At 29.6% G+C, this 72089-nt stretch overlaps 4 protein-coding genes, 2 long non-coding RNA genes, 1 other non-coding gene and 1 pseudogene across 8 annotated transcripts; 3 read left to right on the forward strand and 5 right to left on the reverse strand.

Annotated features, from left to right (window-relative positions):
* The first annotated feature begins 12343 nt into the window (after positions 1-12343).
* On the forward strand, positions 12344-28375 carry LOC125864925 (BURP domain protein USPL1-like). Of its 2 annotated transcripts, XM_049546088.1 has the most exons (5): positions 12344-12452; positions 16928-17012; positions 17368-17652; positions 17881-18522; positions 27994-28375. In XM_049546088.1, the coding sequence occupies exons 2-5, from the start codon at positions 16959-16961 to the stop codon at positions 28186-28188; spliced, it is 1176 nt and encodes a 391-aa protein (XP_049402045.1). In that variant the 5' UTR covers positions 12344-12452; positions 16928-16958; the 3' UTR covers positions 28189-28375. The 2 variants fall into 2 exon arrangements, with proteins under 2 accessions (XP_049402045.1, XP_049401375.1); XM_049545418.1 differs by lacking the exons at positions 12344-12452; positions 16928-17012; positions 17368-17652; positions 17881-18522 and adding an exon at positions 26743-26880 and having other exon boundaries at positions 26989-28375.
* On the reverse strand, positions 17600-27872 carry LOC125877068 (uncharacterized). Its single transcript, XR_007447595.1, has 3 exons — positions 27649-27872; positions 17955-18177; positions 17600-17726 (listed from the first exon to the last, which is right to left on the reverse strand). It is a non-coding gene; the product is annotated as an uncharacterized LOC125877068 (long non-coding RNA).
* Positions 25307-25404, reverse strand: LOC125853987 (U6 spliceosomal RNA). Its single transcript, XR_007445287.1, has one exon. It is a non-coding gene; the product is annotated as a U6 spliceosomal RNA (small nuclear RNA).
* An 8724-nt stretch (positions 28376-37099) lies between the features above and the next one.
* LOC125876461 (uncharacterized) lies at positions 37100-37729 on the reverse strand. Its single transcript, XR_007447539.1, has 2 exons — positions 37611-37729; positions 37100-37331 (listed from the first exon to the last, which is right to left on the reverse strand). It is a non-coding gene; the product is annotated as an uncharacterized LOC125876461 (long non-coding RNA).
* A 7604-nt stretch (positions 37730-45333) lies between these two features.
* Positions 45334-46772, forward strand: LOC125869926 (BURP domain protein USPL1). The gene is made up of 2 exons (XM_049550579.1): positions 45334-45495; positions 45824-46772. The coding sequence occupies exons 1-2, from the start codon at positions 45442-45444 to the stop codon at positions 46562-46564; spliced, it is 795 nt and encodes a 264-aa protein (XP_049406536.1). The 5' UTR covers positions 45334-45441; the 3' UTR covers positions 46565-46772.
* A 1954-nt stretch (positions 46773-48726) lies between these two features.
* Positions 48727-52572, reverse strand: LOC125860542 (polyol transporter 5). Its single transcript, XM_049540871.1, has 3 exons — positions 52365-52572; positions 51739-52101; positions 48727-50032 (listed from the first exon to the last, which is right to left on the reverse strand). Exons 1-3 carry the CDS (start codon positions 52492-52494, stop codon positions 48909-48911), a joined length of 1617 nt encoding a protein of 538 aa, XP_049396828.1. The 5' UTR covers positions 52495-52572; the 3' UTR covers positions 48727-48908.
* Positions 52573-62862: 10290 nt separating this feature from the next.
* On the forward strand, positions 62863-68731 carry LOC125850080 (uncharacterized). Its single transcript, XM_049529991.1, has 9 exons — positions 62863-63005; positions 63086-63211; positions 63752-63854; positions 64807-64854; positions 65182-65279; positions 65364-65478; positions 66352-66434; positions 67068-67632; positions 68045-68731. Exons 1-9 carry the CDS (start codon positions 62964-62966, stop codon positions 68101-68103), a joined length of 1239 nt encoding a protein of 412 aa, XP_049385948.1. The 5' UTR covers positions 62863-62963; the 3' UTR covers positions 68104-68731.
* Positions 68732-68755: 24 nt separating this feature from the next.
* On the reverse strand, positions 68756-69698 carry LOC125850092 (uncharacterized; annotated as a pseudogene).
* Between the last annotated feature and the right edge of the window lie 2391 nt (positions 69699-72089).

Below are 72089 nucleotides of genomic sequence, written 5' to 3' on the forward strand. Positions count from 1 at the left end.
TACACTGTATTGGTATCATTAAGGCTGATAATTTTGATTAATTGATACTAAATCAATATATATATATATATATATATTTAATTGATACTAAATCAATTTATATATAAATTTGTATTGGTATAATTAAGGTTTATTGTTCATAAATCATTCATTAGTCAATGATACTATAAGAGTATATATATATATATATATATATATATATATACTCTTATTGTATCATTGACTGATGAGTGATTTCTGAACAATAAACCTTAATGATAACACAACAATACATATATTCTTATAATATCATTGACTAATGAGTAATTTATGTACAAGAAACATTAATGATACCACAACAATATACATATACTCTTATAGTATTATTGACTAATGAGTAATTTCTGAACAAGAACCTTACTGATACCAATACGATATATATATATACTGATTTAATATCAGTTAAGCGAAATTATCAGCCTTAAGATATCAATATAATATATGATACTGATTTAGTATCAGTTAAACAAAAATTATCAGGCTTAATGAATAGGAGGTATGGGCTATAATTTTTTATTTTTTTGAGAGAATAGATATTGCTGAATTATTTTGAATTTGGGTATGAACATGTAATTATTTTGAGTTTTATGATCCATTTAGATAGTTTTTCCTAAAATAAATGGTGGCCCAAAAAAAAGTATTAGTGCATTAGGCCCAAAACAGAGAAGAGAATAATGAAGGCCAAACCCAATTCGTTAAGCCCATAACGAGAAAAGAATTATTTTTAGGGAAAATTTTCAAAATGTCAATATTTTAGCATTTTAGGACCCCTTAGCCACACTTCAATATTTATTAAAAATGTCAATATTTTAGTTTATTATATTATTGATTTATGTATTTTTTTCTTTAATTTAACTTAATAAAATACAACTAAGCAAATAACAAATTAGAGAAAATCAATCTTTCAAATTAAGTAAATAGTGTTGAAAATATATTATTACTTACTTTACATATTAAGGAGACTAAAATAGGCACAAATTCTCTCGTCTTCCTCATCATCCATTAACGACTTTCAATTCTCCATTGATGATCTTCCTTCTTCGTAGAAAGCAAGACAAGATTTTTGCCGGAAAAAAGAGAATGATACAAATTAAGAGACTAAAATATCTTCCTCATCATCCATTAACGACTTTCAATTCTCCATTGATGATCCTCCTTCTTCGTAGAAAGCAAGACAAGATTTTTGCCGGAAAAAAGAGATTGATACAAATTAAGAGACTAAAATAGGTGACACATTCTCTCGTCTTCCTCATCCCCCATTAACGACTTTCAATTCTCCATTGATGATCCTCCTTCTTCATAGAAGACAAGACAATTGATCAAAGTTTTTGCTGAAAAAAAAGAGATCCATACAAACAGATAGACATACAAATCGACGCTGGACAGGAAGTTAAAGTGTTTTGCTGAATTTGTTGTTTGGTGCCTTGTTCATCCCTGTATTGCTACGAATGGGATCTAATCTTATTTGGTGTTCCAATATTTGTTTTCATAAACATTCAGCCGGTTTTTTCATGTCGTTATTTTATTTCTAATTTTTATTTTCGACATTTGAGTCTACTTCTTTTTTTCACTTCTGTTTGGTGCGGCTTTTAGTTCTGGAGGAAGCTACCACCAAGCGTTCGATAGGATGATCGTAAGGCTATCATCGCTCCAGACAAAAAAGTTATCCACGTTGTTATGCCGTAATTTTCCTAACCTTTAGAAAAATCACTTTGAAAATGTTCCAAGTATAAAACAATTTGAGAAAATACTTAGAAAAAGAGTCGCCACTTAATTTTTTAAAGAAATTAAGAACACTTATAATTTTCAAAGATTTAAACAGAAAAAAATCATTTGAAAATACCAAAGGGGGTTCGGGGTTCAATTTACACTTCGAGAAGGGTTTAAGCATTCGAAGTGCCCGCTAACATGCGGTTGACCTGCGACTTGACTAAAGTATATTTGACTATTTTTAGGAAAATAATGATTTAACATAAAAATAATAACTTACAATATTTGATTAACTTTGAGAAAATAATTAAATAAATGACACATTTTATTTTGATTTTTAGAGAAAAGGATTCAAAATGGAACAATTGACTCGAAATACAAGTGATTAGAATATTAATAAAACAAGATTAATTAGAATTTATTTTATTCACTTTGAAATAATAATTTAAACCAATTTAATAAATTAAGGTATAAAAAACATTTTTTAATTAATTGACTAACCTTTTTTGAGAAAACGACTAAGCATATATTTTATATATATATATTTTTATTTTTTATTAATTGGAAAAGTTTTGACTAACATTTTTAAAGTTTATTTAAGAAAAAAAAATATTTTAACTAAAATAATAAAATGAGTAAAATGTGATTAAGTGAAGAGGCGTCAAATAATGTATCTAAAAAAAGGGTTTAACTTAATTAGAAAGTATAATTTGATCAACATATTTGATTAATGAAATAAAAAAAAATATTAAAAGTTAACGAACACAAAGAAAATAACTTATCTTTTGGGGAATCTAATTAAGTTAATTAAAAATTATAAAGTTAGAGTTAAACAACAAACAATAAATAATCATAATTAAATAATTAAATAATTAAAGAGTAAGGAGGAAATGAATTTGGGCCTCCTTTGGTCCAATTTCGCTGAAATTTTGGCCTTTAAATCAATCCCGTTTTTGTATACACTGACTGTATATAAGTGTATATGAGCGCATATATCAGCTTTTTTCATGTATCTCCTGCTTCCAAACACCTGTATCTCGCCTCAGACCTATGTTTTCACACTTTTCGACCTGTATATGAGTGTATACCGATGTATATCAATGTATACAAGTTGTATCTCAGCCTGTTTTCAGCTTTTTGAGACTTGTTTTCAATTTCCAGCCCTTGTATTTACCACCTTCCACCTGTTCGTCAACTTCTCTATTCCCAGGGGGCTGACTCGGAGAACAAATGGATTTGGGCCTTTGTGGCTCATTTCGAAATGCAAGGAGGAGAAGAATCCATCATGGATTCAAAGCATATTCATATGCAACAGAAAGAAAGGCACAAAAGTAAGGATCATAATAATTCGATCGAAAAATACAAGGACAGTGGCAACAGACCACTGTTGACATCAACTTCATTACCACATAACTCAATTATTTCAAACAATATCGAGTGAAGTATCTCAATCTTAACATAATAAATAAACTTGAAGCTACACCAATACAATCACTCTAACAAAATGTAAATTCATATCAATGAACCAATATTGTTACAATGCATTGGAGAAAAATCACAAACTAGGCCAAAGAAATAAAATAAACAATCCTCCTAGACATGTTAACCAACGACATTAGGTGACAAGTGTGTTTTCTACAATGAAATAAAGGATGAGGGTCCATTCTTTCCTAATAACTAAAGAAACATAAGCAGCCCCCACTTGGCAGAAGAAACAAGCATATATTAATTGATTATTTGAATAATAACAAATACACTAGAGAGAATTACATTTTAAGCTTATCACCAGGGGAGCTTTTTCTAAGGATAAAAGCAAAGTACAACACGTCAAACTAATTTAAGGATACATGTATACCCAAGGAACTTGGAAAGAAACTTCAAATAAATAAAATCCGGCCACATGAACCCACTAAATGATGCTATTGATTTTAAATATTAAGACTCACCACGGCCAACCTTCAATTCAACCGAGAACTAAACAAGCTATCTTTTGACCAAAACTAAACATTTAAAACTTGAAAACTCAAAGGATCAGATCACAATCAGAAACAATAGACATAAATACATAATGACTAAGTTAGGAGATACAACTACCAATAGATGAGTCACAACACTTAGTTTGCAAGTAATAAGGGTAAAAACAATCTATTTATCAGATTATGGAAATCGAAATCATCTATACAAGATGATTTCGAACTTCACGATTGAACCGCAACACTCACAGTTTACCATACGAGATCAACAATGAAATGAAAAGAAAATAAGAAGAAACCGACTCAACGCCAAACAGAATCATTAAGATTTTGAGCAAAAACGGAACCACACAACAACATGAATAGCGAACAAATTGAACCACCGATTATTATATCATCCTTAAATCAGTCTAGCAACAGGATCAAACCATAAAACTAAACGACTCTTATCTCACAATAAAGAAACCAAATCATAAAAGAAGTGCTACCTTTTCGGGGATAGCGAATTGAGATGACGAGAAGAGCGATTCCACCACTCTCTTCGAATACTAAAGGAAGGCTAAGAAAATCCAAACGACGATCTTCTCGAAACTTAAAATCAAAAGACTAGATAAACATTAAGTGTAGAAGTGATTATTGCTTCAAAACCAAACTCAAAATTGTGTCCTAATCACTGAGAGTAAGAGGGTTATTTATAGGGAAAGATGTGCGATTTAGGGGGGTAAAATCCACTGGAAAATTCAAACAAAGATTTGAATTTCTACTGCTCTTTCGAAACAACAGTGAAGGCTGTTATGCAGGCCTGCGATTTCCGTGAAAATGGGGGAAAAAGAGACGTGAGGGTGATGGATTAGGTTGCTAGGGTTATGGGTTCACAGACGGGTGACGAGATTTTCGCAGAGGGATGGGCACTCTGTTCTTAGCGTCTGAAGAAGAACAAGATGTGTACAGGGGTAACGTATGTACTGCTGCACATATTGATGTTTGTACACTGTGTATGTATTGTATGTTGTATGTTGGGTTTGATGTGTTTGGGCCTGGGTTAGTGAAGGCTGCTAATAGGATTGGTTGGGAGGAAAATGGAAAGTGTTGGGTTGATGGGCTGCTGGGAAATTGAACCTAATGGGCTGCTGAAAATTGGCCCAAATAAGAAAAGGGGTTAGATCTTTTAAGAGATAAACATATTGAGTTTAATTTAGATGAATTAATATTAATTAATTAACGAGCTTTTTAATCTTAACGAAATATAATAATTATTTCTATTATAAAATAATTAGTTTAATTAAAAACTAATTAACTCGAAACTATAACTTAAAGTCATAAAATATTTAACTAAAATGTAGAATCTTTGTGATGATTTTCAAATATTTATAAAATAACGTGATTGTAAAAAATATACATATTTATTATTTAAAATTATTAAAATTATTAAAATGATAATATTACTCTAAAAATAACTTGAAAGTATTTTGAATTTCATAAAATTTATTAATTCAAAATTATGATCCTTGCTAATAAAGTATTTAAAAATATAAAATCTTTTCGGGATGATTTTTGAATACTCATAAAATGCATTAATTATATACATAACTATATAAAACATAAATATATATTAAAGAAGTGACAAAACTATTTAAAATAACTTGCAAACTATATCTATATTTATTTTTTAAAGTTTTATATAAAACTAGTTATTTTAAATCGTTTGAAATTGAAGAAGCTCGATAATTAATTTATATTGTGGAGGGTCAAAATTGGGTGTCAACACACATAACTATATTGTATTCCATAAAAATTGAATACAAAATCATCAACAAATACAAATTCACATTCATATAAAAAAAAGTATTCATGATTGAATTATATATGTATTTTACTTTTATAGTGAAAACTAAAAAGTGTATCCAATGATCAAAATTGTATTACATGGTTGCCAAATATATTTTTCTTTTATTTGTATTATAAAAATAATACTGATTGCATCCCAATATAATCTAATCATTACATGTGAATACGATTTAAGAAAGGATATAAGATTCTGGAAGAAAATAGCATATATAGTGGAAATAATATAATCTTTTGAGAAAGAATACAATATTCTAAAAAAATACAAATTGACTGTGAAAGAAATAGGATACATCAACGCTTAAGAAATACAAATCCATTTGGCATACCTATTGGATTGACTACAAACTAAAAAATAAATACAATGTTCTTTAAAAATACAAATGTTGAGTAAAAGAAAAACAATTGACAAACAAAAATTAATATGAATACAATTTTTGCAACCTTCTTCTCTCACTCTCTTTCTTCTTCTTCGTTTACTATGTTCCTTTTTCTGATTTTTTGTTCATCAAAGCCAAATCTAAATCCGTATTCACTTGTGCATTAGTAAAACTCTGTCTCGTCATCCAAAAATATTATAATTACTCGAAAAAATTTAAAAACTTTCATGTCAAAACTTCCAAACAAATTAATGATTCAACAGTTAACGAATAATTGATTCTCATATAATGACCGAAACATGTTTTATCACAAAATAAACTATACTGCACACAAAATACATACAACATATATAACATAATGAATACAAAACCATCAAATAATAAAACATGAATACAATCTAAAATAGCATCACTATTTCTTAAAAAATGAATACAATTATCTAAAGTAAATATGTATCTTTAATTGACTGAATACAAACAACACTCTTACAATGTCCACAACTAGAAAAGGATGCATAGATATGATGAGTCCAAGTATGTGGGTATATTATCAAACCTAACAGACTGTCCACAAATACAAAAAAGATAAGGAATACAATATCTATACTAACAAACCCACAATATCCATAGACAGTGACAATACTATTTTATATCAATACGCATACTTAATGAATTTTGAATACTATTTTATTTCAATACACATACTATTTTATATTGCTAGAAAATTGTTGATTTAGTTGGATACCTCTTGTAAATCCTCTTAGATTCGGCCATTAGAGAGTGATTTTGAGGTTTTCAAACCCTAAACAAAATTGATCAAACAATTTTTTTGAATGATTTAAACAAAAATAAAATCAGTAAACAAACCTAAAAATCGGATAAAGATGCATATCTTAATCAAAGGGATTGTTGTGAATATTTTTAGAGATATATTTTTCAATTTCTGAAAAAACCCGGAAAGAACGGAAGAGAGAGAAGCGAAAGTTGAAGGATGAAGAAGAATTGGAAGAGGGAAATCAATGAGAGAGAAAATACTTCTTTTTGTTTTTGAAAACACATGAGAGAGAATGAGTTAGAAAACTGTAATTAAGGTGAGGTAAATTATAAATATTTTTAATAATTATGTTAGAATTTTTAACTAATTTACTAATTTTCCCTTATTTTTATTTTTAAATTTCTACTTTTAACATTAAATGTTCTTTTCCTAAATTAGTTTTAAGTCTATTGAGAATACATATTAACTAGTATTACATTTTAGTGTAGCTTATAAAGTTACTTCACATAATTTAGTCAAATTTTAAATGCTTAGCTGAATTGGCCGGAAGGATGAGCTGAAGAGCCCTAAAGAGATGTTATTGGGCTACATGCCCTTCTTGACCTCTAAAAAGTCCAACTTTAGAGCCTAATGATATATCTTGATGAAAAAATCCAATTCAATAAGAATTGTTTAAAAATTTCGTGCACAACTCCAAAAAATCATAAATTACCGGCATGATTATTATAGCAAATTTTCAAAAGGTAACTGCCAATAATTTTTAGAATATCTCTCAATCAAATTATTTACTTATTCATGATGTCTCATCTATTTGCGAATGATAGGCCTTCACAAGTTTCATCTAGGTGGCTGATTCAGTCGCTTTTTTAAGAAGATTTCATGTCATTTGAGAGAAATCAATCAGTGAAATTTGATAAAATTTTGATTTGTATATTAGTGAATAAAACTGTCTATGAGTGTATAAATACATATTTTATTTTGTATAATATTGCATATGAATATTACTATATATAATAAGTGGGAATAGCTACTACTTAGCACATGACAAGTGTTACATGTACTTAGATAGTGTTGTACATTCTTCTTTTATGGTTGTACCTTTAAAATTTATATTATTGGACAATTTAACACCATTTATTACAATAATTAATAACTTAAAACATTTTTTAAAAAAAAATGAAAATTTGGATGACTCTCCAAATTTTATTCGTGTCACATAAATTGAGACAACAAAAATAACATATATTGGGTCCATTTTAATTTATTTGTCTTTTTTGGTGTGTTTTTTATATTTAAAAATTGCATATAAATACTATAAATCATGATAATTGACAACTTAAAATATGTTTTGAAAAAAATACAAAAAATTCCAATGATTGTTGAAGTGAATCTATCGTAAAAATACTATAAATCATGATAATTGACAACATAAAATATTTCAAAAATGTTGTATGTGAGTAGTCTTATTATGTCTTAAATAGTGTCAAAGAAAGTACAAGTTTGTGATAAAAAAAACTTATTCCTTTATCCACGCAAACAATCGCTTCAAAAACTCCGTTATTAGCCCCAAAACATACCATTTATATATTGGGCCCGTGCATAGCACGGGCACCATTATCTAGTAGCAATATATAATCTATTTATAGAGTGAGAGATTTGTATATTATTATATACTAGATGTATATTCTTCTATATCAAATTATGTTTTGAGCCAAAGATTTGTAAGGTAAGTTTTGAGCTATATTATTATATAGCTATTCGGGGTACATTTTTCCTATTTTATATTAGGCGCTCCTTATGAAGCCTCTGAATCTAATCAGAATCATCAATTTTGTGAAAATTTGTATGAGTTTTAGTTTATTTGGATTCCATGGTATTCTAATATTGTTAAATAATTCATGGAAGAAAAATAAAAATTTTCCGTATGTATTTTTTTTAGGAGAAAGTTATTGACTTCTATATAGGGGTGTACATGATCGGGTTGGTTTGAGTTTTTAAGTATTAAACCAAATTATTTGTGTAAAATATTTAAATTTATAAATCAAACCAAACTAAATTTTTTTGGGTATTTCGGGTTTTTCAACTTCAGGTTGGTTCGGGTTTTTTAAATACCAAACCAAACAATTTTGTCAAATTTTTAAATCAAACCAAACTAATAAACCTCGGATTTTTTCAGGTGTTTGGATTTTTCCAGTAAAGTATGCATACTAACATATAATTAACTTGTGCTCCAAATATTTCTTTAGTCTAACCAAAATACAACTATATAAGGTTTTCCTTAAAAAAATAACACAAAATATGAGATGAGTGATGACACTAAAATATTCAATAAAAAATAATTATGAAACCATCATTTAAAAAAAATATTGCAAAGTCATAATGAAAATGATCATAATTTAAAAGTACTAAATCATGCAGAAATAAGTTTAATAAGTATTACATAAATTGAAATTAGATTATATATGTTAAATGGCTAAACCAATGTAAAACTAAAGAACAAATATTCAACATTATTGTCATTCTTAGTGTTGAATTAATTTATTTTGTTAGCATAGTATTGATTGATTTCGAATTGAGCTTTATTAAAGCTACTAACATCTATGGACTATAACCTTTATTGGACCGTTCAAAATTTTAAGTCTCAAAAAACTTGAAAAAATATGTTAAAAGATAAAATTTTTGAAAACTTATAAGTAATATTTAGAAATTACATCAAAGTAAATACTTTTATGTATAAAATAAACTTTAAAAATTACATATATAATGTTTGGTTTGGTCTCGGGTTGACTTTTTTAGTTAAAACCAAACCAACCCAAGTATAGTCATTTTTTTTCAATACTAAACCAAGTCAAACCAAATCATTAGTCGAGTTTTTTTTCGATTTGACTCAATTTGCGGTTTGATTCGATTTTCGGTGCGGTTAAGAATTATGATATAATAGCATTTATAATGTATTCCTCAAGCAATGTTTTGGTTAGGGGAAGTTATTTCTCAATATCTTTTTTATTTTATATCAGTCATATATAGTTAATTGATCAAATCAATTTAATTCATTATGAATTTTTTGTTATTTCCGTCAATGTTTTGTATCACCTCCAAAAGACAAGCAAACATCAATGATCTGTGTAAAAAAAAAAAAAACAGATAAAGTATAAATACAAAAAGAGCACTTTAAAATACCCAATTGCTTGTGAAAATCTTAAAGTTAGAAGTATGATAATTTCAATAATTGATTTTTAGCCATTTTTAAAAATTTTAATTAGTAAGAATGCAAACACAAATATTCTCGGTGTTGTATTTTCTTTAAAATTGTTCATTATGCATTATGAACATTGTTGTATTGTAAATTCACAAGTGACATATCATTTGAAAGAGTTTATTATAAAATGGAGAAAATATCTTTTAAAGAATGTGCAAAATTCATTGTGCCAAGTTATATAAAACAAAGAGAAAAGTATTGAAAATCTCACTAAATTCTGCGTGAAATATTAGTTTTATTTTCGAGCTATTGACAGTCTTAAAAAATATCCCTTTACTTGATTACTGAACTTAAATACATTTTTGATCTTACAACATAAGTGAAATAGAACTTTTTATTCTCTCTTAGTTTAAGGAACCGTTTGACCATGCGATATGGTATCATGATATGTAATCATGAGATGAAATGAAGTTTTGTTTGGACATGCGATATGAAATTTTTGAGTTGTATATTTTCTCATAAACATAAAAATCTCATAAGTTGTAAAACTATTAAAATAGCCCCAATTATTTATTCAATCTTATCAAATAAACAAAAATTTATAAAATCGCAAAATAAATTATTACAAAGCTATTTGTTCTCCACTTAAGTAATTGTTTCATCTAACTTTAATTTAATTAAAAAAATTGAACATAAATTGTAGTGTACTAGTCTTTAATATAATCCTCCAACATAGTATGAACAATTTCCTTACGTTGAACTTGCATTTTCGATCATGTGACCGAGAAGACGAACCAATATTGTTACTTTGAGTCATTTGTTGGTCAATATCATACGCAACTATATTTTCATGTTCATATACCATAAATATTTCATCAGTACTTTGGTATTCTCGCAAATAATTATGTAACACTGCATAAGCTATGACAATTTTCACTTGTGTATCAATATCATAATGGTTTATGCCTTGTTTCAGTATTCTAAATCTATTTTTTCAAGCTCCAAAAGTTCGCTCAATCACATTGCGCAGAGATGAATGCCTATAATTAAATAGTTCTTTGACATTTTGAGGCTCTCTTTCATTTCCTCGGTAATCTTGCAAATGATACGTAATCCTTTGTATGGAGCTAAAAATCCTTTTGTGTTTCGGAAACCAGCATCAACAACATAATATTTATCTACCAACAACATTTTATAAATAATTACTAAAAACATATGTGACGTAAATGAGACAACTTTGTGTAAATAAATAATATTTATTCTAAGGATGTAATTTAAAGTTATCATGTGACGGAAATGAAAATTGTGACGTTGGTTCAACAAGTGCATTCTCAAGTACTTTACTATCATGTGCAGTACCTTCCCAACCAGCAGCAACAAAGGTAAATCACATATCAAAATCACAAGCACATAAGACATTTTGTGATGTTCTTCCTTTACGATTACGATATGTTTGTTGCACCGCTTTAGAAATCTCCCCTTCTATATATGTTCCATCAATCGCACCAACACAATCCCACCAAATAAAAAAAAACATCAATATTAGTTTAGTGAACATAAAATAAATTGGAAGCATTATAGAATGCACTTCATAAAAATAGCGCTTCCAAGACAATGCAAAGTCATAAAATAAATACTATCTCTTTAAACAAAGTTGATAGGAAATATGTAACTAAAAACTAATAACTTACACATAAAATATAAATGTGCACTTATTAAGTCCATAAAATAAATTTATTACTCAACAATCGGTTGGTGTGAGTTAAAGTGACTGTATATTGGTGAAAATAATAAATTTTATGTCAGTGAGAATAATAAATTTTAAAAAGTAATGATGTGATTATAAATTTTATTTACATATGAAATAAATGGTTAGTAGATATAAATGTGAGTTGTATTAACAAAATATAAACTCGTGGATCAATTTTTGTATTAAAATATCTCAAATCATGATATGGAATTGCCATACAATTCCATATCATGGTTTATGGAGAATATGAAATCACATCTCATGATACCATATCATGAGATGGAATCAACGTAAAATCGCACGTCCAAACGCTGATTTCATCTCACGATATCATATCTCATGGCCAAACGCCTACTAAGTGTATCCAACACTTTTCTCGATTTTTTATTAAGAGTCGCATGCCCCTACAAGAGTTTGAGACCACTTGCTATGTCATGTGACAGATTATGAGTATATCTTAGTTTAATTATTGAAGTAGGGAGTGTTTTTAATACCGTCAATGATTAAAAGACGAAACGAATAATTTACACCACATTTTATCGCACGTTGCTATTTTATCATTAATAATGGAGGGAGTACACGTGTAGGATATCCGAAGGATCAAGTCACTTGATCCAGCGGCTATCACTCTCCCTTGCTCCCTATTTAAGATAAGTATACCTTGACTCAGAACCACAGCAGCTTTCTACTAAGCAAAAAAAAAAAAAAAAAAAAAATGTTAGCCACTAAGAAAGCTCAGTAAGAAAAGTCAGTTAGTGCCTATCTAGCTTCCTCGGATACAGTATGTCTTATCCATCTTCTTTATATCGTTTTTTTCCCCATAGAGAATCGTCGATACTTTTCTTTTTTCAATATTTTTATCGTATCATTTTATTTTTTATATTTTTTAAAAATTTCTAAGATAAAAATAATATTTTTTTAGATCTTATGATTTTAAACTAATGATATATATAATGTACCACAATATTCGTTAATCATATGATCTTAAACATGTCATGAAAAAAGTTGAAATTAGTCAAAAAAATAAATTTAAACAGAAAGAGTATGATAATTTTGTGAGAAATTCATAATTAAGCATGTTTAATGACAGATCAACGATAAATTATCATAAAATCTTGTTTATATAATATTCACATTAAAATTCTCTGCAAGTGTTTATAAAATTTATTTACATAATGTTTGTATATATTATGGGTTCTGTCCATTTGCATAGCTGCTGCTGTTTTTTGTTAAGTCTTTGATTAATTCTGTTGATATTATTTTCTTGTTTATTATGGATCACGTACACATGTCTCGACTAATGTAGAGTTTTTATTTTCATATCTTTAATTTTTATTCTTGCAAGTATTTTTTAGCTTTCGGTACTCATTAATTTTTTATTCTTGTTCTATTTCTCGTATTGGCCCATTAAATCTATATATAATATAAAGGAGAATGTTATACACGCTGATGTGGCATGCTTCTAAGGGCTAGAAACCTATTTTTCTTTTTTGTGATTTTTTTGGCCATTTTTCAAATTTTAAAATACTAAAAACTCCTAAATATTAAAGAGAGCCATATTTAATTCTTACTTAAAGCTAATTAAGTCTTTTTATAATAGAACTCAATTAAGGAAAACACTTAATTGCCATTCAATTATAATTACTCAAATATACGTTATCAATCTTTTCATATTCGTATGTTACTAATGCTTTTGCCAACTATAAATACTAAAGCAAATGTCCAACAATGCACGCATCCTGCCTTTTTCATTCATAACTTTATTTTCAATTTTTCTTCTTTTTCGTTTTTACTCTTTTTGCAAGAAGTTTATTTCTTCTTTTTTCCCTTTTTTTTATTTTTATTTTTTATCATTATTGGTATTGTCTCCATAATTAGTAACTTTGTAATTTTGATGCCTGATTTTTAGTTGTTAGAAAATGGGAGAGAGCGACATATATATTATCTTATTCGTGAAAGGAACTCGTCAGGATCAAGCTTAAAGAATATCAATCATTACCGATATATCAAATTTTATCTACATATTTTTTTTATTGCAAGCTTGTATATAGTTATAGTGTGAATTCAAATTTAGCAAATTTAATTTTCTTAAGGTAAATGTCCTGTTTTAAATTTAAGAAATAATTATGTTAATTTTATATCAAATTATTCTTATTCTTATTATTATTATTATTATTATTATTATTATTATTATGAATTCAAATGTAACAAATTTTATTTTCCTAAGATAAATGCCCTGTTTTAAATTTAAGAAATAATTATGTTAATTTTATATCAAATTATTATTATTATTATTATTATTATTATTATTATTATGAATTCAAATGTAACAAATTTTATTTTCCTAAGATAAATGCCCTGTTTTAAATTTAAGAAATAATTATGTTAATTTTATATCAAATTATTATTATTATTATTATTATTATCAAACAAAACCTCTCCTTATACGATTTCTAAATGCTCCCAAAACAAGTAACATATTCAAAAAAAATAAAAATACAATTATTTCTTTCATCTCAAAACAAATGATATATGAATAAAAATAAAATCTTTAAGAATATTCTTCAAGATCCTCACACTTCCTATAATTTTTTAAGTTTTGACAATTGAGGTTTCTTTAATATAAGAACTCTTTGTGTAGTATAAATCAATTGATTTCTTTATCTTTTTTGTTGAATTTATAGAGAACCTACTGATCTTGTCGTAATAATAGGATAAATTGATTTCCCAAACATGATTTTGGGGGATTTGAATAAAATAATCAAAAAGTAAAGGAGAAGTGAATTAATTACACAAAAAGGATACAATTAGTATGACATATATTTTATTGTAACTGGGATAGTCATTCTAACAATAATATAATAAGGAAATAAGGAGAAAAATCAAAAGGGGGGAAAAGTGATTATTTTATAGTATTTTTTTTTTTATAAATATTCAAATATATTCTTAGATTGGAGTTACATATGCATAATTTAATTAAGATAAATTAGATTATAAATCCTTTTGAAACTGAAAACAAGAAGATTTGGATGAATTAAAATTTTAGAATAGTGTAATTAGGGTTACTTGTCCTACCAAATAAATCAAAATTATACTTATTGAACAAGGAAGGAAATGATACTAATGTTTTATGTTTTTAGCTTTTAAAATATGAGAGTTATTTATAAAGTTGGGAAATAAAAGGGAAAAGATAAGTGACATCCCTCTTTCATCAAGAATTTTTTTCTCCTTTTTTATCTTTTTAAAACAGCCATACTCTCATAATTCACACTTCTCCATTTTCATAATTTTCACTCTTAATTAGTAATAGCCATAACTCACATTAAATTATTGTAGTTATTGAAAAGTTACTTACATAATCATTTACTTTCAACAATTAGAATGTGTGCAATTTATATTATGGTGACATTAATAAGAACTAATACTAACAATTAATATGTTAATTATGAAAACAGAAAGGAAAAACTAAACAAGGTGAAGAAAAGAAGAACAACAAAAAAATATAGATATATTTATTTTGTACTTCATATATTTTTTTTAATCATATGTCTGATGGTTCAAAAAAAGAAGAAGCATATTGTTATTTATATACTTTTAATATACTAAGATTAAACTCAATGAACACATCATTTAGCATTTGAGAAGATTTAACATGTGGTAAAAGTTTGAAAAATTGTTATTATTTATATTTTTAATATTTTCTACTTATTTAAAATACCTATAGTTTTTTTGTCCATTCCACTAAATTAAATTTGAATATTATTGCAAGCCACAGTTGATATGAAAGCCAACATATTAGAAATTTATTGAACATAATTTTGGTTGTTGAATGAAAATCAAATCAAATAGGAGCATTTTTCAATATATTTTAAAACATTTAAAGTGTTTTTTTAAACAAATTATAATTGTAAATTGACTTTTCGATTAATAACAAATTTATAAAATGCAATTCACACCGCGCGAAGCGCGGACAAGTTTACTAGTTATATATATAAAGCAATGAGATTTTTTTTCCCTTGAAGAAGAAGAAGCTATGCAAGTTTGCCTCGATTTGTAGCACACGAAGAACACATAATTGTTTCATCTGAATATATATAAAATATATAAAGACTGATTTAGTGGATTTTATATGGATTTACTTATATCTGGTTTGATTAAGCTTTCAAAAATATTTACTTATTTTGAGAAATACATTTTTGTCAAAAATACGGTTAAAAAGTATCAATTTATATTTGATTAATTAATTGATTTGAAAAATAATTTGCCTAACATTAAAGCAATAATTTGTGTTTACCAACCATAAATTACTGCCTGCCATTGGTAAAAAAAATAAAATCAAATGGATTAAGTCAAAGAGTAACTTCTACTCTCTAAAAGAATTATTTATTTAAAAAAAACATATTTTTGACCAAACACTCTTCAAAATAAGTATTTTTTCAAAGTCCAATCTAACACGCTAGAGGAGGAAAAGGTTCATGTTGGTTGCTTTGCCTACGAGATCTAGTGTTTGCGTCACATTATATTAGCTTATTACTCTAATTTAGTGATAATTAATAATTTAGGGTCAAACACTAGCTTAAAGAAGACATCAAAAGATAAATTTTGATTTATGAGGTTTGACACTTCAGTATATTCAATAATAATAAGAGAATAAAAAAGAATTGGAAAAGGTAAATATATGAATAGTAATAAGCAATCAGGTAAAGAAAATACTAGTACTACTTTTGTGTTCTTAATTACTTGTCTAATTTTTTTTTTACTTGTCTTTTTTTACTTGTTTATTTTGATAAATCAAGAAAAGACAAAAAAACTTTACTTATTACACCCTCAATTAATTAATTTTAAAAAAGATAAAACTTTTTGAAAATCTTAAATTTTTAATTCATCTATTTCATAATTAATAGAGATAAAATGATAAACTCACTATGTTAATCATTTTTTTCTTAAAATGTGTCTTAATTTAAAAAATAGAAAAGTAATTAGCATGATTTTTCTTTTAAAATAAAATATACATATAGTTGGGCCCCACCCTGCTTTTGAATTTAATGAAAACTTCAAATACATTGGGTCCTTTTGTGCAGAGACTCTTTAGATGCCACTCATGCCACAACATTAATCTAATCTAAGAATAGACTAAACTATGGAAGTGCATTATTTCAAATCAGATAAATAATCAGTGCTACTATTACTTGCATTCTTATCTTTTTTTTTTTTTTGGGGGGTCATTTTACATTTCTACTATTTATCCAACCCCAGGAAAGTTTCTCAAGGACTCAACAGAACAATAATGGATCTTAAGCTTGGTTTTTATGTTCTCTCCCTAAATATCCTAATTCAGCTGGTAATTATCACTCTCTTCTCCTCACTCTTAACTACACTTTTTATATAAACTGTAATTAAAATGTTAAGAGCATTTATATTATATGTTGCTCACTTTGGAATCGTTTGGTAAGATGTATAAGAATAGTGTTGAATGTGGTGTATTAGCAATCTAGACATTAGCGATGATGGTATTAATAACACTTGAGTTAAAAGTGTTAAACCCACTTGCATTACTAATACTAAGGATTTTTTCATGTATTAGTTATGCATAACTTAATACTACCAAGTAGAGCGTATAACTAAAAGTGTACCAAACAAAGTAAAACTGATGCATGCATTACATTTTCTAATGCATTCTTCCTAATGACTTGTAGGTTGCTTATGGAGCAGAAGCTAGGAAAATGGTTGAAGGGAACCTGCAGGGCAAAATATTGAACTCTCCACTTGCTCAAATTGGTGTAACATCAAATGGAAATTTGCAAAATACAGACGACACTGAAAATTACTTGATATACAACAACCATGGAGACAACAACCATCAACAAGCCAAAACAGAGAACGCCCAAATTGGTTTATCATCATATGGTGATCTGCGGAATGAGGACGACACTCAAAATTACTTGATATACAACAACAAAGGAGACAACAATCATCAACAAGTCAAAACAGAGAACGCCCAAATTGGTTTATCATCATATGGTGATCTGCGGAATGAGGACGACACTCAAAATTACTTGATATACAACAACCATGGAGACAACAACCATCAACAAGCCAAAACAGAGAATGCCCAAATTGGTCTCTCATCATACGGTGATTTGCAAAATGAGGACGATACTCAAAATTACTTGATAGACAATAACCAAGGAGAAAACAAGCATCAACAGGCAAAATCAGAGAATGCCAAAATTGGTATCTCATCATATGGTGACTTGCAGAATAAGGACGACACGCAAAATACGTTGATATACAACAATCATCAAGAAGCAAAAACAGAGAATGCACATATCCATTCATCATCCCACATTGATCCTTCTTTAAGAGTTTTCTTCCTTATGGACGATCTAAAGCTAAGAAAAGAAATATTTATCTCCTTTCCAAGAAGGGATCTTTATCCCTCTCCAAAATTCTTGAGCAAGGAAGAAGCTAATTCCATTCCATTTTCACTAAAGGAACTCCCAAACCTCCTTCAACGTTTCTCATTCTCTCGTAACTCTCCAGAGGCGAAAGCTATGAAAGAAACACTGAAAGTATGTGGGATTCCACCTATAAAAGGAGAAACAAAGTACTGTGCCACATCACCAAAGGCAATGATTGATTTTGTTCAAGAAATAATGGGAGAAAAAACACCAATCAAAGCTCTATCCACAACTCATTTCTCAAATTCAACTCCCCTGCTTCAAAAGTATACTATTTTGGATACTCCAGAAGAAGTAGAAACTCCTAAGATGGTGGCATGTCATACCATGCCTTACGCTTACGCGATTTTCTACTGTCATCACACAGTTAGCAAGAGCAAAGTGTTCAAGGTTTCATTAGGTGGCGAAAATGGTGAAAAAGTGGAAGCAATTGTTGTTTGTCACTTGGATACCTCTGAATGGAGTCCATCTCACGTATCTTTTCGAGTGCTCGGTATATCATCAAGGACATGCCCAATTTGTCACTTTTTTCCATCAGATGATCTACTTTGGGTTCCAAAATTCGCCATTGCACAAGTGATTTGAAGGAGCACTCTCTCCATGTTATCAGCAGCTTTGTGTGCTACTGTTTGATTACTACCTGTTATTGTGAATTAGTAATATTTTCATGCATCTTTTCTGTACTGTTTCAGTGTGCCTCTTGTTTTGCTCACTTTTCAATGGTGAGATATAAATAAAACTAGTAATATGATTTTCTGGTTGATTCATTGTCATCAAATTTAGACTTCACACAAAAAAAAACTGCAACTCAAAGATGCTGATTGGTTGATTTGTTTGTATATGTTTTAAAAAGGAACTCTGGTTATGTTTAGTAAACTGACAAATCAATGAAACCGGGTCATTTTTTTCTTGATTTGAGAGTTTTCATCCAATTGAGGGTACATCATACATGTGACAAGTTTATAGATGGTGAGGATAAAAATAACTCTATTTTAACGATAAAGACATAGTCAATTAATAAATTAAAGTTAAAGATATTTTTAAACCCTTTTCCCTTAACTGATTTACCAACGATGAGTATTTGCGTACTTAGCCCAAAACAAAAGAGAAATTTCACCAAAAATTGTACGGTCTTTAAAGCCCAATGCCAACAAAATATAAACAAAGCCTAGTCCATCAACCCAAATCTTTTGATCAAATACGCCTCATCCCAATTTGGGTGTGTGGTATCGAGATGCTTTGAAAAATATTTTTCTGAATTTTCTTTTTTTTTAAATAGCAAATTTATCACTAGATAGTGTCTAGTGACCTTTTATTAAACATAAAAAAAAAAAATCATTAGGGATAAGTACAAGGAAGGGGGGTTAGACCTTGCTAATCCTAATCAAGTAGGAAAAAACAAGTTCCTTAAGTGAAACCTCAAGTTCATTGTCTCCACACCCCCAACCCAAACACCCTCACCCCTCTTTTGACCACCCATCCCCACTGCCTCGTGAACCCCAACTCCGCCATCACATTCAACTCATACTATTTTTTTAGATTATATATAAATACTCTTGGATAAAAAAAAAATCTCACTTACTAAATATTAAAAAATTGAATAATAAGTGCAGTTGTTTTCCTATATATTGTTCACAGAAATGGACCTAAATAAACTTGGATTTTTGAATCTAACCAGTAATCAATTTTCCTGTAAAATGGAGAGGGAGTGTGAAAATTTTATAAATAACATATATAAGACTAATAATTTCAAGTTATGACACTATAATAAAACTTTCAAGTTGTAACAATAAAAAATTTCAGGTTATAACAGTTTATTAAAAAAAAGTTTTAAAATAATAATAAAAAATGAATTTTAAAAAATAATAAAAGTAAAAAACAGAATTAGTTGTAGTAATTAATTTGAATACATTAATGATAATTCATAATTGCCATAAATTTAGGAGATTCAAAACAAAATAGGAATATTTGTTTTCCTTTTTTTACTTTAATCAGTTAAAAGTATTTTAAAAACTAGATTTTCTTCTTTTGTTAAATTTTTCTCTCTTCTCGATTTTTTTTTTTGTATTTCAAAAATCAATTTTTTTTCTTTTGTTTTACATTGTCAGATTCGTTTCTTCGAATATTTATACAGGTTGGATACCAACTTCATACATTTTTATTCTTTTAGTTTTTATCTTAGATTATGAAGTAAAAAAAAAAACAATCATATATGAATTGGATATCAATTTTATACAAATTGAATACCTGACACTCTTATTTCATGTAATCTAAATTGTTGTTCATTTGGTTTTCAATTAATAGCCAAAACTAAAACTGTTTTATGTTGAACCCAATTGGTATGCAGTTTTTATATAACTGGTATCCCCGAATTATAATAGACAATCTGTAATTCATATGTTAAGTTTAACAATGAATATGAATTATTTGGTACTATGTTTATGAGGTCTCTTTCAAACTAAAGTCCAATAAAAATGTTGATATCCAAATTGTGTACTATTAGTATCCAACTTGAGAAAACAATGCATATTATATATAATTGGAAGAAAACAGTGAATATTATATATCATCCAAAACATAAAACAGTAGGAAAAAACAAATATATATTATCCAAAACTTAAAAAGCTTCTAATACTTAAGAGTCTAAGCTCCAATCAACTATCTCAAATTAGATTTTCGTGGTCTTGGTGTACGGTAATTGTTGGTATCCGGAGCATGTTCGTTTGCTATGCGGGGTCCACCAAATTTGTTAGCAACAGTTTCAGTTACTTCACTCTCACTAATCGCACCATCATCGTTCTTTTTTTTTTCGTACTGCCATAAGATTGTGGCGTACCTTTGACGATGATACTTTGCATCGATATCAATGAAATTCATATTAAAAACTTCATTGCTGATATATTCAACAAATAAACATATGTACATACCACAATCACTGAAACAAAAATGAAAGAAAAATAATTTTAAGAAATAAAGTGAATTAATTTTTATGATGAAATCACTAAAAGATAGAAATACAAACTTTGAACTTGACTCTTGTTGAGGCACATTTGTCAGATGCATGACTTCAAGTATTAAGACAGTTTCATACCAATATTATTCTTGTTTCATACCATATTCATATACATATATTAGTTAGATGACGAACTTCATACAAATATTAAGACGGTTTCATACCAATATTATTCTTGTTTCATACCACATTTATATAAAGATATGAGAGATTTTGAATAAAAACTTCCCTGCTAAAAGGTGTATCAACTTCATACCAAAATTAAATCAGTTTCACACCAATGTTAAAACATACTACATACCACATTCCTAAATTGATATTAAGACATTTTTCATATCAATATAATTCATGTTTCATTCCACATTAATTCATAGACATAATGAGAGATTTTGAATGATAACTTTCCTGCTAAAAGGTATACAAAGTTCATACCAAAATTAAATAAGTTTCATACAAATGTTAAACATACTGCATACCACATTCATAAATCAATATTAAGTCAGATTCATACCAATCTTAAACATGCTTCATACCTTTTCTGATAAAAATAATAACCAAATTAATATCAATTCCATGATAGTAACTATACATATGTATGCTTATGTCACAACAATTTCATGTCAAAAATCAAAACAAAATTCATGCCACAAATAATATGCAAAAATAAACTGTTATAACAAAAATTCTACTAAATTTAATAATTGGAAAATAAATAAAATAAAATATTTACCCTAACCACTTTTTTGCCCCTTTTGATATTGAGATTTCTGAAGCCTTCTTCATTGTTGCTCTTCTTTTGGAGGGTTTTGATGACTGAGCCGTTTCTACATTTGTTGATTTTCTTGATATTTTTCTCGCTTACAAAATTTGAGTCCGAATCAGAAGGGGATTCCACCATTTTCCCCTTCCTCTTTTGTCCTTTATGATTTGAAGGACTTTCAATTTTCTTTGCTTGAGTTTTCTTCTCCTTTTCTGTAATCTGCTTTTGCTTGAGTTTTCTTCTTCTTTCCTGTAATCTGCTTCTTATTTTGAGAAGTACCAACCTTTTTCGCTGGAGTTGCATTTTTGTTATGCGGTGGCGTTTGAGTCAGTATGTTAAACGTCGGAGGCTCTATTCCAACCGTAGAACTCGCTTCTACTAATATGAGACTTTTTCTAGAAGTATGTTCTGATTTCTGACATATTTTAACGAAAATCTTGAAAACTTGATTCTTAGTATTGTGAAATCGCCCTTTCTTTCTGATTGTAGACTGAATATTTTCTTATTTAGGAGGTGATATTGAGATGTAGAAACGATTTGAATGGAATATGATTGATGAGGTGAAAGAGGAATGGGTAGTTGTTACAACGGAAAATTTTACTTTTTGAACGTGGGGGTGGTGGGTTACTGACTAGAAGACGCATGGTGACATTAGGGGTGTGGGTTTGACATGTAAATGTAAAAAAGGAACAAGAATCAAGGTAAATTTCCTATAAATGTGTAAGAGATAATTATGGTAGATTATTTATTTATATCATTTAATAATATATATAAAATTATAAAATACAATTTATTTAATAAAGTAAAATTTTAATTGATTTTCAAAATAAAATGTGATCTGTTATAACCCGTAATTAAACTGTTATAAGTAAGAATATTTTAAAAGTAGCTTTAAAATCCGTAATATTGTCTCTTAAATATATGTGTGGGGTGATTTTTCCTTTAAAAGTTTATAGGTTCACATTCGTAATTTATCATTATCGTCAAATTTACTGGATTCAAAATTTATTATTTACATAAGTGTATTTTAACACATACAAAGTGTGTGTCAAAACGTCACTTGATAGAGTGTATAAGAATAATAATAGTTAGAGTAGATTAGTAATGCTTGCATATATTAATAATGCACAGTGACGAATTCACATTTTTTATATTATGGATGCTCAATTTTTTTTAACTCAAAAATTACTATATAGTATGGTGCTTAATTAATACATTTAAATTAAATATTAAATTTTATACATAAATAGTAAAGTTTGTCATAAAAGACAGTAGTAGTGGGTGCTTAAGAACCCATATGCACAAGGTAGGTTTGCCACTGACAATGCATGTATTAGTTATGTTTGCATTAATTATATATACTTTTTTTGCATTATTTGATTTGACGCATTAAAAATAACATTGCATAAAAAAAATTATTTACAAAGATACCCTCCATTATTATGGTAGAAAAGATGTAAAAAGAGATTTTGATGGACAATTGAGTCTTTAACCATGTAATGCATGCATTAAAACCATTGTGTTGCTAATACATAGAAACCCATTATATATTAGCAATACACACCAAACCATTGTGTTGCTAATACATAGAAACCCATTATATTAGCAATACACACCTTAACACACAATAACATATTACTTATACAGAGATTAAAAAAGAATATCAATAATACACAAGACTAATGTATACATTATTTTTTCTAATACACTCTACCAAACGACGAGTTCATTGAATACTTCAATATGACATTAATAATGGAGGGAGTACACGTGTTTGATATCCGAAGGATCAAGTCACTTGATCACCGGCTATTTAGATTTGACCCCTTTTTAAGAGTGGATATAATATAAAAAGAAAAATGCTCGATTAATTAATTCGGATTCATGGGCCAGAACACGTTTATCTCACATATGCAATTGTCACCCATGTCTCCCCCTCCTCTCTCCAATTTTTTTTTTCTTTTTAATCCCTCTCCCTAGGAGCTTCAATCCTTTTTGCTTTCTTGGTGACTCGAACTCACAATTTTTGAGTTGGAAGTGAGGGGTGCTTACCATCCGAGCAACTCCCTTTCTTTCTCCAAATGTATATTACTCCGTCCATTTTTTTTAAAAAAAATAGCTTAGTTTCACTTAACACAAAATTTAAGAAAATAAAAAAAATATTTTAATTTTAATCTTGTGGCCGTAAATATATCACATGAAAAATTGAAAATTAAATTGTTACCAAAAAATGAAAAGGTTCGTTCTTTCTTTGATACTATCTAAAAAAGAAAGAAGGTTATTCTCTTTTAAACGAAACAAGTATTAATAATTTGTCATGACTAAATAATGAATAATAATAATAATAATAAATATTAGTACTGTTAATTAATATTGGTATTTGGTGATATTAATGGGTAAGAAGACATCATGTATTTATTTAGTTGAAATTATAAATAGTATGTGCGTAATTTTTTTTTAATGGAAACCAATTGCCATGATGTGTTAATTTAAATATTTTCATTGGTGTGTTACACGTCGAATCTCTTAAGTTTGGTCTTTTATGTTGGTTTCACTTGTAAATATATGTTTTCATTGGCCTCTCTAACTTTGTGTGATTAGTTAGCTTAATTCGCTCCTCCTTTTTAATCTCTAAACCTTTTGCATGCTTAATTCATTTTTGAACTCTAATTATAGTTTGGTGAACTTGAAATTAACGATATAGATTAAAAGGTTGTTCGTCAGCTTGAAAATTAAGTCGCTTATAATAAGGGGAAAGTTGATGTTTAGTTGATTGCTTCTCTTCAACCTGCTCATATTTTATTTAAGTTTCTATATTTTTGTCTTTGATGACCATGATTCACGTGATAATGCAAAGGACAATTATCACTATATAAATAATTAATGAATTTAAAATCATTTTGTACCATTAAACGCTTTGAGGTGACTTTTAAGGATAGACTTTTCTAAGATCGAGGTTTATGTATTTGGCAAGAAATAATATGTTGCTGTTGTAGAGATAAGCTTATCATTATTTACAGATATTATCAAAATCTTGCTTAAAATGTTTAGTTTTGAATTTTATGAAAATTTCAAATACATTTCTGTCCTTTCGGGCTAACCCTTCATGCATATGTTGAGGCAAATATATATGTCCCTCTCTAACGCGATTCGCGATATATATGGTTTAGAGTAAAATAATTATTTCTTAATTATTTATATTTGCATGCATGATATGTTCTTCATTGGACAATCTTGATAATTGGTTATGACATTATTTAGAAATTTGCTGATACGGTCCGAAGCGGATTCAGGATTTCGAGTCTCTGGGTGCCAAGTAGGTTCATCGGTTAACTCAATTTTAGGCTTCAGTTGAATTATTCGTCTTATCGGTCTATGACAACTATGAACAATAATAAGATGACAATTTATGTATTATATATACTACAAATTCTTTGCGCATGGGTCATGCTAATCTTCTCTGCATTGTTTCAATTTTATCAGATGTCTCCAACGAAGCAAAAGTTTATCGTTTTAATTTAGATGCTCTTGTTGAAAGTCAAATTCAAGACCGACAACGGAAGATTTTTTCTCACATGGAAAAAATCACTTTAGCTCAATTGGTTGACTATTTGAACTCTCACCTTACAATTTTCCCTTCCCTTCCCTACCTCCATATATAAATACAATTTTGCACCCCACATTTGATTGAGATCATAAAGTAAACAACGTTAAAACTTTCAGTTATACAATAAATATCATAAATATTCATCATTCATTTATAATTGTACTCGACAAGTTTTCATATTTTGAAAACGATCAATGACAATATCATTGCTTATATTTACAAATAGATCACGTTTTATGTAACATGCTAGTCAAATATACTTATAAATTACTACACCATATTAAGACAACTATTAGAAACAAGCAAAAAAAAATAATGTGCCGCGGTCATATTAAGGAAGTAAGTTAAAATTGAAAATTAAAAAAGAGCCAGTGCCTCAGCAAGCAAGTTAAAATTGCAAATTAAAAAACTGTCAGGGCCTCAGCAAGATTCGACCTCATGACCTCCGTTTTAGAATATGACCCTTAGCCAGCCGCACCACAAGGCCTTTTGGTTCCCTGGGTGGCACGTTTATTATTTGTAATTATATTATAGATATATACTTATATATACTAGAGTTTCCATCGAAGTTCGTGGGTGGCGTGGCACGCCTACAAACCTTAGTAGAACCGCCCCTGGATACGGTACGGACTTTATTAAATTGTCACTTGCCACAACAGTCCATCTAAAGAATAGACTAAAGTATGCAAGTGACTGCATTATTTCCAATCAGATCAATAAACAGTGCCATCTTGATTGTCCAAATATTTCCATTATTCAATTTATTTATTTATTTTTGAGTGTGGGGTAGGGGTGTGCATCAGTCAGTTTAATTTTATATTTTATGTATTATTGGTTTTCAATTTATAAATACACTATATCAATAAGATATTTTTTATCCAGTTTTTATCCTTAATGTTTCGATTTTTGTTTAACCAATAAGAAAATGCACATAAATTAATCATATTACTTCTCCAACAATTTGGCGCAACTATACAAAAGTGCAACATAAATAAAAGAACTAGGACAATAATGTGAATTGAAAGCTAAAGGACAAAAGTAGTAACCATAAGGAATTGATATTACTATTTATGTATGAGTAGAGTACTAAATTACTATTGTCTATTTGGGGTTATCGATTTACTCAATAATCTAATATTGAAAAAATCAAAGATTGAACCAATAACCAAATAATTTTTTTAATAAAATCATTAAAAATTCATTAATCATACCATTCGATTTATTGGTTGATTCAATTTTTGCACAGCAGGGGTCATTTTATATCTCTGCTATTTATATATCTAAACTTCAGGAAAGTTTGTGAAGGACTCAAAAGGAAAACAAATGGATCTTAAGCTTGGTTTTTGTATTCTCTCCCTAATTCTGCTGGTAAATTTCAGTCTACTTTCGTCAGTCTTAATAGTATTATTATTAATGGTTTGTTCAATATTGGTACTATTTATACAAAGTTTTGATTTAAATGTATGATGTTGGCAGGTTGCTTATGGGACAGAAGCTAGGAAAATGGTTCAAGGGAACCTAGAGGGCAAAAGATTGAACTTCCCAATTCCAGATGAAGATGTCCAAAAGACTAATGTCTATTTTTGGATTTATGATAACCAAGGAGAAAATGGTTATCACAAAACAGTAGAGGACGTCCAAGTTCAAGTTCATCCATCGTCAAATAACAAGAATCTTGAAAATAAGGATGACACTTATTTCTGGATATACAATAACCAAGGTGGAAATTCTCAGCAGGGCAATCACAAAATCAAGAAAGAGAATACCGGAGTTCAATTATCATCAAACAACATTGATCATGAAAACAAGGTTGATAATCACAATTGGATATACAATAACCAAGGAGAAAATGTTCACAAGCTGCAAGCGAAAACAGAGAATTCACATCTTTGGATTAACGAGAAACAAGGAGAAAATAAGCATCATCAAGCAAAAACGGAGAAGGAACATATCCATTCATCATCCCATATGGATCATATAGATCCTTCTCTGAGAGTTTTCTTCCTTATAGATGATCTAAAGATAGGGAAAACAATAACTGTCTCCTTCCCAAGAAGGGATCTTTCTTCTTCTCCGAGTTTCTTGCCCAAAGAAGAAGCTGATTCCATTCCATTTACTCAAAAGGAACTCCCAAACATCCTTCAACGTTTCTCATTCTCTCGAAACTCTCCACAGGGGAAAGCCATGGAAGACACACTGAGAGAATGTGAGGCTCCACATATAAAGGGAGAGACAAAGTACTGTGCCACATCCGCGGAGGCAATGCTTGATTTTGTTCAAGGAATCATGGGAGAAAAAATCCAATTCAAAGCTCTGTCCACAACTCATTTCTCAAACTCAACTCCCCCACTTCAAGAGTATACTATTTTGGATGCTCCACAAGAAGTAGAAACTCCTAAGATGGTGGCATGTCATACCATGCCTTACGCTTACGCGATTTTCTACTGTCATTACACAGTTAGCAAGAGTAAAGTATTTAAGGTTTCATTAGGGGGTGAAAATGGTGAAAGAGTGGAAGCAATTGCTGTTTGTCATTTGGATACCTCTGAGTGGAGTCCATCTCATGCATCTTTCCAATTGCTTGGTATATTACCAGGAACATACCCTATCTGTCACTTTTTTCCATCAGATAATCTAGTGTGGGTTCCAAAAATCGCCACTGCACAAGTGATGTGAAAGAGCAGTCTCTCCATGTTGATAGCAGCTCTTGTTGGCTTCTGTTTTACTACTACCTGTTATTGCATGTATGTTTACTAGTAATATTTTCATGTATCTTTTCTGTACTGTTTCAGTGTACCTCTTGTTTACCTTCCTTTCCTGTGGTGAGATCCAAATTAAATAAAACAGTACGATTTTCTGCTAATGGAACTTCCACAGTTGATTTGTAGTCGTAGAATTTGGAGTTCACACAAAAACGATTGCAACTCAAAAGTGCTGCTTAGAAATATTAAAGAACCTGTTACTAAATGCAAGAAGAAAGCATTGTACTAATAGACATCAGTATGTCAAGATACTACAATGAATATAGCTTATTTTATGTTTCGATTTCAATTCAAAGTAAAATTACAGGATGTAATATACTGCTAATGAATAATAATGATGGTGAACGACCAACACGCAGATAGTAGAGCATTCAATTAAAGAAAGGGAAATTATAATTATGCATTGCAATGTGTCCAAAATTTAAGTTACACGTGGATTATTGGATTCAAATCCAGAAGCAATGTCCTATATAACATGATTTACCGATAACCTTCTATTAACAGGCAGAACAAAGCTATAACAGAGAGAATAATCATAAAAGAACTCAAATAAGAATTTTAACAAGCTTCAATACTTTTCTACAATGGTTCTTGTTTTCTCAATAGTCTCTCTCTACAAGGGAGACCCAAAGCATTGTGCCACATCCTCACAGGCAATGCATGATTTTGTGCAAGAAATCATGAGGAGAAAAACTCCAAATCAAAGCTCTGTCCACAACTCATGCTTCACACTCAACTCCCCTGCTAGAAAAAGTATACTCAAGGTTTCATTAGGTGGTGAAAATGGTGAAAGAGTGAGAGCAGTTGCAGTTTGTCATTTGGATATCTCTGAAAGGATTCCATCTCGTGTAACTTTCTGAGTGCTCGGTATATTGCCAGGAACATCCCCTATCTGTCACTTTATTCCATTGGATAATCTAGTGAGGATTCCAAAAATAACCACTGCACAAGTGCTTTGAAGGAAGAGTCTCTCCATGTTGGCGGTAGCTTTTACTTCACTAGTGCCTTATCTGTTAATATATTTATGTATCTTTTCCTGTTTTTTCTAGCTGGTGTTAATAAAACAATAATATGGTTTGTTGTCATAAAGTTTAAAGAGTTTTTACAGAACACAGATTGCAAACTTAAAAAGTGTGGATTGAAAACATAAGCATACCTCTTTCAACTGCTGCAAAACCTCAGCACGAGTTCAACCAGCAGCGGGCAATCCAAGGACATCAGCACTGCCTTCACTTCTTTTTTTATCTCGGTTAGGGACAAAACAAACTGATGTGGGCTTAACAAATAAGTATTAATAAGTTTATGGGCATCCTGAAAAGCATCTTTTAAAATTGTAGGTGTATGCAAATCATCAGCAAAGTTTGTTTCCAACTCATTATGCAGCCTGTTGATGCATTCTGGGGCATTATCTAACAACAGGTACAGCCACCCCATTTAGTACTGTTGATGATGGCAAGGCTCAAGGCCCGTTCACAATCATGTAAGGTCTGATAAATGTAGAACACAGATTCTGAAGCATATTCTATCTGTGATACTAAGTGATTAACAGGAGAGCGATAGTGTGCCCCCAACAAGAAGTACCTTAATGCAAGGGGATGGTACAAAAGTTCCCTAAAATTTTGATACCTTCTCACCATCTTTGTTAACAAAACCATTATGCATCCAGTAGCTAACATTACTCTCCGGCAAGCAGCGCAATTCTGGGCAATCTCATCCTCATGAGGAAAAATCAAGTCAATTCTACCACCATGTACATCAAAAGAATGTGTTAGATAGTGTGGCGCTCAGTGAACTGCATTCAATATGCCAACCTGGTCTTCCAGGACCCCAGGGGCTATCACAACTTGGTTCACCAGCCTTACACAAGGCAAAATCAGTCGGTTTGTCTTTGTTCTAACCAAACAATGCATAAAAATAATCTATACATAATTAATGCAAGCATAACTAATACATGCATTGCTAATGCAAATATTATTAATACACTCTATTTAGAGTTGTTTTTATATATTCTACCGAATGAACCCAAAGAGATTCCTGGCTAAATAGACCACAACAGGATATCATCTTTTCCATTCTCTTTAGCCCGACCGATTACATTATCATCAATATCAGTGAAATTGGGGATTTAAACAACATCATATTGTAATTATTTCAGGTACCTGTAGAGAATGTCGAAGGCGACATAGGCACGGGACGGGCATGGCCCATATGACTGAAATCTTACGGTGTAACGCCGCAAACATACATCTTCACCTTCCCTGGTTCCGTCGACTGAAAAAGTTCCCCAGAATAATAAAAGTTGCAAATGATTTCATTGTTTCATCCCATAAATACGTAATTATTCTAAATGAAATATATAAGTTTTAATATTATAGAGAATGTCAAAAGTTTCAGATTAGGATATTAAAATATTTTTTTTCCGGAAATGGGATTTTTCCTCCGTTTCCAACTATACAATTAATATTTAGAATATTAATGTGATTATAGAATGTTGAATTAATCTTTATCTTTCCTTAATTATAGTAAAATTGTAATTAAACGTTTATTGTAACCTTTCTCTTTCCTTATTTATAATAAAATTGTAAATAAACCTTTATTGTCCATAAATGATAATTTTCTTTCTATTCTTGCAATGCAATTAACGCTTAATTTATTTAATGTAATATTAAATCATATTATATTTAGTGTGATGAAAGATTAAAAAAATTGAAAAAATAGATAAATAGGAATCCTGGCTTCTAAGAGGTGCCACATCAGCGGTTTCTCATTCAGATTTATATGTATATATATATATATATATAATAAGCCACAATGCAACTATCATTGTAACTATCTTGTTAGCTTTCAACCAAAAGCTAACAGGATTTTTAGTTACATATTTATTATTTAGTTAAATAATAAATGTCATTTCTATATATATTTTTCTATTACTATATATAATAAGTGGAATATCTACTACTTAGCACATGACAAGTGTTATATGTGCTTAGATAGTGTTGTACATTCTTCTTTTATGGTTGTACCTCTAAAATTTATATTTATGGACAATTTAACACCATAAATCACAATAATTAATAACTTAAAACATTTTTTAAAAAAATATGAAAAATTGGATGACTCTCCAAATTTTATTTGTGTCACATAAATTGAGACAACAAAAAATAACATATATTGGGTCCATTTTAATTTATTTGTCTTTTTTTTTTTTGTGTTTTTTGTATTTAAAAAATACATATAAATACTATAAATCATGATAATTGACAACATAAAATATGTTTTGAAAAAAAATACAAAAAATTTCACTGATTCTTGAAGTGAATCTATCGTAAAAATACTATAAATCATGATAATTGACAACATAGAATATTTCAAAAATAAATACATATAAAAAAATTCTATTGATTCTTGAAATTAATCAATCGTTACAAATTATGTATAAAATATAATAAATCGTGATAATTGACAACTTAAAATATTTATTGAAAAAACACAAAAAAAATTTGATTGATTCTTAAAATTAATCTATCAATGTCACATAAAATGAGACAAAAGCAGTAATATGTATTATTTAATGTGAAATTATTGAAAACTATGTAAAATGTATTGTAAATCTTAACAATTTACAACATTTGATTGACTCTTGAAATTTTATCTATCCTACATACTGTTATTCTCTGTATAACGCTGTATACAACATGTATACAACCCATTTTTTACTTTTCGGGACCTGTAATTTGACTTTCCAGCAACTCGACAAGATGTGGCCGACTCGATAAAAGAATCTTGGGCCTTTATGGCCCTCTTGAAGTACGAAGGGAAGAAAGATGAAGCCGACAAGGGCTCAGATGGTATTACATGCAATAAAATAATAATAACGATTAGCGTCCGGAAACAATAAGAGAAAGAGCGTACCTAAGACAAATTATCATGGCAGCTCCTAAACTAATACACAATAACTAAAACCTAAGTCATGCAAATGAATACAACCAATTTAACAAATAACAAATAAATACATGCTAACAAATGAATGCATGCTTAACAAGTGATGTCAAATGTAGCCATTTTCAACAATGCTAAGCTAAATTTAATAATCTTAAAACAACAATAAGTTATATTGGAGAGACACACCGTAGAGTATTAAATAAACTCCAAACAATTTTAGCAAAGGTTAAGACAACAAGCCAAATGGAGCATATGAAAGTTAAATTGTTATTTTTTCTTTTAGATAAAGAAGCTACCGGTTAAAATAAGAACAAATGGAGCTCATCATAAGAGCTATTCTTTGTGACCAAGGGAGAAATAATGATAACAACCATCCCTTTTATAATAGATATGAACGTTTTAGTGTTAAACCGAGGACATAAGCAGAGAACTGGACATGTTGGGACTTAAGCAAAATACGAAAGACATAAATTAAACGACTCACTATCCACAATAAAGAAACTTAGCTAGTAATACTAACCCACTAGAACAGAAGGCAAAACATGAGCTTTTGACAAAGAAGAACAAATTTAAACCAAGATGAAAACAATAAGATGAGTTTCAACACAAGACAAGGGCCGAAATGAAATCAAACAGAGGAAAGATTAACTCAACTATATGACACATACCCATCTAAATGCACTTTCCACACAACAACAAGATATGCTAAAATCTAATTCATGAATTCACTTAAGACTTAAATACCAACGATATATATATATATATATATATATATATATATATATATATATATAACATACCAAGATAGGAACAGACCACAACCAAGATAAAAGCAAGATTTAGGCTAAAACATATAAATCAAATTTATACACAAAATTTATATAAGTTTATGAATTCGAGATAACTACAATCTGGTTATTTGAACAAGAGGAGCTACGGACAACGGCCATTCGAAATCGAAAGAAATGAAGAAAAAATTATTCACTTTTCTAACTAATATCCATTTCAAAACCGAACGAGTCAAAAGAAAAGATCAACATTATTGTCTACAGATGTGCAGATTAGGCAAACATTGAGAGAGTCTCTAGTCATGAGTCACAAATTTTTTTCTTTTTAAAAAAAGAAAATCAAATCAGCTGATAGACAATAAAGAAAATAAAACTGTGCGATTAACGCAATCGATATTACGCCCAAAACAATCATGAGATCCTTAGCTCAACAGAAATTTAGGCAAAGCAAAGTTACAAGGATTTTACCTCTTCTTGGGCAGCAAACTTGACAACGAGCTGAGAGCAGGGATTCTTCTACCACGAAATCTTAATACAAACAGCAAACAAGAATTCTGGGCAGAATTAGAGCAGCTACCTTTTTGGAATTTAGAATCAAAGGACTAAAATGTGAAATTCTAAAGTGTAAACCTATTTGCCGAAAACAAAAACTCAAAAAAAAAAAACCCTCCCCACAGTGATTAAAATAGATGAATATATAGATGGAAATTAGGGGGAAATCGCGTGAAATTTTTGAATTCCAAATTTGAATTCATTCTACCCCTTTTCAAGACAACAGTAGAAAGCTTTGAAAAAATCCCTTAAAATGGGGGAAAGGGGACGTGAGGGTGATGGGTATGCAGGGTATGACTTCTGGCAAGGTAGGAAACGCAATTTCCGGGTTGATTTAGTGTGAAGAAGACGAAGGCAAGTATGGGGTGGGGTCGCTGTTTTTCACGTCAAGAAGAAGAGTAAGGGGATGGGTTGGGTATTTTGGCTTGCTGTAGTATTGTATTGGAGGGTTTTGGATTAAAATTAGTGGGCTGGTTTCTTTTGTATGGGATTTGAAAGAGGGCTGCTGGAGTTGGAAATTGAAGAAGTGGTATTGGGCCAGTTTTGGGAATGAATTTTGGCCCAAGGTTTGGTTTCAAATGGGTTTAAGGTAAAACTTAGTCAAATTGAATTTCATTGGTGAATTTGATTAAAATTTAAATAAGATGAGTTAATATAAATTAATTAATGAGATTTTTAATCATAACGAAAATAAAAATAATTAACTTAATTATAAACTAATTAATTCAATTACAAAACTAATTAACTCGAAATTATAGCTACGACTTAAAGTAAATTAATAAAATATTTAACTAAAATATAAAATCTTTTGTGATGATTTTCAAATATTTATAAAATAGCGTGATTGCAAAAATATACATATTTATTATTAAAAGTGATAAAATTACTTTTAAAAATAACTTGAAAGTATTTTGAATTCCATAAAACTCATTAATTCAAAATTATAACCATCCCTAATATTTAAAATATAATTTTTTTTTAGACGATTTTCGAATAATCATAAAATATACTGATTATATACATAATTATGTAAAACATATATATCATCTAAAATTTATGAAAAGTGGCAAACTATTTAAATATCTTGCAAACTATATTATTATTATTATTTATTTATTTTTATTATTATTATTTATTTATTTTAGAAATTTTATAAAACTAATAATTTTAAATCGTTTGAAATTGAAGAAGCTTGAAATGATTAATTTATATTGTGGAGGGTCAAAATTGGGTGTCAACCCATACATTGAGATAAACGGAGTAATATATATTAAGTATTTAAAATTACGTACAACCTTATTTCTTTCTGTAGGCTTCGAATTATCGTGATCATTTTTTAGGCTGATACAAGTTTTGTACATTTTCTATTTAATTTTTTTTTAATATTATAAATCGCAATAACTAATAATTTAAAATATTTAAAAAAATATATTAAAAATTCAGTTGGTTTTGGGAAGTTTATTTATACTATATAAAATGGGACAAAGGAAGCAACATATATCATTTACAAATGACTTAAAAAGTATTAAAAATTACAATAATTACCAAATTAAAATATTTAAAAGCTATATAATAAAATAGCTTCACTCTCAGAATTCTATCAGGCTCACATATATTAGGACAGAAAAAATAACACATATCATTTTAAAATTATCAAAAAAGTATTATAATTAATAATAATTAACAACTTAAAATATCTAAAAGACATTTTAAAAGGGTTAATTTTGTAATTTTATCCATATCACATAAATTAGGACAAAGTGACCAGTAATGTAGGTTATTTGAAAGTTACATAAAAATATTATAAATCACAATAATTAATAACTTAAAACATTTTTAAAAAAAATATGAAAATTTGGATGACTCTCCAAATTTTATTTGTGTCACAAAAAATGAGACAACAAAAATAACATATATTGGGTCCATTTAAATTTATTTGTCTTATTTTTTTGTGTTTTTTATTTTTAAAAATTGCGTAAAAATACTATAAATCATGATAATTGACAACATAAATTATGTTTTCAAAAAAATACAAAAAATTCCACTGATTCTTGAAGTGAATCTATCATAAAAATATTATAAATCATGATAATTGACAACGTAAAATATTTCAAAAATATTGTATGTGTGTAGTCTTATTATGCCTTAAATAGTGTCAAAGAAAGTACAGATTTGTGATAAAAAAAACTTATTTCTTTATCTACGCAAACAATCGCTTCAAAAACTCTGTAACTAGCCCCAAAACATACCATTTATATTATTGGGCACGTGCATAGCACGGGCACCATTATCTAATATATATATATATATATATATATATATATATATGATTTTGTCATTGGCTTGGTGTCATTAAGTTGGATTGATTCTTCTTTTTATTTTTTTTATTTAAAGATTAGCCGGCTTAAAGCCAATAAGAAGTCAACAATATATTTTAATCAAATTTATGTCTGGAACTGTTAGGGTACACAGTGTTCCAGATTCAATTTATATTTATTTTTATTTTCGAAATTGTTTGAATATAAATTGTTATAATTTTTTGGATTGTGAAAACTTCCAAAAAAATTGTTTTCATAATCTTTTCTTCAAATCATTCAAAAACAATTTTAATTTATATTTATGTTCAAACATAATTTCAATTTTCAAATATCATTTTCAACTTGAAAACAAATATACTTTTCTCCAAATTTCATATTTTTTATGCCCAAACGCCCACTTAGTCATGCAAATAATATATGCGATGACAGTGAAAAAATTACATAATTTCTAGACATTATCGTTTGATAGATGATTAGAGATGTGCATGTATTAGTAATATTGCTATTAGTTATGAGGAAATATATGTATTATTTTATGTAAATAAACTACTCACTCTGTTCAACAATAGTTATCCACTATTGACTTTGCACACTTTTTAAGAAACTATAAATAGAATGATAATTTTGCTATATCACCCTTTGAATACAATAAATATAATGTCTTGAAAAATGTAATAGGAAAGTGTGTGTAATTAATGATAAGGGTAGATTAGGAACTAAGTGTAAAATTATTGTTGAGCATTCCAAAATATTATAGTGGACAATTATTGTTGGACGGAGGGAGTAAATATTAGTTACGCACAATTTAATTATTCCAACATAAAGTGATACATAAATTCCTTTGTGACTTACACATAGTTAGTTATGTGTATTTCTAAATTGCAAATTAAACACCGTATTAATCATATATATATATATATATATATAACTTATTTCCCAACCAGCTACTAAACATTAACTATTACTTATATATAGAGAATTTTTCCTTTAATATATCCATAACTCATCTCCAAATCAGCTACCAAATAAAAAGAACTACTTAGGCATAGTTACAAATAGCAACTAAACAACATCTAATTAATCAACAAGAAGCTTAAAATTGTAATTAACTAGGTAATTAAGAGACATACAATTAAAAAAAAAGGACATATAATATAATCAAAGCATAATTAATTTCAGGGATCTACAGTTTTTCTCCTTTGAGCTTCTTCTTCTTCTGTTTCTGAAAAATGATCATCCTAAGGAGTAGGCCTGGATCTTTTTGGATATATATCAACATCATTATGATAAATAATAATATTAGCCTTCAAATCAAAATTTCTAACAAATTTGTTCCTTTCTATTGGAAAATCTTGATATTGATCATTAAGAAGGTCCTTGAGTACTTTAGGCATTGGATCTCCATTCATTTTGCTCTTCCAATATTCTTCTGGACCATCACTAATTACATATCCCAACTGAAAAAAATAATAATTAAACCAAATATAGGAAGACATAAAATTAAGTGAAATTAAATCTGGAAATTATTACTCTATCTGTCCTAGTTTATACGGTACAATTTGAATTTCGAGAGTCAAATAATTTAATTATAATCATGAATTCAGGTATAAAATCTTTAAATTTTTAGAAATAAAAATAATATATTTGAAAAATACGTAAAAAGTAATTGTTTGAATTTTAAAATTCAAAAAGAGACGAATGGAATATTAGAGAAGAGGAAGTAGAAGAAGAATTACCAAAGAAAGAGATAGGAGAAGGAAGAAAATAGAGAGAGATCTCATATTGTTGAAACACTCTTTGAGTTTGTAAAATTTGTAGACTTTCTAATGTCTGACTTACTATTTATAGACTCTCCACAATGACCAAATAAAATATGTTTTTACACATTTAAAAACAGGAAAAGAAAAAAAAGAAATTAAAAGAATATGATGTATAGTTCTTCTGATTTCTTAAGCGGTCAGTTTCTCTTTTAAAATTAAGAAATAAATAAAATGGGATGAGAATATAAATGTATTAAAATATATTAAATATCTATAAATTTTACTAAAAATCAATGTAAATTTGTGCTATCAAACATGATTTTTTCATTTATTTTCTGTTAAGTTGATTCAGGAAAACGCAAAGTGAGAAACAAATTCTCACGAGAAACTTCCTAATTTTTTCCTGAAAACATTAATACCTTTTTTACTTTTCTCTCACTGATTCAATCAAAATATTTGTGTGAATTCCACTGAACAAATTTCAATAGAAAAATCAGTGAAGAATTATTATTTTTTAATAGTGAGTTATATTTAAATTTAATTATCACAGATGTTAACTTGAACCCCAATTCATCGATCGCATCTGACCATTACATAATCGACCTTAAAGTCTATGGAGGGTAACAAAATAAGAAGTATTGAGTCTTACACTGGAGACGTGACTTCTCTATTCTTAGGTGATTAACGCATCTTAGTGATTTAAATTATTATATGTATTTGGAAAAAAAAAAACTACATAACAATGGAATATATTTTAGTAAATAACTAATTTTGAAATCTAATTTTTTTAATTCGGTGAATCCAAAAAAAACTACAAACTGCCAAACTGTAATCACCATAAAAATAATAATAATTAAAAACTGACAAGGTGTAATCACCATAAAAAAACAGAATTTAAAGAAAAAAAAACTGCTAAAAGTGTAATGACTAGAAAAAAAATTATTTCAAAAAAATAAAGGACAATATTTCAAAACAAAAGAACTAGATATATATTTGAAATTTCTGCTACAAAATAATCAATTTCGAGGCCTATAATTTTTGAATGATCAAGAAAAAGAAAATTAGAACTGCCAAAATGTAATCACCACAAAAAATGATTTATTTAAAAAAAAAAAAAAAAGCTAAAAAAATATACCAACCGTCAAAGTGTAGTCACCGCGAAAATCAAAGATATTAACTTATATATGTATTATAATTGTAATTAAATTAATTATTATTGTATATTAATTTTAAATTAATATAAAAAATATTTTAAAGTTTAACTAATTGATCAATCTCTGATCACTGCATAATCGACCTTTTATAAAATCTTAGGAGGACAACAAGATACTATTGAGTTTTACATTGGAGACTATTGAGTTTTAACACATCTTAGTGACTAAAATCAGCATATGACTTAATGCTAGTCTTTAATATTTTCCTTGAAGAAAATAAGAACAGGAGAAAAAATAATCGTAAATAAGAAGTTGTTTGTCAAAAAGATCGTGAGTCTTTTTGAGCTTGTCGAGTTTCCTCAATATGATTTTTTTAAGTGCTCTATTATATTGTGTTTGTTCACTTGTATCGCGCACTAGAATTTCATATTCAAATCTACTAGCTATTTATACAATTTTAATAAATTTTCATATATAAATTTATGTTATGCATTAAAAGTACTAGATTTAAGATTGAAATTAATTTCAACGTGTTGAATTCACAATTATTTGAAATATCCGCAATTTACTTGGAGAATTGTCCTCCGAATATGAAATGTTTTTCTAGAAGTTTCTATCTTTTAACTATGATAAAGATTTCACTTATAAATACACTTTTTATTTAATATGATGATACGTTCTGTCTTCTCGCAATTCTTACTTTGAAAAAATAAATTCAAAAACATCTATCAAAAGATAAGTTCAAGCTCACCGCATAGGGAAAATACATAAAAATTCCCCTGAACTTGGCGCGAGAACTTACTTTAGTACTTAAACTATACGGGTCTTTATATACCCCCTTAACATCTTTTATGTGAATTATTTTCAACCCTTCAAACACCAGTCTTGTGCGCATGTTGTTACAGCTTAGAACGACGCGTTAGTCATCTTTTAACATTTTTTTAAAATTAAATTTGCCCCTCCAACGGTAATATCCAACCCATTACCCATTTGAAGAACAATCACTTTTTAAGAGCCCTAATTACCTCTTCTCCCTCACCAACCCAATCATCCATAAATGGTGACCTAATTTATTATATTTTTCTTAATTTTTCTCAAATATTAGCTCTTCAAACCTAAAAGTTGAATCTTTGAAGGAATTATTGTTCTTCAAAATGTAAGATTCAAACTTATTCTTCTTCATCTATTATTTTGATTTTTGTTTCCTCACTTTTCAGTTTTCCAAGATTGTCGTTACTTTTTGAACAAAATTGTAGCACACAATGCGATCAATTACTTCACGCTAACGAAAGAAAAATCTTGAGATTAGGTCTTGTAGATTTGAGAGAATGAGAATCAGACTAAGAGACTTAGGGATATTTGTTTAGAAATGGGTTGGGTTGTATTTTGGGAACGGGTGGATTATATAAAACGGATAAGATATTTTTTAAGCCCTTAGCAACGTGGACCAATGAGAACGCGTGTGTGTAACAATGCCCAACCTTCAACTGGGCTGGTGTTCGGATGGTTGAAAATAGTTCACATCAAATATGTTAAAGGGGTATATAAACACCCGTATAATTTAAGTACTAAAATAACTTTTCGTGTCAAGTTCTGGAGGGTTTTTATTTATTTTCCCCACCGCATATTACATAAACTAGTTAAAGTATTTTTTGTCATGATCATAAGGAACAAAACATGATTGTACCAACAACAAAAAATTTAAAATAGTCAACGTTTGGGACCCAAAAAATAAAGTTTTAGGCCAATCAACATGAGAAAAAGTACCCATATACTGTCATGCAATTAAATTATTTAGGCCAGGAGTTAAAACGACAGCACATATATGCATATAAAATATAGAAAAACAAGATCTATAAACAAACCAATTTGCACTGTAAACCACTTACTTTTCTCACTCTTTTTTTTTTCTTCTTTAATGTCGAATCTTGTTATAATATTCTGTCCATTTCAAATTTTTTTAAATTTTATTTTCAGGCTATTTAAGTATAATATTTAGTTCCATTTAGTTTCAACTTTTTATGTGATAAGTTTAATATTGTAAGATTAAATGATGTTATTTTATACGTTCCACATATTTTTTGCTTAAAATTACAAGATTTAAAAGTATTCCTATTCTTTAAAATTTCATGTCAAATTAAAATCAGACAAACATATTGAAACGGAGTATTTAAGAACAATATGCAAAAAGGAAAGACAGGAATCAAGATCAACAGATTCGATTGACTTTTAGGGAGAATATAATTTGATAAATTAAAGCTCCACTATTGAGGGTTAGGCACCAATCCATACTTCTTGTACCCAATACCTTTAATTTGGACTTTTTTTTGAGTGACACTAGCTAAAAAAAAACACTTTTTTTTGTCTGAAGGGATTGAACCTAATCATGTTTAATTACATTTTTTAAGCAGAAAATTTAAATCATAATCTTTTCTATCATTTGTCATTATTCATTACTAGCAAATAAGAAATGTGACAGCCTCAACAACAACAATGTTCTAATAATATTTAATCATCATTCACCTAAATGACTTTTTACATATGATAGTTTTAAAGGACTTGAACCCTTTCGCTAGTCAATCACTCCAATAAAGGATAAAAAAAAGGACTCGTCGATGAATATTGCTTTTTAAGTTTTTGATGCTCATAGAAGGGTTGATTTGGGGATTGGTTATTTGTAGATGACTGAATTGCACAAATATCTGATTTTGGATTTGTTATTAAGCAAAAGTTATGTTTATTCTTTGGCAAGTAAATTCACTCTGGATCACTTTAGTCAAACGAAATTTAAGTTGCAAAAATTTGTGTTTAAAATTTGACAAACTTCGGAGACATTATTTGCTTGAAGTATGACAAAATGTCATATGTCTTTCATTGAAATTATGATCTTGACAAGGCCTAACTTCAGAGTTCAGACTTGTAATAATTTATCACGTCAATTTTAGATATTTTTACTTTTAGCATGCAAAGCTTAACTTCAATCATATAATGATTTGCCAAGGGCAATTGTTATTTTTCCTGAAGTTGTAGTCTTGGTAAGGTTACCATAACTTCGAACATATAATGATGTTGCACTTTTGACATTTTGGTGTGAGGTTAGGCAAAATATTTGGCCGCAGAATTTTAGCATGAAGTTTAGGTGAATGAATTTTTGCCTAAAACTAATAATTTGTTTTTCGAATTTCAACAATTTAATATCCAAATTTATCTCAAATGAGATCAAATTTATAACTGAAAAATTCCATATATCATAAAAAGCAAAATCAAATCATCAATCTATCAAAACAATAATAAATTTAACAAATTAATTTATCAATAATGATGATTTGTCATTATTTTCAAACTTTTCTGATAGTGTACCTATTTGATTTAACATTTACTTTTTAAGACCATTTCTTCAAAATATTATACTTCAATTGTCATAAATTAAAAAAAATACTAATATATTGTACAATAATTAAGAAGAACAAGGAGGTGGAAAAAATAGCAAAAATTAAATAAATTATCCGGTGAAACTTTTGCAAAAATTGTACTTATCTAGATTTTTTAGTGGAGAAGGTAAGGGTGTTGTCATAGACTAAAGTCAACTATATATGAAGATTTACATGAACGCAAAATAGATAAAGAGTAGCAACACATATCCTCAATTAGATTCTTGCACATAGTTTGACAAATTAAAAAGATTGTAGATATGACATAACAAAAGTCATAGTAGCACATAAAAAGTGAGATAAATAGAAACACGATATAGTGGAATATAGACTTTGAGCTTTTTTTTTAATTATTATTTAATATTCAATATCTATATTAGCATATAATTAAATTTAAATTTGCGCTAAAAAATTTCACATTTGAGGGTAAATGCTCCTTAATAAAGATTTCTTATGTACCCAAAGAAACTCAAATAAGATACCTCTAAATAAGAATGACAGAGTACTTACTGCTCTACTTCTTACTAGAGGGTTACTTTCATTTTTTTTTGTGCATGTGCATAAATCATATCAAATATCCACTATAATGACATATTGGAGTATACTATAGACTATTTGAAATTTTGAAATTGCACTGCATCATACACCTGTTTTGTTACTACAGTTTACATCAAAGTCTAAATGAATGTACTTTCAACATTTCATGGCCATGGATAGTACTTGCATCATTTATTTAGACTAAAAATTAGTTTTGATGTTTGCTGACGCAGAACACAATTCATTACCATTTCAATGGCTATCACAGAATTTTCAAACCTCAACCCAAAACATAACATCAGCAATTAACAGTTGCTTCCTAGTCTCAATTTATGTGACATACTTTGCTCTAATTTCGTCTGAAATAGAATGTCCCTTTATTATAATTAAAAATAATTTATGTTAAAATTCTTTTATAGGTATACAAATTAAATGGTCAAAGAGTGTTTCAGATGAGAAGTTTTAAAAATCTTATTTTATTTCTTAAACTTGATGTCAATTTAACACAAAAATTGAGACGGAAGAAGTAACGTTTACCATTTAACAAGCTAATAATGAGAAACGAATTCAAGATGTAAGAGTTAATTGGTTTAAAATAAACATGTATTACTATAACTCTGTGACGTAGTGGTGATGGCTAGGAAAAAGTCAAGAAAACTTGAAGATATAATAAGATATGATAATTTTATCCTAATTTAACCATCTCTCCTATAGTTTGAAAGTGATAATGCTAATTTTGGGGTCATTATTATAGAAAAAAATAGTGAATTAATTCATGCCAATGTTTACTTCACCATCTTATCCTATCTTATCACTCTGCAGTTGAACACACGATCAGTATGCTTTTAGGAATTATCTTTTTTGTCATAATTAATGCCTAAGGGTTGGACGTTGACAACTAAACACCTACGATTTAGCGTTGATATAGGTTTTAAATATAAATCGTTGAATCAAAGAAGTTAAAAAACATTCACATATGATGAATAAGGATCAAATATATATTTCTCAACCTTAGGAGAATGATCAAATATATTTCTATATGTATTTTATTTTAATTAAAAGATCATTTTTTTTCACTTATGTGAGCCAAAAAGAATATATCTACATCTTTTATGTCACAATCCTAAAATTGGGGGTATAACATGTCTTTTCCCCGGTATTATTTAAAGAACAATTCATACAACTATAAAACTATTCTATTGCTCATTTATTTATTTATTTAGTTTTGTTTCTTCTTCTTACGTATTAAAATAATTAGAGAAGTATAGTGTTAGCGTGATATATTAAGTTAATAGAAGTACGTGCATCTAAACAGAAAAATATAAGTTAATAATTTTAAAATAGCCTAATTAGTTAAGGGTTTATGATGGTCAACTTGGACAACTCTTATTTTATTCTTATTTAATTATCTAGTTGGAAATACAAAAAAACAAGAAGATTAAAATAAAGTGAATAATTGTTTTAGAAGCCTCAAGAAGTCCAATGATACAGGCACAAGGAAGACAATAATTTTGAATTACAAGATTTTCTGAATTTCATGAGTAATTTAATACCAACTAGGCATAATTCAAATGGTTAATGTCTGTATTTTCTATACGTTTTTTTTCAATTTCAAATTATTTATTTCTCCTACCACTGGTGTATTACCGGTGTTATTAAACCATTCACATTAATCTAATCTACAATTATTTTTTTAAAAAAAAAAAACTGTCCCTCAGCTATTTTATGAACTCCCAAAATACTTGTCATTTTTTTTTAGAATCAAACTACATGATATTATAATATATAATTTCCATAATATTGATATAAAAATAATTGTAATGAAGCATATTTTTCATATAGTTTTTGAGTATTGAATTTAAATATCTTAATGTTTGAAAAGCGAAATGTGACAAGTATTTTAAGACCGAGGGAGCAGTGAACTTCGCCAGATACACATCTGCTGTGTTTATTTTTAAATTTCAACAAAATGATTGATTGCAATGGCTACCACTGAACTGTTTAGTTGACCAAGTGTTAGGATAATTAAAAAAAAGTTTTATCAGAAATAGTATTATTTCATCATAGCGCTGACTTGTTTGATAGTGTGTGATTTGATAAATTAATCATAGATTACCAATTAAATTATTGTCTCAAGCTTAGTTTTGTTGTCAAGTTGGCATGTTCCTCCCATTGGCCTATACTTCCAAGAAAAAAAACATTCATAATTTTTCTTTTTTATATAGTGGTTGTATAATATTATTTTTTCACACTATTAATATATTTTAGCATGTCTTTTTAAAAATAAAATAAAATTGAGGTTAAGGGAAAGAGAAATGAAGCGGAGATTACAATGTGGGGAATTAAATTCTGACCAACAAAATAGGAGTTTAGATTGTCAACCAATTGAGCTATTCAGATTTACATGTTAATATATTTTATCATGTCATAGTAAGCTTACCTGTCTATTTTTCAAGTGATCTGATGATATTGAAATTCTTTTAAATTGTCTAAAATTTAATATTTTTTAAATAAATCCAAAAGTAAAAGGATTCGAAAAGAAATTTATATATACTTAAAAAAACATGACCAAATTAAGAATATGACAGAAGAAAAAAAAAGAACTCTTATTGGTACATGAAGTTCACTTTCCATCTATTTTAGAAACAAAAAACATCAGAGTAGAAGCAAGAAAACTGATCAACCATGGAGTTTAGATCCACTCTTTCCATCTTACTTCATGCACTTCTTCTGTTCCAGGTACGAAATTTAAACTTGACGAGTTCAACTTATGTATTTTTATTACTTGCTGAGAAATTTAGTGATTTTTTTGCATATACAACTAAGTTTCTTATAATATAAATTCGATTGAACCTAACGTGTTGAAACTCAAGTGTATTCGCCTTTGCATATGATCAATCTATTTACCTCATTCGAAATAATGATCTTATGTGAACTTAAAATCTGCTCGAGAAATAGTTGTCCATACACTGATAAGCGATATAAACAGTGTAACCGTAGAGATTTTTTAATTTTTTTTTGGTGGGTTTACACTATGATTAAATTTATTCATTTTTTGTTTTTGCAGTTTGTGAGCGAAAGCAGAGCCAGAGACATTGCAAAAACTTCTCCAGAAGAAACTCTAAATCCACAACTCAATATTTTCTTCACTCCAAAAGATTTAAAAATTGGAAAAATTATGCCTCTGTTTTTTGCACTAAAAGACCATTCAACTTCTCCTCATTTACTTTCTAGAGAAGAAGCAAATTCAATTCCATTTACTTCATCAAATCTTACTTATCTTCTTAATTTTTTCTCATTTTCTAAAGATTCACCTCAAGCAAAAGCTATGGAAGACACATTTTTCCACTGCGAAATCTCAGCAATGAATGGCGAATCCAAATTCTGCGCTACTTCATTAGAATCAATGCTCGATTTTGTTCAAGAGATTTTAGGATTTCACACCAAACTCGATGTATACACTACAGAATTCTTGAAAAAATCCCCTGTTACTTTACAAAATTACACAATTTTGCAAAAACCAAAGGAGATTTTAGAGCCAAAATTAGTTGCTTGTCATACTTTGCCTTACCCTTATGCTGTTTTCTATTGCCATATGCAAAAAGGGGAAAATAAATTATTCAAGATTTCACTTTTGGGTGAAAATGGAGATAGAATTGAAGCTGCTGCAATTTGTCATATGGATACTAAAGAATGGAATCATGATCATGTTGCTTTTAGAGTGTTGAAAGTTCTCCCTGGAAGTTCCCCTGTTTGTCATTATTTTCCAGTAGATAATCTTGTTTGGGTTCCATCATTATCAATGTAAATTTCTACTATGTACTAGCTAGTATTGTGTTATGTTGCTCGGACTTTTTAAAATCTTGTTTAGTTTGTGTTGGGATCTTTCAAAATAGTGTGCTTTTAGAGGATCTGACATGTGTGCCGTGTGAGGCATCATTTGTAAAGAGATCGAGCAACATAAGTGGTATGTGGTACTCTTGTTTGAATTCAATGATGGACCTTTATACATTTGCCTAACCTATTAGAGTAAGTACGATTAAAGATTTAAATTTTATGGTTTCTATTATAATTTTAAATTAATTTACAAATGATATGTACCTAAAGCTTTGGAATTACCCCGATAAGTATAAGTATTTGAAAAGTATTTTGAAGTGCTAAGATAAAGTTTAGAAGTTAAAAGAGGATAATAACTACTAATAAGCATTGAAGTATTAAGTACAAAAACTCCAACAATTTTCCCTTTTATGACCAATAAAAGTGATGCAGAATAACAAATACTTAGCCTATATTATGTACTATAGCTACCGCTTAAGAAAATTATAATTCGCGGCTATAAATTCCTCATTTTTTGCTATTTTCTTTATTTGTATAATTTTTCTGATTTGTATAATTTCTGAATTTATATTATTCGGTTCCTGATTGTATAAATTCATATATGCTTACCCTGACTATTTGTATACGTTTAATAAAAGATTCATAATAAATTACTATGTTTGTATATTGGGGAGCAAAATATACAAACGAAGTTCTGAAAAAAATTTAAATGTATATATACATAATTTGCATATACTTATGCTATTTGTATATTCGCATGTGAAATATACAAATGGGGAGAAAATTACTAACCGCAATCTCCATAGCAAACGAAAATTATAGAGTGCAATTATCAAAAATAAAGCTATAAATCTTATTATGTTTATTATGCTTGTTATTTCTGAATTTTTCTCCAAAATAAAAAGGCATTGGGTTTTGGCTCCTTGTAGAAGTCCACTATAACTAAGTATCAAATATGGGCTTCTTGATTTTTTGAGCCCACACTATTTCCATGGATGAGGTTGCAGAATAGAACGTTTAATTAGGCCTATGTATAATAGGATAAAATTCACAAATAACCACCTTTGACCCATATGTATTGAAACATAATCAAAATTACAGATTTATAAACAAATGTTAATTTCCTCGCAAATCCTATAATTAAAGCTGACGCCATCCAGTTGGCCACTAATGAAAATAACAACAAAGATGGTGGCGTAATAGGACCATGAAATTTGGGGCACAATTGGGCTAATATACATGCACATGGCAAGAGTAAAAGACTAGAGGACCATCAACATTTTAAGGCCTGGGCATTTTCACTTTTCAGCTATCATATCAAGCAAAGTTTGTGTGTCACTTGTCATATATTTAACGGAACGACATGAAGTCAAAGATTTTTTTTTTAGGAATCTCATATAAGTTAATAATAACATATCTTAGTGAAATGTCATAAAGTAAGAATAGACGACACATCCTATTCTTACCTTTTGGAGGGAGAGAGAATATTTTCGAAAAACCCTTGGTTCAAGTGAAACAAAGCAAAGTAGAAATATAAAGGGAAAAAGTCAAAATCTCATAAGTTATGGCCTAAATTTCTTCTTGAAATAGACGACACATCTTTTAGTGGCAGGACAGAGAAGGAGAAAGTGGACGATGGGCCTGAAAAAATATTAAAAAGGTGAAAGAGAGTGTTTGTAAGTTGTAAGAAGACGCAGATGGTTGAGATTTTAGTGATACCAATTAACCATTGAAGTGGCAATTTCTCTATCATCTTTTCTTTGATCTGCATTGATTCCAACAGTTGGTAGGTCTTTCGAGACAATGTGATCTTAGGTCCACCTCGTCTTCTTTTGATCGCTATAATTTCAAAACTATGATACAATAAAAGGTTGATGCAGAACATGATCAAAACATCTCAATCGACCTTTGCTTGTTTTATCTTGCGCGTTTTCGTGAGCTCAACCAAAATAGTCATGGGACCTAATTTTTATATTATGTTGGTTTGCTCGTCCAAGGTGAATAACTATAAACTCAATGCTGATCTCGAGTTTGGTTATTTGTTCGAAAGAAATTCAAGGACCATTTTAAGGAATTTTTTTTGGGTAATGAGACAAAAATGACATATTTTAAAGGCAGTTTAAGATAATTTTTACCCCTGTTTACTCATCATGTATTGGTTTTGATAAATATTTGTCATATATCGTACATGAAGTAGTTTTTTACCCAAATTATCAAAAGTCACAACATCTTGAAGTAGGAGTATGTACAAAATTAGGAAATTGCTGTCTCCTTTCATATATTGTTATTTGCCTATTATCCAAAGTCTCAAACAATCACACAACTATGTTTGGTTGTGCTGATACCATCATAAAATTTTGCATAGCTGGATTATTAGTACCCATCTGAATCTGGCCGTTATCGTTTTTCTCCGTCTTCTTTAATTCTTTCAGTTCTCTCGCTCTCTCTCTCCAGTTCCAGAAAGTTCCAAACAATGTTTCCATTTCTTCTAGAGTCTTCCCTTGAGTTTCCGGCATCAATGTGTAGAAAAACACCCACGCCACCGCCGCTAAGGCGGCGTACAAGAAGAACGCCGCTCCGATAGTTATCGCCTTTTCAAGGGACAAAAACGTCATTGACACTACTCCACTTGTTACTCTGTTCACTGCTACCCCTATACTGCATCCAGTTGCCCGGAGCCTCAACGGAAATATCTCCGAACTGTAAACCCACGTTATCGGACCCATACCAATTGAGAAGAGCGCCACGTAAGCTAACACCATTGTTATGCAAAGTACTATTGCCCAAACTAATTTCTGTTCTGAGTGGTCGATAATTGTGAGGCCGGTTGCGAGAAGCACCAACGATGCCACCATTCCGCCGACACTGGTTAATAACAACGGCCGGCGACCGGATCTGTCGAGCATAAATGTGGCTACTAGAATGAACAACGTTTTGACTACTCCGACGGCGACGGTGCAGAGCAACCTGTCGTGATCGGACTTGATCCCGGCTTTTTCAAAAATCTTCGGGCTGTACAAAACGACGGCGTCGATTCCACTTGATTGCTGAAAAAAATGGATTCCAACGCCGGTGATTAAAATGTGTCGGATGGCCGGCGTCGGGGAGAAGATCAATTCCTTCCATACGTTGTCTCCATTTGCGCGTTTCGGTACTTCGACAATGTCGTCGTTGCAGTTGTCCGGTATGCCGGCGGCTTGTTTGATATCGGCGAGTCTCAATTGAGCTTCTTGTAAGGAATCGGATGTTTTGTTGAGAACTCGCCGTGCATCGCCGAGTCGACCTTGCATAACTAACCAACGCGGTGACTCCGGCATAGCCAGAACACTAACGGCCAAGAATACAGATGGGACTGCTCCGATTCCGAGCATGAATCGCCAACTCAGGTGAGTTGGAAGTTTGGAGAACGCCACATTAGATACATATCCCATCAAAATACCTGCCATTAACAAATTTATCCGAGTCTATTAAATATAAATATTTATCACGTAAACTTCGATTTAATTAAAAAATATGTATATAATTTTATTTAACAACGTCTCTATAAAATTAAATATGGCGACGTTAACAGCCTCACCCTTGAAATAACTCTGATTTTATGTGTTGAATAAAATGACATGGTAGTATCTTTTCTAATACAGTAAGAATTGTGTTCATTTATGGATATCTTTTAAATCTCAACAACTTAGATTACTTGCAATAACTTGTCACACTTTTTATTTGACTTTTTAAACTTCACTCCAGATAGATATTTTCAAAACGTCTTTATGTTACCAACCAGAACTTTATTAGAACAAGCAAGAATTTTAAAACAAAGAAATCTCTCCCAAGTCATGGAATAAAAAATTAAAATGGAGAATTATATTATTTTTTATTTTAATTTATTTGATATATATATTGACTCAGCACAAAAAATTTAAAAAATAAAAGAGATTTATGAATTTTGTAATTTTAAATTAAAAAACATATCGAATATATTTTATAATTTTAAACATATCAAGTGAAAAATTCAATACAAAATTGCTACCGATTAGAAAACAAACTAAAATAAAAAAATAGGTGATGGCACGAAATCTATAGTAATTACAGCCGACAAAAGTACAGATGATTTTAGGATATTATATTATATATAAATCATTTGAATCCACAAAAAAATATTGGAATAGGAAAGCTGGTGTTTGTCTTGCCTTGAGGGGTAGAAATTGAAGTTTTGTCGGACTCTACAAGATACGTTCAATTTTAGTTAAGACTCTATAAGGTGTGTTCAATTTTAATTAGAATTTTTTGAGGCTATTTAACTCTAAATCCTAATTCATGTTTACATAAAAGGTAATATATTTTCTTGAATAGACATCTAAAATATTTCACAAACTCATGAAATATGAGATTAAATCAAAATCATCTTTGAGAAATACGACGTCCTCAAATTATGAATAAATATCTTATTAATTATTTTTTTAATTTGTTGCAGAGGGATTCTACTGTCGAATTATATAGAGTAAAATATATTTTTCTCTATCGTATCAATAAAATGATACGACAAAAACATGTTGTTTGTCATTACTATTGACTCAGAAAACGACAATTTCAACGTTAAATTCAAAGTCCCACGCCATTGGTTTCAATTTTTTTCTTTTTTTTTAATTATAATTAAAAAATAGTAATAATTTCATAAAATATACTCCCTCTGTCCCTTTTTAGTTGTCCACTTTAGAAATGGCACACAGATTAAGGCAACAATGATTAGCACAGTGAAGTTACAATTTTACCCTTATGACAACTTTTCACTTCAAAATTACAACCACTTATTTGAATTCAAGTGAAATAAATTGGAGGGAAACAACATACACTTTTACAATTTTCAAGAAGTGTAAATAAGGGTATAATAGGAAAAAAATTGTTGTCCTTTCTTGATTTGTCAAAATGGACAACTAAATAGGGACAACTAAAAAAGGAAATATGGACAAGTAAATAGGGACGGAGGGAGTACTATTATTATTAAAAGGATCTAAAAATAGAGTTACATTGATATTTTATTAGTCATACTATCCATCTTTTTAGGATCATAAATCTTGCTCGAATGCGTGAATATTTTTACTATAGATAACTTAAACTTTTAACTGTTAACTAAAAATTACCACGTACCGAAATTAATGAAAACTTCGGGGAAGGAAGTAAGAAAACCGCGAGATGACGCCGGCGAGACTTCAGCTGTGTAAACCGGAGCAACCATGAGAGCATACCCGACTCCGACTCCAGCGACGAATCGACCAAACATGAGAAAGGCATAAGTTGTCGCAAAACCCATCAAGAGAGCTCCGGCAAAAAAGATTCCGGCAGCCACCACCATAGTATACCGACGGCCAATCCAATCGGAGGTCCGACCGGCGGCGGCGGAACCAAAGAGAGAGTAAACATTGAGAATTCCGACTAGAATCTCTACTTGGACATCAGTAATATGGAGATCTTTCTTAATATAGATAATTGCTCCACTCATTACACCAATATCTGCATGGACCAAAAAGTTATAAAATCGTAGAAACAGATTCAAAATTTAAACTAAACGAATAACAATATTTAGGTGTTCTAGTATTAAATTCATTATAAATTGATAAAATTAGTGGCATAGAATTCAATGATGATAAATATTACTGTCAAATAATAATAATAATTTGAGATAACTATTTTCAGAAAAAGAGACGATTAATTTGAGTACATGGGTAATAAATGAAGTAGTATGTAATAAGAAGGGAGAAAATGAAAGTAGTTACCATAACCAAGCAAGATGGATGACAATGAAGCTAGAAAAGTACAAGCAATTGCATATTTGTTTGTTTTTGGCTTCTTTGGTGGATCAAAATCTTGAATTCTAGCTACCTGATTTTGTTTATTTTCCTCCATTGTTGGAAGAGAAAAACTGTTAGCCAGAGAGAGAAGGTATAGTTGGGAAGAGTCACCCAAGAGTGTGTGGTCTTCATCTTTGTGTTTATCACACACCTTTATTTATATACAAAAAGGGACCCTAATATTGACCTAATATATGTTAAATTATTGAGCTTATGGGGTCCATTTTAATTTTGGTTTATTGGATCTTTATACTTGACTCGTTTTTCTAAGGTGGATGTGATTTTTAAATTTGATTATAGCTGATATTTATGTTTATTACTTTGGATGTGTATAAATAAATATTAATTAAATATATATAAAGTTGAATAAGTGGACATATAACGTCGTACTTAGCATCCTACATATATTATATATGCCACGTTGGGCATGTCTGGTGTGTGTCTACTTGTTCAATTTTGTAGTACAAGTTTAATTTACTAAAGCATATATAAAGTTGGAAGTTTTAAATGTTAGTTGAAGTCAAATTAATTTAACTACAACAAGCTCATTATAAGCACCAGATGGTATGATCGATATCAATTATATTTTTACCTTTAAGTAGATATTTCGAATTTAAACTTTATGCTAATATTTTATTCCTCAAATAGAATTATACAAAATGATTTTAATTAATCGTACTCTAACATGAAGGGAGAAAGTCAAAAAAAGAAAAAAAGGTCATTATATATTATTGTTCGTTTTGATGATGCCGACATCCAATTTTATGGTCGGTTTACACTTAACCACGTCGATCAATTAATGACTAAATTATCTTCTTAAGTACTACGTACCATATATGGAACAGCAGTGCAGAAACATAATTAGGAACAATTGAATTAGCTAATTCGAATGTTTGATGTATATGCAAAAAGTACTAAGTTTATACTCCTACTGGAAATTTTATCCAAATGTTCCGCAGAAAGATTATATCAAAACTCTTCCTTTCATAGAAATGATGCGGATAAAGAATACCCAATATAAAATCAAAAAGTGAATCTATTGAAAATCAGATAAGAGTTACTTTATATAGAGTCCGTTTGGATTAATTTAAGAAAAATAGTTTTTAAGTTAAAAGAATAAAAAGTCAAATTTAAATGATTTTAAATAAAAAAAATAGTTAGGGAAATTTATTTTGGGTTTTTAACTTATTGAACTTCATTTTATACTTATTTTAAACTTTGTCAAATACTCCAAAAGGTGGGAATGACTTAAAAAAAGCTCTAACCAACTTTTAAGTTAATTCAAACATACTCATAAACTCATTAATGACAAAGTGAATTTATGAGAATTATTAGGCAATTTGACTGTTCTTCACATAATCGTTAAAAAGACAATTTTAAATTACTACAAAAAAAAAGGGAAAAGAATTTTACTTATTAATCAAACACCTCTAAAAAAGATAATTAAAAATACTTTTGGTTTTCAATTATTTTTTTTTACCTCCAAATGACCAAATCGGTTGGCCAAACAGTTCCTTTTTTAAAAAAGGAAAAGAGTCAAAATTGCCCCTGAACTATGCGAAATAGATCACTTATACCCTCCATTACATTTTGGGATTAAACATACCCCCGCAATTATCCCAGGAGACCATAAATACCCTCAAGAGTTAACACCCCAATTTTTTAGTGACGTGGCAAGCCACATGGGACTAATCCCTCCACCTAAGCATTGCCAACTAAGATTCACTACAAAAGAACTTGACTTTTAGTGGCAACAAAGTCGCCACAAAATTCCAAAATATTGTCACTAAAGGTTATGAGTGATTTTTAGTGGCGACTAAGGCTCCAACAACCATTCGCTAGTAAAACCTATTTTTTCAACAAAAAAATATGATAATTAATTTTCGATTGCGACCTAATTTTCTAAAATAAATAACTTGCAATATCCATATTAAAAACATCCAATATTATTACGAAAAATAATCAAAATTACTTCTCTATTCAAATCTCCTACTATATATATATATATAATGCATCAATGTACATTTTATACATTTACATATGACATAAAAATAAAACATATAGTGTCTTCAAACTTCTACTTAATTGATATCATATTTGGTTTTTTAAAAACAATGAAGAAAAAAACACAAAATTAGAATTTAATGTTAAAAACTTTTAGTGACGATTTTGGGCTTTTGTGGCGACTGTTGTTGCCGCTAAAGGTCTAGTTCTTTTGTAGTGAATCCTAGTTGGCAACGCGTAGGTGGAAGGATTAGTCCCACGTGGCTTGCCATGTCAACAAAAATTTGGGGTGTTAACTCTTGAGGGTATTTGTGGTCTCTTAGGATAACAGCAGGGGCATTTTTGATCCCAAAATGTAACAAAAGGTATAAATGATCTATTTCATATAGTTCGGGGGCAATTTTGACCCTTTTCCCTTTTAAAAATTATTTTTTAAGGCCTCTAAGTTGGACTCATTGGTCATTTAAAAGGTTAGAAAAGTCAAAGGAGAGTTTCCTCCATACCTAGGAAGGCATTTTAATTTTTAAAATGAAATATTGGGATCCAATGAACCCTTATCCCTATCCAATTGCTTCATTTATGCTAGCTGCTTCCTTCTGTCATTATTTGTCTTTGATTACTATTCCCATTGTTTGTTTAATTACCTTTTTTTTTTTTGTTTCCAACCTAGTGTCAGAGTTTGTATTGGAGCTTCAATTAAATTTGGATCTCCATTTGAGGATAACACTCTCAACAGAATTTTCACCATACTCAAAACTTGAAATCAAGATATCTAGTTAAGGATAGAACAATCTCATCACTGCACCACCACAATCTATGTTCGTTTTTTAATTACTTACTCCTTACAACAACATAGAGATTTATTATTTTATTTGTGTATTTTAACAAATCAAAATAGATCTATTATTTTCATAATAGATTTAGTATTTAGATAACAAATACTATAGGTGATAGGGGTTGGAAGTTGTAGAGGGTGTAGGATGATGGGGATGAGAGCTAGGGGGGATGGGGGCGAGGATGAGGTATTTTGGAGAGTGGAAGGACACTATTTTCATTTGGAAGATCAATTTCTCTTTTTTAAATTAAAAATTAGAAAACTTCTTTTCTGAAAAATGTTTCCTTAATTCGTACGGAACACAACCATCGCACAAGAAATAAATTATTTAGGAGTACTCTCACATTTTGTAAGCACTAAATTAAGCTAGTATTAATTAACTAAGAAAACAGCTAAATCCATGTGCTAATTATAATATGATGCTAGATTTAAATTGGATAATTTGGAACTCCTAACTTCTTGATATAAAGTAGTAATTGTTTTTTAGAGAAAAAAAAAAAGGAACTGCCTTTAAAGCATGGGAAAATGAATTTACATGTCATAATCTAATAATCTTTGAATAGAAATGCCACATATTTTGAGAAGAACAACATGATATACCACTATAATGAAGTCATTATCAAAACCAATGAAAATAACTTGCACCATATTTTTAAAAAAGAGTACATGTTATAATCCAACTTAGTTCTAGTCATTAAGATTAAGGGGATTCATTATCCTAAGTTCGGTGATGATCTTATTGAACGAAAATAAATTTAAATAATTTTGCTACACGATTCTTCAAAAATGAGTGTCTTTTTGAAATATTTATTCAATTTTCTTCTATTTAATTTGTAAGTAATCAGAAAAGACGATATAAAATATTAGTTGCAGTTTTCAGTAGTAGGTATGCTTTCACGGAACACGCCGATGATGCTTATCCAGGCAAGAAAAAGATTATGGAAATATTATTATATTACAATGTTTATTTGTTGGACGTAAGTACTACTTAGGAAAAAGGTAAGATACTTCCTTTTTGTTCCATACTATGATGAGTCCATTAGTTTATGTGAAATATAAGTCTATTTTCATATAGAACAGTGAACTAAAAGTTAGTAAAAAAGATGAAACAAAGGCCCCTACTCTTGGGCGACTTTCGTGTTATAAAAATAATAATTACTTTTTGAGATAGTTATTAATAATTGAGTCATTAGAAATGTGACGGATACTTTTAGTAGTAAAAAAAAAATTAAATAAATAATTTGTGAGATAATTATCAATAATTTAATTGAGTGATGGTATACGAAAGAGTTGCTTTCCTAATTGAAATAGTCAAATTAATGATTGCATCACGAAGAAAGAAAATTTGAAAAATGGATGATAACTGTTGGTTGTTTGGAGTCAACACCGATGGGCTTGATATCTTGAATGCCCCACACTCATTTCATTAGAAAAGTCCTTATTATATTTAGTTATATATTCACACTACAACTTGTTATATTTTCTTTTTCATTTTTGTATATTATAAAGTGCATGTGTCGTAGTATGAATATGAAGAGATACGCAAATTTTATGCATGCATACTTTTATGTGGTTGAGTGCCCCCAAATGTATATGTGTCAACAAGTGTCTTTATGTATGGCGATGGGATAAACAAAATTATCCTATGGAATGAAATTAGTTATCCCTGCTATATATGTGTAGTTTATTTTATTACAATTGTACAAAAAGTGAGATTTTATCTCGAGATTATTATCTTTATCTTTCCTGCCAAACAACTCCTTCATAATCTAAGTGTTTGTATTTTGTTAAAATTCTTGAATGACATGAGATATACTAGTGTATTATAATTGGAATCTGTAACTCTTAAGTACAAATATCGAGGTATATTTGATAGTAAAATATATTTTTGGCACCTATGTTTCTCCACTTGCTACTCAAGTTGTCAGCAATTATATAATTCAAGTGTAGCCAGTATTATATATGATGATTGTTGAGCTATATGCTATATACAGTATATATATGGAAATGCCAGTTGTTATACCTGGCTTCCCTGCAACTTCTCTTTTATTTATTTTAATTTTAATTTCTTAGCTTTGATATTATTATTGTGATGACGACAATTGACAAACATATTCCTCTACTATACTTATACCTTAAGGGCTCGTTTGGTGTGAGGGATAATACCAAATAGTCCCGGGATTAAATTATAGTACTGCTTATTTTGTTGTTTGGTTGGCAAGTTCGGGATAACTTATCCCGGGATTAATAATTAGTACCGGGATAAGTTATCCCTCTCTTTGGGTGGTATAGTAATCCCGAGATAACTTATCTCGGGATAAAATAGGTAAATGACAAAAATGTCTCTTTCAACCCTTTTGTTATATCACTTTTTACATTAATGAAGGGCATTTTTGTAAACAAATAAATTGTTCTTAAAATTTATTATTTTGAATACAACAAACCAAACACTCAATAAAAAATAATCCCAACACAACTTATCTCATCATAACTAATCCCAACATAACTTGTTCCAACATAACTTATCCCATCATAACTCATTTTCAAACCAAACGACCCCTAAGACTCAATCGCATCGTAGCGTTTGTCATTTCAACTAGATTATGACATGCTAAATGGTCTTCATTCTCTAATAAATTACGTTTTTATTTCGATTTATTGCCGTTCATCAAATCCTTTAAATATAACAGGATTTATGATTGAAAATCACAAAGACTTTTGTGAGTTATCATAATAATTAAGGAATCCATATCTCTTTTGGCACTCAACTACTGGTTCGTTTGGTGAATCATCTGACAGAATATTCAAGTATAAAATTAATTGTTTAAATATAAATTAAATATGGACTAGTAGACCCACAGGGGATATTTAATTGGACAGGTGGATATTTTTACTAATAGATGAACAGACACAAATCCATAACAGGACTTCTCTAAATTCAAAGATTACTACAATTGCCATTATTATTATTTTAAATATTGAATTAATATAATTTAATTTAATTTTAAAAATTAGTAAAATTAACTTTTGAAAAGTGCATGATAATTAAAAGTGGACAAAGCAAATATATATTATATGAGTATCGCAACTAGTCTATTTCACTGTATCTTCAGTTCACCAAAATGTGGAATTTGTTGTCTTGTGAGTCAATTCAAAATAATTTATTCATCGAAATCATGACTCATCACATATAGAGAATTGGAAAATATTTCTCTATGTTGCGTAATGCGTATTAGCTGGTGGTAAACGGAACGGTCAAGCCGAATATGAGCAAGTCAAATATTTATTGGTGTGTGTTTAATCATTAAACACGTAATTTTCAATGCAGAATATATACTTATGTGTATACATATTAGATATAAATTTATAAAATTTATAAAATTTAAATCTTGAATTCGTTTTTTGATTAGTTAGAATATGGAGATAAAAAGGATTCGAATATGGGGATTAAAAAGGGTATCAATTTTTTTCAAGTGTGAAAGTGTAAACCCACCCACAAATAATTGAATATGTACATGAGATGATTTTTAAATGGATATTAGTGAATAGTTAAATGACTTATGTGTGACGGAAACAAATAATATACGGCGTTTCAATAATATTGAGTACCAAATAATTTTTCCTTTTTTCTTGGTCAAAGTATTGACTTTTTTTTTTCTTAGTTGCACGTAATTATATTAGAACCTGAGAATCTCTTTAAAAATGCAGTTTAACTGATTTTGTAGGTTATTCATAAATTTTTTTATTTTATAATTTACTTTTTATAAGAATTTTTTAATTTTAGATACAAGAGATCAGAAAAAAAACATTTTTTTTTAATTCAATTTGCAAATGAGACCAACAAATCTTATTTTCCTTAGAGATAAAAACGGAGATGATAATAATAGCAGAATCCTTGAAATATATGTCCACATGAACAATCCGAATTAAAAATACTCTGATCCCAATAAATCAAGCTTATATACTCCACGTCTTATAATTAGTAAATCATTTACCTAATAATTAATTACTAGTTAAATTTTCTAGTCAACCAACTCATGCCTTTCAATTATTGCTGCTTTCTGATCTAGTTAGTTGGATATAATTATAAAATTATGGCTGCCCACTTTCTGGCAAGTTAGACAATTCAACTTCTATAAATTATGATTCAAAAGTAAGATTAGTAGGCTAACTATACAAATTAAAATTTATGTTAGTCCATTCGTGTTGATTTAGTGTCGATAAAATTGTGTAAAATATCAATATATTTCAAATTTGATTTAAATACTTTTACTGTGAACGTTTTAGTAACTCCAACACGTCTTTGATATAGTTGATTTTTAATTTTGTCTCAATTTTATAGTACTGTTCGTATCTTGCAAAAAATAATTATTCAAACATATTGTGGTTTTAGAAAATTAAAAATGTATTAATGATGTTTTTTCATTTATATCCTAAGTATTAATAGAGTGAGCATTTATTGGAGAAAAAAATTGATATTATGTCAAATAAATTATAATCAAATCGATTATTAATAGCCCAACACTAAGCTCCTGTTGGGTTGTAAATAGCCTGATCATAAAAGTCTATTATACGCGGTTTGACCTGCCCATGCATTAATCATAGTACTATAATAAGTTGAAATCAAGTATTACTAATATTAAAACTCATCAATTTGACGTGTTCATGAAAACACCATGATTAATACACCAAATTCATATTTAAGAAATTACCATTAGAAATTAGGACTTGTCAAATCTTATTCATACAATTAATTATTAATTGAAGTTATAAATAGGAGTTGATGTCCACATTCCTAGCCTTTTCATGCTTACGTCTAATTAAACAGTTTCTTGTAATACAGGGTGTTAGGCTGTTAATAACAGCGACGTGCCATTATATATTTATAGATTTTTTAAATAAAAAAACAGTTAATGAAATGCTATAATCACCCGTAAGGGTTATGGAGTTGGTTAAGTAGGTAAACTTCAAGGTCTTGAGTTTCCAATCCCCATCATGCTTTCTAGCTCGGTAGAGCATGTCTCACGACATTTTGCTTGGTGTGGTTTAGCCTCTGTAATTTGCAGACTATTATATTGAAGTGAGATTTATCATGTACGAATATAAAAAATAGCGACTTTTTTATCAATGACAAAAGAAATGCTAAATAAAAATCAATCAAGTCTCACTGGTTTTACCTATGCCCAACGCATAGTATTTCTGACATAAATTAAGTTAAAAATTCACACAAGAAAATATGTTAGTTATATAATTAATTTATCAATAACTTCTAATTCATTTGACGCTAAAACTTATAGCTAATTAAATAATTTTTTTATAGTCCATCACTAAATGAAATTAACATGATTTTTTATTTTTTGCTATTTAGCTGCAATTTTTTGTTTATTGCTAACTAATTCTTTATTTTTTAATAGAACCTGTCTGTATCAAAAATATTTTGCTTTGGACTATTTGGTAAATCTAACAATTAGTTATTGTACTTTCACAAAGGTTGTTTTACTATTTACAAAGGTTGTTGTGAACCTTTGACCAACTAATGTAGCCACATGCAATGAATCATTTATTTTCTTACCCTAATTAAAAAGTGTTTTAATTAATTGAGGACAAGGATAGAAAATGATATTAAGTATTGTGAGTATTAATTACGTATCAAATTGTGGGGCAACAATAATTCACCAAAAAATAATGCTTAAAAGTCCACTTCACGTGGCTTTGAACATTACTATAGTGTTGAAGATTTTTCTAAGTCTTGCTGCCAACTTTATTATCTTGTCATATATCATAAAAAATACCCCCAATTTTGGGGCTTTGATTTGGACTGCCAACAAATTACGAAAGAAACAACGATAACATAATTAATATAATTTCACAAGTTAAATTTATCTGAATATGAAAATAGGACGTATGCGAATTTTATCCTTGCGAGGTTAGATAGATTATAATTTCCGATAGACCCTTGATTCAAAAGAAATGAAAATTTATGTAATTTATTTTTTAATATTGTGTTTAGGGAAGTAAATTAATTTGATGGCTTACATTTATTTCTCAAAAGTTTATTATACACAGGATTTTAATATTAAGAAAAAACAGCAACCTTTGTTCGACATAATAATCGATTGATAGACTGTACATAAGTTGTATACAATAATCAAATAACAGACGCGACAAATTAAATCATGCAGAGATTTTAAAATAACGTCTATATTGTCTGTTTAGTATACTTTTTTTAAATAAATAAGTTTATAAATAATGATATCAGATGCTCAATCTTTTATAATATCGTTGGTTACTCTTATCTGTCAACAAGAGTAATACTACTATTATTAATTCTAAGAGTCAAAAGTCAAATATGATGTACTAAAGTCCAATTTGGTTAGGGCCATATAGTGTTGACTGTTGCTCACCACACGTATATACTACACACTTCTTGGACTAGTCTATTGCCTTATTTGACTTGGGGCATGGATCAGTTTGTGCAGATCTTAATTATTTTATTAAATAATTGCAACTTTCTATCAATACATATATTAGTGAATTTACCTGATAAAATATACAAATATTTTTTCATCTCATATTAGTTGTCCTTTTTTTTGTTACAATTTCTTTATTTTTCATGCTCCAAAAATTGCTGCTTTTATGTAGGAATGTCATTCACTGACCATTTTTTAATCTCATCTTTGAGAAGTAGTCAATATCATGAAGTTTCATATTTCATATGTGTTACCCAATTATATCTGTGAAATTTAAAATTTTATGACAAAAGTTATTTTTAATAGGATAAATGTGGTCCTAAATACCTTAACCAACTACTTTTCAAAACTGTATAAGTTGTGTGTATATATATACACTTTTCTAGGATTTTGGGCTTTTAGCCCAATAATATCAAACTCTTGTTTTTAAGAGCAACTTTCACATATAGCAAACATTTGTATGCTATGGCTATATTTTGCATAATTGCGCTTCCTATTAATATTTATATTTTGCTATACATCTATACAAAAGAAACAATTGTATAATTTGTTTCGGTATACATATACAAAAGAATCAATTGTATAATATGTGTTTGTATAAAGCGATAAAAGAGAGAAAGACAAAAGAAAACTGTCTAGGGAAAGATTTGTATTTGTATAATCATAAGTGTATAGGACGAAAATATATGTATTTGTATTTGCATATACAATTTTCTCTCACTTTATACAAACACAAACGCAATGTATACATTTGTGTTTGTATAAAGTGAGAGAGGCGAGTGAGAATGGCGAGCGAGATCTGGGAGAGGGGAATGAAAATATATGTATATATACAAATTTCTCTCGCTTTATACAAATACAAACACATTTTATACATTTGCGTTTGTATAAAAGCGAGAGAGGCGAGGGAGAGACTGCTGAGAGTGGCGAGCGAGATTCGTCAGGGAGAGAGGCAAAATAACAACAGTTTGCTATGTGGTACAATTAAATCAAACTGTGATTATAACATTTAATTTGAATTAATAATTTGCTATTATATACAATTTCCCCTTTTTTCAAGTTACAAACAAAAAAGGAAGCCCAATAAGTGAATGGGTTACTGAGGGCCCAATAACAGAGATGAATCAGAATATTCTTCCCACCTCAATCAGTGCAACTGCAAAGTGACAGTAAACGGAGAGTAGCGTTTTCAGTCAAAGAACTCGTTTTACCGATATGAGTTCGCCGGAAAATGAAACCCCTCGTGGCGTCCAATCGGTGACCATTTTTCTAGAGAATCGTTATTACTATTCAATAATTCTTGATTCGTAATTCATATTTATCTATGCTCAATTTAGGGTTTCTGCAAAGAGGATCAAGCTAGAAAGTGTACAGTACAGCCAGTAGTCATTGGGGGTATGGTGTTGGATGTAAATGCAACATCTTCCATGCATGCTAATCCAAGGACCACCACTCCCGGAAAGGTATCAACTTTTTTAACTATTTTTTTTTTCTGGATCATAAATATAAGTATGTACATAATGTTGTTTTACTGCTTTAGTCTGTAAAAGTGTAATTTTTGATACTCATTTTTTCTTCAACATATCAGTCTTGTCCAAGAATTGAACTTTAGTGTGTGAAATTCGGTTAGCTTTTGATAATTGCAGCATTTGCCTTGTCACGGTTGCTGAAGCACAATGCTACATGGTTTTGAACTTGCAGATGAAAGGCCAATTTATCAAGTTCGAAAATTGTAAAAATATTAAGATATTGGAGAAAAAAAATGACAAAACACAATGGACAGAACAATGAGAGAGATATTTCATAGATACTCATATAATGCAAAAGGAAAGGTTTCTTATTTATTCCTATTGCAAATCAATCATGCTAAAATTAGTCCTTCTTTTGTGACAGAATTAAATAATGACACCATCATATTCGCAATGGGTTAATTACTTAAAGTTTATTTAAATGATACATCCATTTGGTTTTGATGAACTAAATAATGACACCATCATATTCAGGTTATCTTTTCATTAGGTGGTGTGGCAAGGAACGTTGCTGACTGCATCTCGAAGCTTGAAGCGAGACCATTTATGATAAGTGCTGTTGGATTTGACATGGCAGGTGAATTCTCTCTATAGTTAGCACAGTTCCATTGCCACTCGTCCCACATTTTATGGAGTTGGTCTTTTTGGTAATAACTGATAAATTCTCCCACAACATGATGGTTAGACACTTCTGACAGTCCTAACGGATTGGATTTGTTGAAAGAACATGCTGTCAGGTTTAGGAAGGTGTTACCTTCATTAGTGTTGCTATCTCTCTCATCTATTCCAAGAAAACTCAACTTTTAGCGTGAATGATGTAAGTAGGTTATGTTCTCCCCCGTCTTATATTTTGCAGTATCATGACCACTTTATAAGTGTTACTATCTCTGTCATCTATTCCAAGAAAACTTAACTTTTAGCGTGAATGATGTAAGTAGGTTATGTTCTCCCCCATCTTATAGTTTAGAGTGTCATGTCAAGTGAGCTGGAAAAATAAATCCATTTGAATTTCCACCTTAATGTTACAGGTAAATCTATTGCTATGACCTTATTGACTGAATCTACAGTGATGCACTATTATACAGACACAATGGTGGAGCCAGGATTTTCAATAAGAGGGTTCAAAATCTGTAGAAATAGACACACGAAGTAGCCGAAGAGGGTTCAACATCTATTATATATACATAAAAAATTATTTTAACCATGCATAATTAATATAATTTTTCGCCGAAGGGGGTTCGGATGAACCCCCTTCCTACAAGGTGGCTCCGCCCCTGTTAACAGACACGTGTAGATTATGATATAACTCAGCATTGAAATTTCCAATAACGTCGAGGTGCCCTTTAGCTTGTACTCATGCTGATTATGTTTGTCTATGGTAATATTAACTGTGTTACCAAAAAAAAAATAATTCCAATAATGGGATAGCTTAATGTTTTCTAGAAGCTTTTCTGTCTCATCACTCTAGAACAACAAATTAATACGAGTTGAGAACTGAGGACTTGCACATGGTGTTTCTATTTTTATAGGAAATATGCTACTGGAACACTGGAAATCTGCTGGATTATCTATAGAAGGTAACCTTTTTGACCTTTTAATGAACTGTCAACCTATATGTTCATTTGCCATTAACTATGTTGACATGAGAAGAGAGTTCATTTTCTAACTACATACACCTTTACTCTCTCTTTTTCCTCCCCGTAACACATTCCCAAGTGCTTGAGAAATCATTTTGCCTACTTTGGAATTAGAGTGATGCTTTCACTTTATGGAAGCGGATTGCCTACTGCCAAATGAAGGCTAGTTGCTTACCATTTAAGTGAACAACTAGTCATGTTTTGACATTGGAGTCTTCTCATGTATTAACGATCAACTGTAGAATCTGATTAGTCATCCTTGACTAGGTATCCAGAGACATCAGAATATTGAAACTGCTGTTGTTTGTCATATCTTTGATGAGAAAGGTGAAGTGGCAGCTGGTGTAGCTCATGTAGAGTCAATTGTGAGTTGATTTAAAGACGAAGCAGTTAAAAGTTAATACTCCCTGTTACCTACTATTAATGTGTGTTTAATGCCTCTAAAACAGGAACAGTTTCTCACTCCAAGGTGGATAGAAAAGTTCAAGTGCAAAATAAGCTGCAGTCCAATATTGATGGTTGATGCAAACTTGACCTCTTCTTCTCTTGAAGCATCTTGTCAACGTAAATACCTCCCTCTATACATTGTCAATTAATCTGCATTTCGTTGTTCAGGAGGTGCTAAGTTTCTCATTATATATATTTATCAAGTGGTGATATGCATAGCAGAACTTATTGATTCTCAAAGTACCACATGCATGCTCTTCATTGAAGAAAAAGATATCATATATATGCTTAAAGCGACACATAAGTTGTATTTTAGGAAATAATGTTGAAGCTTAAAACTACAAAGCATATTTTCTTCTGCACAAGCAATCTACTAACTGCTGTCTGTGTTGTCCGGCTAGGGGTGCAAGTATCCGATACAGGTGCAGATCTAGAAACCGGATTCATCATGATGTAAATCTTAAGATTCAGGGCACAGATCTACGTAGGGATAAAGTGTTGGGATTCAGCTAAAAGTAATTCAAACTTCTAAAAATAGAGCTACACAAATATGCTTGAATTATTAGAAATATTCTGTAGATAACTTATATGCAGCTTGTAGAGTCCATTTTGTTGCTTGTTGGTCATTTTCTATTGTCTAAATTCCAAAAGTTTAAGTTTTACTAGATGTTCATCTACTATTTGGAGTCTTATCTTGAATGATCATCTTCCTCACTGGGAGATGAATTACTCTTCTCCAACATTTCTCCATAGTAAATCTCTCGTGTTTATGTAACTGGGCAAATACTGAACCGAGTATTTTGTATTATCTATTGGGTAGGAGCAATTAATCAAAATTCTATCTAGAAAGCTCGAAACCTACTTACTGCCTTGCAGTCTAATATCTCTTGTTTGTAAATGTTGTAATATACTCAATAATGCTTGTTCTTTATCTACTACTTTAGTACATGGATCGATATTTATGAACCATTTCAAACCTTTTCCTCTCAGTGGCTGCTCAGTTTAATACTCCAGTATGGTTTGAGCCTGTATCAGTTGCCAAATCTAGAAGAGTTGCTTCAGTTGTTCAGTATGTGAGTTCTTGACATCTTGTGTATATGCCATTTATTTGGATATTAAATAAAAGACCTGAAAAGAGGAGTGTACTGCATGTTAATATGATTAAAAAACTGTGAAGAATAACTAGCTCTGTTGGTATATGATTCTAAATGCAAAACCCTTCAACTGTATTTTATGATTTCTACCTTCTATGTGTTTCCTCAAACAATATGTGTAGGCATTGCTGTTCTTAGACCGAATCTGGATGCTTAATTTGGACTTGAGCACAGTAATTTTTAAATTTCTGAATGAGACAAATAGGGGTGGTTTCTTTTACATTTCAGAGGCAAGAACTCTCGAGAAAACTTGTTGTTTTCATGCTCTACTGAAGATTGTACTGCTTAATCTTCTTATTGTGCTGAATTTTAAAACTTGAAAGCTTCAAACATGAACGTGACTCATGGCAATTTGGCATTAAGCTCTTTTTAGTAGAAAATATTGGTGTCTAAATATTCTAGCATTGGGAACTTCCACAAGTCAGGAAGAATCATTTTGGATTGGCTGTATATCTTTCCTTGTTAGGCACACAGAAGGACCTTTTGCATGATTTTCTCTTCTTAGATAAGTAATATCATTGTTATTGTAACTAAATAATAAGGTTTTTGCAGGTAACTTTTGCATCACCTAATGAAGATGAACTTGTAGCCATGGCAAATGCAGTATCTGGCAAAGAGATATTTCAACCAATTCGGAGAGATGATAGTAGTACTAAGCTGTCCAAGGAATATTTCTTCCAAACGCTTAAACCTGCTATTTGGGTTTTGCTAGACAAAGGTGTTAAGGTACTTGTTGTAACACTTGGATCAGAAGGGGTACTCGTATGTTCCAAAGCAAAGTTCAATCTTCAGAGACTTGCTTTCAAGGGAAACCAATCCCCTTACTTCAGTAAGCAGTTGTATGAAGCTGTTAGTACAGTTTGCCCAAAGGACAAAATTTTTGGTGCTTCAATGTGCAAGCCGATGTCAGATCTTTTTGTTGTCCATTTTCCTGCACTTCCTGCTTCAGTAGTGAGGCTTACAGGTGCTGGAGATTGTTTAGTTGGTGGAACGATAGCTTCTTTGTGTGCTGGTTTAGATGTCATGCAAAGTATAGCAGTTGGGATTGCGGCTGCTAAAGTAGTTGTTGAAGTAGAAAGCAATGTCCCTGATGAATATTGTTTGGCCAAACTAGCAGGTATTCACTCTCTGTTCCCTGATAAGACATAATTAGGTCTGTATGTGTGACATTATACACATTCTCATTTGACATTGCTTGCGGACATATATAACACATAAATATGCCAGCCTGGTTTTCTTAAATTGTGAACATTTCACTCTTCCGACCACTCTCCCTCAGAAAATAAGAATCTTCTTCTCCCTCTTTCCTTTTGTTTTCTTTTATTTTTTTTCGTTGAATCATCATCTTTTTTTTTCTTTCTGAAGAAGAATGATAGTTCACCTTAAGTGTGCTGGTCTTGTCTTCATAACTTCCCAAGCTATACACGTGGGTTAACCGACAATATTTGAAGTGTTGCAGTAAGATTTATTTGCAGAAGGTTTATTATTAATGATAATAAGTGATAACACCGGGTGTTCTCATTTTGCAGATGATGCAAGGTCTGTCTACTCCGGTGCCACCATGCTTCTGTGTCAATCCAAGTTGTAGGTCACCAAAGTATGTGAATTCTATTGTGTAATCTTATTGCTTGTTCTTGCTGTAATCTGATCCAAATAAGAATCGGGTCACTAAGTCTGTAAACAAAAAACAAGGTGATTTTTTCTCTTCTACTTAGCTGGGCAGAGTTACCGGTACTTCATACTTGTGCTAGTGGAAGGTAGCAAGTACCTGGTAAAATAGTTGAAATGCACAGTAAAGAGAGAAGAGCATGCAGTTGGAAATCATTATCAGAAACTCTAATCCAACAGGATAAATTGAAACCGTCTACAGATTGTATGAATTAACTTCCCCAGTTTACTTAGAATTGTATGAACGTACAAACACATCACAAATCATTCAGTTACAAAAATTTGTTCATTCCTTTAATATTAGCATGGGTGTGAGTGAATCAGAATCATCTCCTTCTTCATCATCCGAATAGCAATCTGGAGATGAGTTGGACTCATCCGATGATTCTGAAGAAGTCTGGCAGTGTTCTTCATTGTCGTTATCAAGAGATTGTGAATTTCCATCAGGATTCATGGCTTCAAGTTCTGAGATCTCATTCTTGCTGAGTTTGTTCTTCAATTCTTGCTGCTCCATTTGAACATGTTATTTAACTTGTATTAGTATCTCCATAAAATTACTACAGTAAACTTTGTTAATTCTGACAATAAGTGTTTATTATAAAAGTTTGTGCATAATCACCTCGCAAAGAAAAATTAATCAAACAATGTATATAACTTAAAATTTATAAAAGAAGAAGGGGGAACTGACCAGCAAGTTGTAGTTCTCTTTTTTAAGTTCCATGCAAGATTTTGCACTCTTCTTCAGTAGGGAAGAGAGAGTACAAATTTCCTTCCTCAATTCATCTTCTTTTGCTTTTAAAGAATTAGCATTTTCCTGCAAGGAATAACAAGTATGTGTGTTTATTAGTTCTTTAAAAGACAAATACTCTATCCGTTTCAATTTGTTTGTTTCATTATGATTTGGAGCGAAGTGTAAAAAAACAAAGAAGATTTTTGAATTTTGTGATTTTAAATTAGAAATATGTCATTTAATCTCATTGTCATAAACATCTCAGGTGGAAAGTTGAAATTAAGGAATTGCAAAAAAAGTAAAGAGACATTTTTTTGAAACGGACTAAAAAGAAAAATATGATAAATAGATTGAAACAAAGGGACTATATGCAGCTTCCAATATACTAAAAGTGGAAATACATATATTGAAAATGTAAAATTATTTGACAAGATTATAAGTCAAAAATCCAAATGTACTTACACTTTGGTGAGGGTTTGAATTGTCTTCAGCTGGTTGATTCTCATTCCCTCTGTTTTAAAAAAACAACAACTTAGAAATAAGTGAGAAAATGTGGAAAACTAATTAAATAGAAGAGTGCATATCATATATTATAAGATTAGAGAAGAATTAAATTTAACAAATTTGTCATATGTCTAAAAGTACCTTTTTGGAGTCTGAGTATTTGAAGGACATTGTGCATCTGCCTCAACACATTCTGTATCCTCATGGCCTCCCTCATGACTTTCACTCCTCAAGTTCAATTTCATTAATATTTCACTTTGTTTTGAGTTTTCACTTGTCATTACAGCATCCTAAGAAAAAGAAAAAAAAGAGGGAAAGGTTACAAGAAATTAAGAAAAACTATAGAAAGATAAAGTTTAATACTTCTACGGTGGTGTAAAAAATATTTACGTAATCAGATCACTTATTATATAAAGTATAGATTACAAATAATTTTTTATAATAAGCATTAATTAAAGACATTGAAACATAATTCTACATGACGTGAAACTATCTCATCTGAATAAAATTTTAATTTTTAAATGAAGTGATCACACAATTCAAAATTAAGTAAAACTAGGTTTTCAAATTTAAAATAGGGGTAAGGAAAGAGGACTACATGTATGAAATCGAATACTCATATATGAAATTTCAAGTAATCAACTAACTAAATTACTAAAATTCTTCAATTACACAACTTAAAGTATCCCGTTCAATGGAAATAATTCAAGAAAAAAAAACAAATAAATATAGCAAGAATATGAACCGGAATGTTGACTTTGATTATCGTTCAATATATCTGGCTAATTTGACAAATCTTTTTGTTTGCAAAAATATATACCGTAAAATTGTATAAGAACGAAGAATTGATGAGAAAACGTACAAAATAATTAAAAGAATACTGCATTATATATATATAAAAGAAATCTGTATGGCTCAAGGATTACTTGTTCATGTTATATTCAGTTTCAAATTTTAATCGTAAATTTCCCATTTAATTTCCTAAACCTTTTCGGAATTGGGAAATCAAAGCACTGCCAGCTGGCACCTTTTGATTGGGACACATAATTCCTTCCATGTTTAACTTAAATTATAATTTCATATGACACGTATAATAATACTCCCTCTTTCCTATTTATATGTGTGCTTACTTAAAAAAATAAATGGTTCTTAATATTTGTCATTTTACAAAATTAACATATAAGTGACACTATTCTTTTTTATTTTATCCTTAAGAGTTATTAATCTTGAAAATATAAATTGACCAATATAGAAAAACTAAATGATTAATATATGTTCATTGATCAATTTAATTATTTTCAACTTCCAAACATTTAGTTTATACTAATACTAGGTTGCATATTTGTTAGTATTTTAATAATATATATGTTATTTATTTAACTATATACTTCGGTATGATCAGTGGCGGACCCAGGATTTTCGTTCAGGGGGTTCGAAAAATAAAAGTATAAACGTGTAAATAAGCCTTTAGAAATGGAAACCTTGAATTCTTTTGGGTTTAAAACCAAACTTTTAGCACATTTTTTAAAGTAAAAAAAAACTTGAAAAACATAACTGAAAATTTTAAAAAAAAACTAAAAACACTGAAACTAAATGAGAAAAAAATAAAATGCTTTCATTAGGATTTGAACCAGTGACATATACAACTTAATTTCAAGGGTACTTGCCATTGTGCCATCAATTTCTCTTTGTTATTGAGGGGTTCAAAATTTATATATCTACAGAAATACAGAAAAGTTACCTTATATATACCGTGTAATTTTTTGCCGAGGGGGTTCGGGTGAACCCCCTGGATACCACGTGGGTCCGCTTCTAGGTATGATATTCAGTATTTCGTTATGTTATTTCTAAATACCAAAAGCCGTACTGAATATAAAGAACAATTAAAATGTATACCATATAGCACACCAAATACCATAATATTAAATCACGATATTAAAATTTCTATATGAAATGATAATTCGATATATATCATACCTTGGGGTAGGGGTGTTCACGGGTCGGTTTGGATCGGTTTTGATCAAAATCAAAACCAAACCAACTTAATTGGTTTTAAAATTATCAAAACCAAATCAAATCAAATATAATATACATTTATCGATTTGGTGGTTATCGGTTTCGGTTTGGTTTGGTTCGTTATTTGGTTATTAACCATACACAAAAATATAAAAAAAACAATTCATTCAAAATGTGAAAAAAGTCACAACAATCCATTCAAAACGAAAAATAGTTAGAATGACTTAAATTCCTGAACTTTCGATCACTAAATTTACTATCAATAAAGCTTTAAAATTCACTATATTGGCCCAGAAGGAAGAGACAATAACATTTTCAATCCCATAAAAAATTGTCATAGACACTCATATACATGAAATCAATAAGATAAATGTTTCATCTAGGGTATTTTGTTTTCAATAAATAAATTATAAAGAAATTTGAATGAAAATATGTATAAGATCTATAAAATTGTTTATAAAAACAATATATTAAGTATGTATATTAATGAAATATATGTATATAATTCATCGATTTGGTTCGATTATTTCGAATAAAATCATTAAAATCAAACCAAACCAAATTCAAATAAAATTAATTTTATTTTATTGATTTGGTTGGATTTTCAATTTGAATCAATTTTTATCCAAACCATGAACACCCCTACCTTGGGGAGT

This window comes from Solanum stenotomum, chromosome 1 (assembly GCF_019186545.1).
Source record: "Solanum stenotomum isolate F172 chromosome 1, ASM1918654v1, whole genome shotgun sequence".
Classification (NCBI taxonomy): domain Eukaryota; kingdom Viridiplantae; phylum Streptophyta; class Magnoliopsida; order Solanales; family Solanaceae; genus Solanum; species Solanum stenotomum.

Excerpts from the sequence above, each read along its gene's own strand:
- LOC125860542 (XM_049540871.1), bottom strand. The coding sequence starts at position 52,494 with ATGGAGGAAAATAAACAAAATCAGGTAGCTAGAATTCAAGATTTTGAT. Across the intron at positions 52,102-52,364 it reads ATCCATCTTGCTTGGTTATG|ATATTGGTGTAATGAGTGGA; the intron begins GTAACTACTTTC and ends TGGTCCATGCAG. Across the intron at positions 50,033-51,738 it reads CGAAGTTTTCATTAATTTCG|GTATTTTGATGGGATATGTA; the intron begins GTACGTGGTAAT and ends TGTTAATGGCAG.
- LOC125850080 (XM_049529991.1), top strand. The coding sequence starts at position 62,964 with ATGAGTTCGCCGGAAAATGAAACCCCTCGTGGCGTCCAATCG. Across the intron at positions 66,435-67,067 it reads TTGCTTCAGTTGTTCAGTAT|GTAACTTTTGCATCACCTAA; the intron begins GTGAGTTCTTGA and ends AGGTTTTTGCAG. Across the intron at positions 67,633-68,044 it reads TTGTTTGGCCAAACTAGCAG|ATGATGCAAGGTCTGTCTAC; the intron begins GTATTCACTCTC and ends CTCATTTTGCAG.
- LOC125864925 (XM_049545418.1), top strand. The coding sequence starts at position 26,836 with ATGGATCTTAAGCTTGGTTTTTGTATTCTCTCCCTAATTCTGCTG. Across the intron at positions 26,881-26,988 it reads TTCTCTCCCTAATTCTGCTG|GTTGCTTATGGGACAGAAGC; the intron begins GTAAATTTCAGT and ends TGATGTTGGCAG.
- LOC125869926 (XM_049550579.1), top strand. The coding sequence starts at position 45,442 with ATGGAGTTTAGATCCACTCTTTCCATCTTACTTCATGCACTTCTTCTG. Across the intron at positions 45,496-45,823 it reads ATGCACTTCTTCTGTTCCAG|TTTGTGAGCGAAAGCAGAGC; the intron begins GTACGAAATTTA and ends TTGTTTTTGCAG.